The following is a 72,089-nucleotide window of genomic DNA, read 5'->3' as shown; positions in this document are numbered from 1 at the left end:
ACCTCTATTACCCTGATACCGCCTCTGACTGATGGCTTGGACCTTGGGTCAGAACCTACTTCCAAAGATTACTAGACCTGGGATAATTTCTAGAATAATTACCAAACTTGCCACACTCATAGCACCCTCTACTAGATGCGTTCTAAAGATATGACCGAACTAAACCAAACTGACCACTACAACTTGAATACCTGAAATGCGAACCTCATAAAATCTAACCTAATCCCTGGATGTTATAACCAAAAGAACTCACATAACCACCAATTATGATCTATAGTGATGTATGAATGTGCATGCTAGGCTGGAAGTGCTGAAGATACCTTATACCAAGGAAACCTCTACCTCGATCATAAGACCTATTAAAACCACCCAAATAGCAGAACCTCTATTCATCACCTCCATAGGCCTCGTGACGTATCCTATAATATTTCGTGCATGATCCACAACTTGCAAAAATATAGAATCTGACACCAGTAACTGCTTTGTAGATAAATACAGTGGTAAAGCCAACCCTTTGATAAATTTGTGAACCCCTAGTGCTCTATCAGCATAATCGTAGCAGCATGCCTAACCAACTCATGGAAATGTGTCTCATACTCAGAACTAGACATCAATCCCTATTGAAGATTAATGAACTCATCTCGTGTTATGACCCAAATAAGGGTAAAGACATGACACGGCAACTGGGATGCGAAGGACCCTAACCAAGCTATCTTATCATACATCGTATATATAAGGTAAAAAAACATAATAACATAAGTGGAAGTAACAACTCAACGAAATGGCTCTAAAGGAAAGAATCAGTTAACTGATTTATGAATGGACTACATCATAATACCGTTTAAACATGCGTCTAGCATAATCTTTTCATGTGGGCTTACGGAAAACTCCTAGCTCACCCAAATCAAGTAAAGAAAAGTCAAGTAAACAATGAGAATGAAATTCATGTCCTCGATAGAATAAGGACTCACCAGTTCCTTGAAATCTAAAGCAAATCTAGCCACAAAAAGGATGGTCGTGAGTGTCGTCCGTCCCTACATTATGAGACAATGTAGGCCAATATTTGTTTAGTATGTAAGATATGCATGAACAAGTAAAGGAACGTGAGCAATATGCCATAAAATGCATGAACAATCATAATGAACATGAGTAAGGCTTAAAAACATTTGAAAACATATGAAAACTCATGGTCAATGCATATCGTAAAACTTTATCATAACACTCATAGCTTAACTTTAACTTGTGTAGGATAAGACCTTTAACCGACATCTTAAGACCATTCGAGCTATAACATGGAATCCAATGGAAACCTCATCGAGAAAGAAAGGCTATGTTGCTAGGATATACTACGTCATGGTACTCAACTCAACTCAACTGTGCGATAAATGGATCTACAAGCTAGGCCATGAAGGCAACCTATGTGTACAACCTAGTTTGAGACTTTAGGTTGCTACTAGAATTTCCTTGGGTAACTAACTCGTTATTGGATCGAACCCCACCTAGAAGCCCTCTCGGTACTTAGTAAGTCAACTTCTTTGTTTTTTAACTTCTTAACTTGCTGTTCTAAGATTTCCATCAAAATCTCCTCATAAGTCAAGTTCTCTTAGGCATTCACATCTTCCAATGGTACAATGGAGTTTGAATCACCCATGAACTTCCCCAAAATAGATACATAAAACACCGAGTGAACCATAGCTAATTCAAATAGCAACTCAAACTTATAGGCCACTTTACCAACACGTCTTACTATCTTATAAGGTCCAACATATCTAGGACTTAATTTTCCTTTCGTACCAAAACACATTATACCCTTCATGGGTGATACTTTCAAATAGACCCAATCATTCACCTCAAATTCAAGTTTTCTCTTCCTAATATCGGAATAGGACTTTTGATGACTTTGAGCCATCTTCAACCTCTATCTTGTGAGTCTCACCTTTTCCATGGCATTTATTACCAAATCTGGACCGATCAAGGCCATCTCACCTACTTCAAACCATCCCATTGGGGACCTATATTTTCTTCCATACAAGGCTTCAAAAGAAGCCATTTGGATTCTAGAGTGATAACTATTATTATAGGCAAACTCAATCAATGGCAAATGTTTGTCCCAACTTCTTTTAAAATCAATAACACACGCCCTCAACATATCTTCTAAAGTTTAAATCATATTTTTGTCTTGACCATTGGTTTGAGGATGGAAAGTGGTACTTAACTTAACCTTTGTACCAAGACCCTTTTAAAACGACTTCGAAAAGTGTGAAGCGAATTGAGTACCCCGATCCTATATAATGAACAGGGGAACACCATGAAGTCTTACCAATTCACGAACATACAACTTAGCATATTCTTCGGCACCATAAGAAGTCTTAACCGAAAGAAAGTGAGTTCACTTAGTCATTCAATCCACAATAACCCAAATGGAATCGTGTTATTTCTTAATACGAGGCAAACTCGTTACAAAGTCTATATTCACATCTTTTCACTTCCAAGTAGGAATTTCAATGTCTTAAGCTAAACCTCCCAATCTTTGATGCTCAACTTTAACTTGTTGGCAATTAGGACACTTAGACATAAATTCCGCAATGTCCTTCTTCATGTCATTCCACCAATACACTTCCCTCAAATCACGATATATCTTGGTGGAACCCAGATGAATTGAATATTAGGAACTATAGGCTTTATTCAATATCAACTCTCTTAAACCATCAATATTCAGCACACACAACTGACCTTGATAAGGAAGCACACCATCTCTCCCTTAGGAGAAAGCCTCAATGGCTTTGTCAGCAACCGACTTATTTAACTTAACCAACACCGGATCATGGTCATATTTAGCCTTAACATCCTCCACAAGAGATGATTCCAAACCATTATGAACAAGAATACCTCCATCCTCGGTCTTGACTAACCGCACACCTAAATGTACCAATCTATGAACATTCTTAACCAATTCTTTCTTATCTTCTTCAACATGTGCAACACTACTCATGGACAATCGACTTAGTACATCGGCAACCATATTAGCCTTACCCGGATGGTATAACAAACTCATATCATAGTTCTTCAATAATTCAAGCCATCTCCTTTGTCGAAGGTTCAAGTCCTTAAACACATATTGTAAACTCTTATGACTAGTGAACACATCCACATGGACACTGTAAAGATAGTATCTCCAAACCCTTAATGTAAACACAATCGCTGCTAGTTCCAAGTCACGGGTTGGATAATTTCTTTCATGCACCTTAAGTTTCCTAGAGACATAGGCTATTACCTTACCATGTTGCATCAAAACATAACCAAGACCAATCCTTGAAGCATTACAATACACAACAAAATGATCGGACCCTTCCAGTAAGGTCAAGATAGGAGCAGGAGTGACACGATCTTTCAACTCTTGGAAACTCTTTTCACAAGCTTCCGACCATTGAAAATTCACTTTCTTTTAAGTCAACTTAGTCAAAGGTGATGAGATCGATGAAAACCCTTCCACGAATCCGAAGGGGACAACGGTTTAAGACAATTCTTTACTACCTCAGTTTTCTTAGGATCCATTATAATCCCTTCACTGGACACAATATGACCATGGAAAGCCACCTCCCTTAGCTAAATCTCACACTTATTGAACTTGGCAAATAGTTGCTTGTCCCTTAGAGTTTGCAACACAATCCTCAAGTGATTAGCATATTCTTCCTCATTCCAAGGGTAAACCAAAATGTCATCAATGAACACAATTACAAACATATCCAAATATTGCTTGAATTCCCTATCCATCAAATCCATCAGCATAACTAAGAATTCATAATGGCCATATCTTGTTCGAAATGCTGTTTTGTGAATATCACTCTTCTTCACCCTTAATTGGTGATAACTGCAATGGAGATCAATCTTAGAAAAATAGCCTTCCCCTTGCAATTGGTCAAACAAATCATCTATCCTCAAAATTGGATATTTATTCTTTATGGTTACTTTTTTCAATTGCCGGTAGTCAATGCACATTCGAAGCTAACCATCCTTCTTTCTAATTAACAAGACGAGAGCACTCTATAGGGATATACTTGTTCTAATGAAACCTTTGTCTAACAAGTCTTTCAATTGATCCTTTAACTCCTTTAATTTTGCCAAGGCCATTCGGAAAGGAAGGATAGAAATAGGTTGAGTCCTCGCAAGAAGATCTATGCCAAAGTCAATTTCCCTTTCGGGAGGAACACTGGGTAGATCATTGAGAAACACATCCGAAAACTCATTTACAATGAGGATCGAATCTAGAGTAGGGGCTTCAGAATTTTCATCCCTAACTCTTACAAGATGATATATACAACCTTTGGAAATTATTTTTATGCTTTAAGGCATGAAATGAATTGAACTTTGAACACAGAATTACTACCTTCCCATTCTAGGACCACCTCATTTGGGAATTTGAACTTAACCACTCAGGTTCTACAATCAATAGAATCATAACATACATATAGATAATCCATACCAAGGATAGCATCAAAATCGATCATCTCAAGCTCAACTAGATCACATAGTGTAACTTTATGGAAAATCAAAACCTAACAACTTCTATAAACTCTTTTAGCCATAACCGACTCACATACAGGAGTATATATGGAAAATGTCTCTAATAATATTTTGGGGCTAACATCAAATCTCATGGACACATAAGAGGAAACAAAAGACAAATTTACACCCGAATTAAGTAAGGCATAGACATCATAATAAAAGATCAGTAACATATCATTAACAACATCGGGAGTCTCCTCCACTTCTTGCCTACCATAAATAGTATAAAACCGATTATTGTGTTGACCACCCTTTTGTTGCACTTGAACACCTTGAGCAACTTGGCCTCCATGAGCAACTTGGCCTTGAGTACAACCATCTTTGACCTTGCATTCCTTAGCATGATGACCTGGCTTACCACATCGGTAACAAACATCCAAACACTCACCTTTGTATTTCTTGCCACACTTTTTGCATGCGGGGGTCATTTGACCAATAAGAGCACCTCCATCAAGCATAGGGTTGGGCACCCTATCCTTATCAAACCTTGGAGTAGTAGAATTTAAAGATCCTTGGCTGGAGTACATTTGGCAAAAATGAGGACGTCTACCACCTTCGAACTTACCATCAGTGAAATCACCACCATCGGTCCTTGGCCTCTTAGACTGCCTAGTTTTCTCCTTTAGCTTCTTACTCTCTATTTGCTCCGCATAGTTCATAAGTATAGAGATATCTATCTCCCAAATAAACATAGTTGTCTTATATTCCTTAGAAACCACATCTGACACACCCGACATGAACTTGCTCATAGGAGCTCTTGAGTCGGCAACTATGAATAGAGAATATTTTAACAATTGAGTAAACTTGAGGGTATACCTCACATTTATACCACCGTACTTAAAATTGATGAATTTTTTCACCTTGGCCTCTCTAAGATCCAATGGGAAAAAGCGATCAAGGAACACTCCATTGAACTCATACCAAGTCACGGGATCCACCTCTCTAGGCCTCTCACTTTTCCATTGATCAAACCAAATTTGGGCAACACCTTTCAATTGATGGGTAGCCAACTCCGCCCACTCAATCGAGATAACTCCCAAAATCTCCACAATCTTGTGAATGCTATCAATGAACTCTTATGGATCCTATTCTACCTTAGAACCCTAAAATTCTGGAGGATTCATCTTTATGAAATTATGAACTCTTGTCGCAATCGTACCCATATTTTGGTTTATGAGAGAAACCACTTCATGATTGGCTTGAGCAAGTACTTGAAAGGTTGCTTGGAACTTGGCATTGAAGACTTGGTCATTCAAGGGATCATTTGGAGCTTGTTGCTCCTCTTCAACCACATTTCTTCTAGCGCGGTATCTTTGTGGAGACATTTTTTAAAAATTGCAAAGAACAAGCATTAGAGGGAAAGACAACCACTTTACCACATGACATAGATCCTGAAAGAAGTGAGACTTTACTAAGAGGTTTTGTAGCCCTCTACTCATGGATGTGGCACACTTTATACCAATGAATAAGACTCTACTTAATGCGGCATGTTATACTCCTATGGACTCTGCTAAACCTTGTGCTCTAATTCCAAGTTTTTCACGACCCAAACTAGGCCAAGCCATGACATGGCGATTGGGATGTGAGGGACCCCAACCATGCCCTCTTAGAATACATCAAAAATATAGGTAAAGAAACATCATAACATAAGAGGAAGTAACAACTCAAGGGAATAGGTCTAAGGGATAGAATCAATCAACCGACGTCCGAATAGACTACATCATAATACCGTCTAAACATGCCTCTAGTTTAATCTTTTGATGGGGGCTTAGAAAAAGCTCCTAGGTCACCTGAATCAAGTAAATAAAAGTCAAGTAAACAATGAGAATGAAATTTATGTCCTCGATAGAATGAGGACTCACCAACTCCTTAAAATCTAAAGTAAATCTAGCTACAAAGAGGATGGTTGTGAGTGTCATCGTCCCTACATTGTCAGATAATATAGGTGTGTTAGTACATAAAAGGTACTAAGTATGTGAGATATGCATGAACAAGTATAGGAATGTGAACAATATACCACAAGATGCATGACCAATCATAATGAACATGAGTAAGGCTTAAAAATATTTGAAAACATATGAAAACTCATGGTCAATGCATATCGTAAAACTTTATCATAAAACTCATAGCTTAACTTCAAATGTGGCATAAGACCTTTAACCGACATTTTAATACCATGCGAGCTATAACATCAAATTTGATGAAACCCTCATCAAAAAGGGGGAGGCTACCTTGTCAGGGTATGCTCCGTCATGGAACGCAACTCAACTGTGCTATAAGTGGATCCACTAGCTAGGCCATAAAGACAACTTATATGGGAAATGCAGTTTGGAACTTTAGGTTTCTACTAGGACTCCCTTCGGTAACTAATTGTGTTACCAGACCAACTTCCACCTAGAAGCCTTCTCGGTGCAAAGTTAATATCCCCAACAAAAACTCATAAGAATAAGATCATAACATAATAGTGAAATATAGTAACTACCTATCAATCTGTATTTATAAAACATATTAGGAGTAGCTTATTAACTTTAGTGATTCATATGAATCCATAACTTTGGTGATAATTGTCCTTATCACTATATTTAAACATAATTGTGTGAGAATTGTACTTATCACACTATAATAACTTGTTTTGATCATAATTGATCATCATAACTTTTATCAATAAATCATAATCTCAACTTTAGATTATAAAACTTTTCTTGAAAATCATTGAACTCATAATCATCCTATGATAATCATCTTTGAACCTTAAAATCCTATTTGAGATAGCTTCATTCACGGGCATTCATAATTTAACTTAAAATCTTGCAATTCTTGTAGATATACTTTTAGGATAATCATCGATAACAATTTAAAATGAAATTAAATCACCCCAATGAAATTCATCAAAACTAGGGTTTATAAATTAATTTAAAATTGAAGGAAACTTGAGAAAACTTTGGGACTCCATGGGTTAAAGGAACCCATGGATCAATCCCCACATACCTTGACTGAATTCACTAAGAATTGAAGAAGAAACCTTGGTAAAATATGAAACCCAAGCTTGGAACTTGGAGAAGAATCCTTGAGAGAATGTAGTTCTTGCCTTTGAGAATTTGGAAGAATGATTTAGAATGAGGGAAATTTTAGAGAATTGGGTAGATACATGGTTGAACTTAGCCATAATTGTGTCTAGGTTCATTGAACCACACCTATGAAATAACACAAATACCCCTCATTAAAACTTTTAACCTGCCCCTACGAAACGACTCTACGAGTCATAAAAATGATGACCAATCATCAAGATGACTCATTTTATTAGTCTGAGAAAAGGTCTTAAATTCAAGTCTCTAAAGTTTGCAAATGAGTCATTTCTACGACTCGTCTTCATGATTATGAGTCGTCATTTGGACTCATCTTGCAAGCTTGAAAACCTACAAGTTTAGAAGTCTCTGAAGCTTGGTTACATTTCACTTCTACGAGTAGTAAAGGTTTCTATGATTCATTCTTTCGAGTCGTAGACAAGACCTTGAGGAACTTCTAAAAAATAGCCTCTGAAGTTTTGGAACAAGTGGTTCTTACGACTCATTAATAGGACAATAATTCATCTTATTGAGTCGTAGATCCTCTCCTGAGGGTAACATTATACAATTTTCTTGGGGTTACTCTACAACTCACTCCTATGAGTCATAAAAATCCTTATAAGTTGTAGAGTGACTCATAAACATGAGTCAGTTCTACATTTTGAGAATTTCCTCCTTGGTTCCAACTTTTCAACTTCTAAGGTCTTACATCTCGCAATACTCTCCCATATTCCGGAGCACATACTTCTCCAAGAATAGAGCCCAAGTCATTGGAGGTGACCCAAAGGGCCTACACTCAAGTTAAGATCTCCAACAATGCTTTGTTGACCCCTCCATCTAGAATGTAGTGTAATAAACCTAATGCTACTCCATTAATTTAAGTTTATGGAACATCTCATGATAACTCACTAGAAACTTGTAGGAATCCTCGCTCATAGACGCTGTGAATATCGAAGGATCTAACTTGATATCACAACTTGAGTCTACTCCCTAGGTGTGACCGGCACTCAACCTCACAAATGACCCCAAGTGGACTCTTTTTACTGATATGCTACTACTGAACTGATCTGATATTTTATGAAATGTGAGCGGAAGCTCAAACTTAGATAAATGAAACATGTACTAAATATAGGTTTGAGTAAAATAATTAAGAGGTCCATGAAACTAAAAGCCTAATGTCAGAACAAAGCCTCAATGATTTAGAATGAAAGAAATAAGTTTGTCAGGATATGGACCCCAGCTACTTTAAACAAATAACATACAACTACTGATAAACTTAACTGGAGAAAAAAAGCGTAACTACTAACTAATCCATGAAGTCCCCGAATGAGGTGGACTCAACAACTGCTAACTAGAAAGCTGCAATATGTCTAGCCATGAATTTGAGAATGAATGCCTGAATTTACATCATAAAAGGATACAGCGCAAAAAAAAGAATACGATCAGTATGTGGAATATATTAAATATGTAAAATGGCACTATACATAATCATAAGGTAAAACAAAATAAATAAAATACATCTTGAAACCAGCATATAAAAATCATATCTTACAAAATCATAATGATGATACAAGTACATAAAATTATTAATAGCTTTACTGGAGAGTTTCTTATAACCGACATACACCATATGATATTATGTTTTCCAACTTATAATTCTAGTTGGAAGGGTTTCCCTATACCTTGCTAGGGTATAGAACCTATCTATCTTATATTGATCTACTAAGGACTCAAAGGGTTAAAGGAGATGACCGTCAAAGCAGCATACTCAAATCCTATGGTGGCAAGTAGTTATGGGATTTAGATTTTATAAACCCACATTCTCTTGATGCTAATCCTCCCAAAATGATATACTTATATGATATGCTCATATTTAGGTAAACTATTTGTTTATCTAAATAATGTGTAAGACAAAGCTCAAAGCGGTGAGACAAAGCTTAAATCTTTTTTTCTAATATAATATGCTAAATTTCCCTTTTAAACATATCTTTCAAATCAAGTTCATCGCTTAAATCATAAGAAATTTTCTACAACATGCATATTTTTTGTTTTCTCAAAATAGCTTTCATAATGGTATAACGACTCTAAAATCATACTTTGAAATAAGATTCATCAATCATAAATAATATCACATCAATGACTAATAATAATGACAATGGAGAACCTTATTAACTATAAAAAGAAATTACAATAGTCAAGAATCCATATACATGAATAAATTCAAGAAATCATGCAATTCGGGTCATAAATGCGATAAATTCCAAAGTGGATTTGATAACCCTATCTATGAAATTAAGTGCATGAAAATGAAAAAAAAACCTTGCACATGAGGATGAAAGGAATTCCTCATCAAAGTCCTGCATACCTTAGTGACGAAGCTTGATGGAGAATCTTGAAAGATGAACCCTAGCCTTGCTGTTTCTTGAAGTTCTTGTGCATAAAAATTTAGGAGTGAATAAGAGGGTTAAATGTTGAAAAACTAATTTAATACATATTTAAGGCCATTTATATAACTCCCCAAAGGTTTTTAGGACAAAAATACCCTAAAAAATAAAAATTGGTGAAATTTAGTTATTTGATGTAGTCTGGATGACGGACCATCGCTTGGGTGATAGATTGTTGCTTGAATCATCAAAATTGTGCAAAATTCAACCATTATACCCCACTGTGATTGTTAGGTGTGACGGTTCCATCACAGGTTTGATTGACCATCACAGTTCTCATCACACAGTGACAGGTTGCATTATCTCTGATAAAATGGTCAGAATGTTTTACTACAAACTTTGATTAATGAATGGTCAATGTCTTTGGAAATAAGACTGGTATACCTTTAATTTGATAGGTCATGAGTACTTCATATTATGAGAGATGTAGTCATTTGAAGTTGACCCTTATATAACTCATGCAAAAACTTAGCTCGGTGCTTGAGGTACCTCATGTCCTTAAACCACATATCATACACTTACTACACTTAGTAAAGAGTCTTAACATATATGTACAACTTAGAAATCATCGATTTTGGGTCTATACGTATACAGAGGATAGTTTGAATCTTTGCTTAGAAGTTTTGGGGCATTACAATATCTCCCTCTTGAGATCATTCATGTTACACCCCGTACTTTTGGACCTTGGAACGCGTTCTTAAGTCTCTTGAAAGTAGGGGTGCTTATCGGGCGGATCGGACGGATTATTATGCTTAACGGTTTGACTTAGCGGTTATCGGCTTTTAAAAGTACTAATCCACTAGCCAACCTATAAGATATCGATTAGTTCGGTATCGGATTACCAATTATCGGACGGTTATCGGGCGGTGTATCGGTGGTATGGTAACATGTAAAGGAAAGACAAACAAGAAAAAGTAGTCAAATGAAAATGACATACACAAGGGTTGCCAACAAATTCTTAAACAGTGAATGAAATCAATTCAAATAAATTAAGGAAAATTAACTGTGAACCAAGTGGAGCAGCAATACAAATCCAACGTTGTTAAAAAAAACATCACATATATTCATATATCTTAAATGCAGAAACAAAAGCTAATCTAAATAGATCACCAACACGTGATTTTTAGAAGATAAAATGATAGAAAATAATATCATGAAATAATGGAGGACAAGATCAGTGAGAAACCAATAATAAAAGAATAAAGACAATTTAACAATGCATAACTTATTTGAGGATTAAAAAAAATTAGTAAACTAGTCACTGAAAATAGACTTGGACAAAAATAATAAAATTAAACTATAATAAATATAATCCAGAATATCTAGATAAACACAAATCTTAGAAAATAAATACATATTTATAATATCCCAACGGCGCATAGCTTGTTGTTCGCCGGAGTTTGGAGCCACAACGTTTCTGTTGACATCTTGGAGACTAATCAATGCTCAAGCAACATCAAACTAGTTTAAATTATTTCAAGCCACCATGGCAGTCAAGAAGAGTACACAGTATACACAACTTAACACTACACTGAGCTTTGAGAGAGAATGAGACAATAGAGATGAGACAGAGGGCAACTGGCAAAGTGGCACTCTGAATCTCTTATACTCTTATTTAGGTTTAGGGAAAATTATGTTTAGTAATTAGTTGCTGAGTATACTTTAAATGGGCTTGGTCTGTTTAATTAAATGAGTTTGGCCTATTGAGGCTTATTTTAGATTTATAAATTATAATTATCATACATATTTTATATGTTTAGGGATAAAAATATAGTAAAATATAATAAATTCTTAACGGGTTAACGGTTTACCCAATAACAAAATTGAGTAATCCGTTCCCCACACCGATAAGCCGTTAATTATAAAATTTAAATCCATTCCCCACCCGTTAATCCGATAACTCAATACCAATAAGACAATAAGCCAATTTTGCGGTTGGGTTATCGGTAGCGGACGGTTTTGAACAACCCTACTTGAAAGGCTCTTAAGTTTCATGGAAGGCTCGTAAGCCTCTTAAGTTTCTTAAGGTTTCCTAAAGTTTCTTAAAGCTTCTTAATACTTCTTAAGAACTCTTAAGCTTTTTAATAGTTGCCATGTGAGCCGAATAATCTATAACGCTATCAAACTCTAAGGAAAGGAGAATGCAATACCCCATAGTAGAGAAGATTGGAAATAGAGTTATAAGAATCCGGAAGAAGTTGGAGACCGAATGATGAGTCGTAGGACATGACTTATTTATGTAAGCAACCAACTTGGAAATGTTACATACTTAAGATACTTGAGTACATACCAAGCTTACGTAGCAAGGATTACATAGGTTCGTAAAGTAAGACGAGATTACGAACCCACGAAGGGGAAGAGAGAGTGCCACATGGAAGCATGAGAAAGTGCCACGTGGAAGCAGCTGGAGCAAGGGTGGTGGACCCCATATACCATGTGGCAGTCCAAGGTTGGAGGGGGTGGTGTGTTGGCCCAATGAGAGCTTGACATGTGTCACCACTTAGGGGTTGACATGTGTCACCTCCTAAAGTGGAATATATGTATATAGATATTTTATGATCAACCTTATCAACAAGTCATTATCTTCCAAGTTCAAGAGGCTTCTAGAGAAAGAAAGAAGAGAAGAGAAATCTAGAAACTAGAGAGGGAGAGAGCCACGGTTTTGGAAGGAAAACAAAAGGTGAGTTCTTCGATTTCGCTCCGTGAATTAATTATATAGGATGTACCAAGATGTTATGAAGGTGTTATTAATGAAAATTAATGATTTTAAGCAGCCCAAAATGTTAGAAAACAGCCACTAAGTTTTAGGTGCACTAAAGGAACTTCCGAGGCAAGTTTCGACGAGTTTGATGAGTTTCGGGCAAGGTAAGGGCTTCCCTTTCAAATTGGAGTTTATGATGTTGTTATGAGGTATATTACATCTCTTAAATAAGGTTGTAAGTGTAAAAATTTCATAAGGATGATGGACGTTAGAAACAAACTAAATGAAAGTGGTTGTAGCTAAATTGAAGTTTAGTAGTGGGTTGCCGTTGTGGTGCTGTGGGTGCAGCTGGTTGGTTTTCACGTTTCAGGGATTTAAAGTGTTTTAAAAAGGGTGTATTTTCTTCTGGTTGAAGCCACACGACCCTCCGTTTGGTATGGTTAAAGATTTTGTGAAATAAAGATTAAAAACTCTATTTTTGTATCGTAGTTTTGAGCTAGTTGTTTGGAGTTGTATTGTGTAATGTTGAGGTGGTTTACTTGTATATATGCTGATGGTTGTTGTTTTTGGTATGATTTTTGATATTGTGATCGAGTTGAAATCTTGAGAATGTTGAAGTTACAGGGGAAATGCTGCCGGAATTTTGGTAGCATCGGAACTAGTAACAAACTAGTCGAGGGTAATGAATAAGGAAATGAATCCTATTAGTACTTGGTTGTATAGTGGGATATTGTAAAGTGAAAGGCTATTAATATTAGTATTACTTTCATGTCAAAAAGGTTAAGGACGTATCAAGGCAAACTGGATTTCAATTAATCCCGAAAAGGTATGTAAAGCTATCCTTTTTTTCTTTTGGCATGTCTTAGCCTTAAGTGATTGATATACGAAATGTGGGGATAATTCCATTCATAGAACCCCAAGTATGAATCATAAGTATTAATCACTTCTCGATGGTAGAATTCCTATACTAGTTAAGTTATTGCCTCTCAAGGCTTCTATATGATGGAGAGTAGTAAGTATGTGAAGTTATCTCCTTTCTCTTGGCATGTTTTGGCATAAGTACGTAGAGCTACCCTTATTTCCTCTTGATATGTCTTTGACATAAGTGTGGTGCTATGATGGTAAGGTAATGCAATAATAAGGTTATGATACCGAGCCCATAACGGGCCGGGTACGATATATGTAAATGATGACTCCTTGAGGAAAAGCTTATTGTCTTGCATTATCGGTTCGTTTCGAAGGGGTAATTGAGGGAAACAGGCCTTATGTCCTCCATGAAAGTTATAGACATGTGTATTAGGGTCGTATATAATTTTTAATCATCCCTACATCAATTCTTTACAAAAGGATATGCCCAAAATACCAACAGTAGTCCATGTAAGATGTCCAAAACCAAAATCTGGGCAGTATCTCCTCTATACTTCATCACCCTTTTTCGAACAGATAAAAGCAAAACTGGATTTTAAAGGATAAATGAAAGTTATATACCTATGAAATATATTTCCAAAACATATTGAATCACTCTAAAATAATCTGTACACAAGAAGTTATGCCGATATTACTAACAATAGTCCCATTCAAAAATGGGTTTGTTAACTAGCTCTTAACGTTTTCCCTCTTTGCTGTTTCAACTTTCTCTCAAGTTTCCAAGTTTAAGGCTAAAGTAACGACACATTATTCATCCTAATACACATATATACACCTCCACGTGTCTGAGGAATACCTTAGATAATTAATTCATGGAGAAAATTTAAAGAACTTACCTTTAATTTCTCAAGAACATGGTTGCCTTGTTCCTTGTCCTTCTTCACGTTTTTCTCTCAAATTCCTTGGCTGATTTTTGGATAATGAACAAGTTAAGAGTCACATAATTACATATATATACACCTATTTAGAATTACCATATGGCAGCCCCCTAAGGTGACATGTGGCAGCCTCCTTGGGTGCCATCTCAACTTGTTCGGCCAATCACATGCTGCCATGTGGGAGTGGGGTCCACCCCAAGATGATGCATCACCTACTTGACCCTAAGTAGGTGCATCACCTGCTGGTCCAAGTAGGTGCATCACCTACTTACTTCGAGTAGGCGCGTCATTTCCTTATTTCTCTTTCGTGAGCTCGTAATCCCATCTTACTTCAAGAGCATATGAACTCCTTGCTACTTAAGCGCGACGTGTACTCAAGTAGCTTAAGTGTGTAGGTCTTCTAAGTTAGTAGATTATGTAGGTAAGTCGAGTCCTACGACTTCTTACTTGGCCTTCAACTTCTTACAACTCCTCATAACCCTACTTTCAACCTTCCCTACTATAGGGTATCACATTCTTCCTTCCTTGGAGTTGTTTAATGGCGTTGTAGATTATCCGGCTCACATAGTAACTGCTAAAAAGCTTAAGAGACATTCTGAGCTCCAGAGTGTGGGGTGTAACATCCTTCCCCCCTTTAGAACATTTGTCCCCGAATGTTAAATAAAACTTCCCTCAAGACCTTATACCGATTGTAGGGAGATTGTTTTCTATTGCGATCACACATCTTTTCATCCAAGTAATTAATATATGAGTTTCAGTATTTGGGGTTACCTGTAGACATCGGGAATAGTTATGAATACTTATATTTTATGTCCTCTTCAATTTCTCAAGTCATCCTCTTTTCTAGTTTTGGTTTTGCCACAGTATCTTGACGGGAGGCACGTCTTTAGTACAATCTTCCAGTTTGCCAATCTAAGATGGCGATAGGTTGTTCCTCGTAGGATTCCATTTACTGGACATCATCTATAGAATATACCCTGGGTGGCTCATCAGTACCCTTGTGAAGCATCCCTATCTGATGGACTGGCGTATAGTTTCCAAATAAGATGGTAAGCTCAACTTATCGGCCACTTTGCCCATCTTACGAGAAACTTGATACCGTCTAATGTATTTTGGGTTAAGTTTCCTTTTTTGGGTGACCTTGTTATGAATATCCAATCATCAATTTGAACTCTGTATGTTGATGGCAATTATCTGTATATCATTTCTGCCGACTCTGGGCTTTTAGTCAATAGCTTGCTTAATCATGTCGAGGCCTTTTTATCTTAGTCTTTCTAACATCGACCCATCCAATTGGGGACTTACACGTCTTGGTCTACCAGTCTTGTACGGGGCCATTGGGATACTAGAGTAGTAATTATTACTATAGGCAACTTGATAAGTGATAGATAATCATCCCAGCTATTTGGGAAGTTAACAACTCCAGCTCATGACATATCTTCTAGCATTTAAGTAGTACGCTTTAGCCTAGTCATCAGGTTCGAGGGTCAAGTAGTGTACGAAGACTTATCTGTCTTCCCAATTTCTTCGCGGACTGATCCTTGGTAGTTAACTATAACTTGGGCTCCTTCGTCTAGGATAATAGCTATGGGGACTTCGTAAGGTCCTACTACACTTTTACCCTATAATTTTACACCTTCTTAGCTGAGTAGGTAGCCTTTGATCGATGGAGCAGGGGCTAATATCATTAATCCACAAGTAACATTCCCTCCAGAGTCATCTGGCGCTGGAGTGTGAAGTGAGTCTTGTAGCCCTAGTCATATTGTGGGATTTTTGACCTCGCATATTACTTCTTGTCTTCCATAAATTACATCAACTGGTACCCTTACCTTTTGGGTTTTGCTTTTTGTTCTGCCCTAAGAGTTGGCTGCCAAGTGGTGTCGAAATTCCCTCGCCCACTGTCCCATATAGTCATTCTGTGGTTTTCCTCTCATTAACTGGTACTATGTTGAAGAGTTGTGGCATTCGAGTGCGTCGTCAGTTAGCAATTAGCTAATCCTTCTTATCTTGCTTAAATCCTTTTAACAATACCCTCAACATAATTTATAGTAATCTAGGAACATAATCTCATGTCGTTTCTCCGCCGCTAGTTCAGATTCTTCCATCTCGCGCGACTACACCCGCATTATCGCACTAAATTCCACCAAAATTTAGAAGTTAAGCATGCTTGGGCGAGAGAAATACTGGGATGGGTGACCTCCTTGGGAAGTCCTCATGTCGTGTTTCATGGTAATCCTTGCAATAATGTGTGGGGCACTCAACTTAGCCCAAAATTTATCTTAGCGTCGTCTCACTAGTCTTTATGTGTTGCCTTGCCCTTTCCTCTGTTATCTTGCAACCGGTATAGGGGTAGATCTTTAGTTCTACTATGACCATGTCCCTTTTTGGTCATTTTGGTTTAACTCCTTCTATTATGTTCCCCCCTTTTTGTACGCACCCATTCATTGGGGTTGGCTACTAAGTAGCGCTAAAGTTTGTTCATATAGTGACCTTTAGAGCCACTTTGAGTTCCGTCTATCCTTAGTTGGTATAGTCCCGAAGAAGTTTGGCATATGAGCTCGCCATCCTATAGTAACCAGCTAGTTCTGCTCGTCTTACTTAAACCATTTTACACTTTCCTTACCCCAGTTGGTAACACTTTATTATTGTTATCTCGTGTCTTCCTTTACCTTTACGAAACTGTGAGAAGGTGCTCAACTTAACCTGAGAAATACCCTAGCATCGTCTCGCTAGGTCTTACCTTGTCGCACTTCTTTCCTTTCCCCTATTCACTCTGTGTTCTTCTCATTTCCTACCACAGGAGGCTTTCTATTCTTTTGTCCTTGGTTATACATCTATCGTAACATTTTGTCTTTTGGTCTAGCATGCTGTCATTATCTTTTGTAGTGTCCCTTGAGTTATTCGATATCCTTTAATTGCTATATTCTTTTGCTTTTATACGTACCCACCTTCTAGCGTTATGTTATTCCAGGTCTTGCTAGAAACTTCTTAACACTATCTTGCATAGCATTCTAACTTCTATCCAATTATTGACGACTTCCAGATCCTTCTAACATGGTTCAACAAAGGATCTTATTGAAGTTTAAGCATCCATCTCGAACATGTTGCTACATCAATTGCCTTTATCTTACCCTTTGCAGTTTTCTAACTTGCTTCCCCCCTTTAGAGGGTACTTATACCTTTATCCGTTTATACCTTGCTCTATGTCCAATCTCAATTTCGTCCAGTCTCCTTCCCCAATGTACTTGGTACTGTATCATGTCCCCGTCTTCCTATATTATTTTTCTTTTTCCAACCTGATTATCCAGGTATGGAACCTTGGCTAAATTACGAAGCGTCGAGAACCCTTTTCATACATAGTGCGACACCTGATTTATTAATTTGTACTTGAGTAATGGGACCCATAGAACAACTCGTCCGAGGCCACATTCTACTTGTCTTTATAAAAAGTTAATATACACTTGTAGCCATTCTAAATTTTCTTTTAACTAGGCAACATTTGTATTCTGGCATTCATTGTCCCATATTCTCTTGGAGTAGTGGATTTCCCAACCTATATCCTTTGTTTCTTGAGATGAATGGAAGCTGCGCCTTTTATTCCTTGGGGTGAATGTAGGTTACACCAATTATTCCTTAAGTTTGCCATCCCCGTCCCTTAAGGGTTCCACTATTTTTGGGGCGACGTTGTGTACACGCGTCATTTCTTTGCATCTTAAGCTCCATGCTCTTACTGCGTACTCAACACAGGCTTTTAACTTAGTCAACATATATTAAGTGCGCCTTACTAGTGGTCCTACTTTATCCCTGTATAATTGTATCACCCCGTTCAATTCATACTTATATATCCCCCTTTTTGTTCGTACTCATATTTGGTTCCTAACATCTCTTAGTGGTGCTTCTGTTCGAAGCTTTTTCCCCAATTAGTCGGTGAAGAACTATAAACTGTTATCGTAACCCATTTTCCAACCATTGTTAGAAGAAACCAGAATCTCTGAAACATCACAGTGCTTCTTTTAATACTTGACCTACCTGGTCTCATTCCGAGTTTATCCTCGAGTTATGAACAACTTATCTAATTTACAATTAGGAGTTGGGGGCTGGGTACTTTCAAAATAAGAGAAGCTCAATTACTGGACATCTTACCTTTCAACCTGAGCTTCTCTTTTTTTTTACAGCATAATTACGGCTGGAGATACTGTGGTCTGAACTGTACTGCTCAGACAGACTTTTGTTTTTTCGTAATAAACTTCCCCTAGTAAAAAGGGTGTCCCTTATCGACGACATGAAGAGTACCTCTTACAGCTTTAATTTGGCATAATATGGGTACTCGGTATCAATTTCCAAGACATGTTATAAAGCTATGTTTTATCCCCTTTTTCTTATTCTGGGAAAATTTCAGCAGAGTTTCCTCTATATTTCTTACTTATCCCAAACCTGCACGCAGAAAATACCAACAATGCCTTACAGGGACAACACATATATATTCGTTTCATATCACAACCGCACAGGGCTTTCAATATCATCTCATATTACAGCCACACAGGGCTTTCAATGTCAATAATAATATAAAAATACTGGACTTACCTTGTATGTCCAACTTCAAACTGCATCTGTTGCACTTCCTGTCCACTTTCCTTTCAGGTTTCAACTTTACATTTCAATCACATGTCAATACCTTACAAAATAGATCTCTTTCGGGCCTTTACTTTACTTACCAGCGTGCTTCGTAACTTCCCATATCGTCAATTACTTCCTTCTGTTGGTGTCGTCCTTCTGTTAATATCCAAGGTTAGTATAAGGAATTTTCCTATGACTCGGATCTAAAGTACGATCTCAGAGTGGAAGAAAAGTAACATCCTAAATGTCCTGTAGCTTCCTGTTTATGGATGTGGCACGCAACACATCGATACACAAGATTCTACTAGACACGGTCTGCAGATAATCCAAGGACGAACTGCTCTGATACCACTTCTATCACAACCCAACCCCGTAAGATGCGACTGGGGTCTGACCTGGACCCCCCGTATACCTAACTATCAGCTAGGGTCAAATTGAACTGTAAATAAAACAATATCATGTAACATAGCCCCATTGGGAGATAACATTTTCATAAACCTATAGCCCTTTTCGTTTGTGTCATAACATGAAAAGGTATGCAAGCCGACAAGGCTGCCATAACATAATAACATATACCATACATCATGTAGACCCAACTGAATCAAACAGATATACACAACCCACATATACATATCTACAGACCTCTAACAATATCAATGACAACATATGGCGGGAGAGGGCCCCTGCCGTACCCCTGAATAACAAAATAATACTATACATCAACGGCCAATGCCAAAAACTAGGCTCCGATACAATGGAGCCTCTTCCAGCTGAGCTGAGCGGGATCCTAAGATGACAGACTCCCAAAACCTGTACATGTACCTACGGGCATGAAATGCAGCCCCCTTCCCCCCAAGAAAAGGGGGTCAGTACGACATATGTACTGAGTATGTAAAACATAACACAATACAACTAGAGGCATATCTGAAATAGAGAAGCATGGGATAAAATATCAAATCAAAAACCTATACTTGGAGAAGTAAAATCATGCATGCTCAAATTTTTAATATAGCCGGCCCTATCAGGGATCCGATGAATCATAACTGTAGTAACATCACCTCCTTATTACAACACATCATCATATCATCATATATATGCATACGTACCGGGCCCTCTAGTGAGGGCGCGATGAATAATGTAGTGGAATTGTGCACGATAACTATTCCTGGCCTCGGGGTTGACAAAAAAAGTGTTACAGTATGTACGAGTAGAGTAGTGAGAAATAAAACAAAGTTTAAATCATTAACGGAGACTCAATGAAGTCGTCAGGTGAAACATCCCTGGATAATAGGGCAGAAAGTATCTGACGTATACCCTCTAAATGTCACTAAGGACTATGTAAAAGAGAGTTTTGCAAATCTTAGACTTATACTAGTATGAAATATCTTATAGCAGTCTAAGCGTTGGTTATCTCAGAACCTTTATTTTTACGAAAAAGAGCTTAGTCGAATCAATTGTTATACAGTTATATAGAAGACTCGAGGAGTAGGAGTTTAAATACTTTAAAAGTCTTAACATCTGGAAGCGATTCAGAGTCCTGAAGTCATATTCAGAACCTAAGAGTGAAGTTTCCCCAAAGCTTTCATCATTCATAGCCTACATCTAAGACATGCCAAAAGAAAGAGAAAAGATAGGCTTTACATACCTATGTCAAAAACATACCAAGAAAAGCTTCACATACCTCTTATGAGTTACTCTTTATCCCATTTGCCTCGTCGTCCTTTGAACCTATTTAATACGAAAGAAGTATGAATATCAACAACCCTTGAATGTTCAGCACCTTTAATTTTACACGAATATTCATGGAACTCATTTCCTCGCTCGTCTTCTCGACTAGTTCATTAACTAGTTAAAGAGTTAACGGAAATCGGGCAGCACCTCCCCTATAATATGCCCTATCCGAATTTCCAATCACACCCTAATAACTACAGCCAACCAACAACAACAACCTGCAACATATATACAAGCAATTGACACCAACATTACACAATACAAACCCCAAACAACTCACTCCAAACTATCAAAACGTAAATTTTGGACAGCTTACTGTCTTGTATTATCGCTTTGTTTCGAAGGGGTAATTGAGGGAAACAGGACTTATGTCCTCCATTAAAGTTATATATATTTGTCTTAGGGTCGCATAAAATTTAGAATCACCCCTACATCAATTATGTACAAAACGATATGCCTAAAATACCAACAGCAGTCCGTGTAAGATGTCCAAAACCAAAATCTGGGCAGTATCTCCTCTATACTTCATCACCCTTTTTCGAGCAGATAAAGGAAAAATTGGATTTTAAAGACGAAATGAAAGTTATATAAATATGAACTACCTTTCCAAAACATATTTAATCACTCAAAACTAAGTTGTACACAAGAAGTTATGCTAATATTACTAACAACAGTCCCATGCAAAAACAGGTTTGTTAACTAGCTCTTAACGTTTTCCCTCTTTGTTCTTTCAACTTTCTCTCAAGTTTCCAAGTGTAAGGCTGAAGTAACGACTCATTATTCATCCTAATACACATATATACACCTCCAAGTGTCCGAGGAACACCTTAGATAATTAATTCACGGAGAAAATTTGAAGAACTTACCTTTAATTTCTCAAAAACATGGTTGCCTTGTTCCTTGTCCTTCTTCACGTTTTTCTCTCAAATTCCTTGGCTGATTTTTGGATAATGAAAGAGTTAAGAGTCACATAATTACATATATATGCACCTATTTGGAAGGTGCCACGTGGAATCCCCCTAGGGTGTCACGTGGCAGCCTCCTAGGGTGCCACCTCAACTTGTTCGGCCAATCACATGCTGCCATATGGCAGTGGGGTCCACCCCAAGCTGCTGCGTCACCTACTTGACTCTAAGTAGGTGCATCACCTTCTGGTCCAAGTAGGTGCATCACCTACTTGCTTCGAGTAGGCGCGTCGTTTCTTTATTTCTCTTTCGTGAGCTCGTAATCCCGTCTTACTTCAAGAGCGTATGCACTCCTTGCTACTTAAGCTCGACGTGTACTCAAGTAGCTTAAGTGTGTAGGGCTTCTAAGTTAGTAGCTTACGTAGGTAAGTCGAGTCCTACGACTTCTTAGTGTCCTCCAACTCCTCATAACCCTACTTCCAACCTTCCCTACTATAGGTATCACATTCTCCCTTCCTTGGAGTTGTTTAATGGTGTTGTAGATTATTCGGCTCACATAGTAACTGCTAAGAAGCTTAAGAGACAATCCGAGCTCTAGAGTGTGGGGTGTAACAATGGTGATGGATATGAATGTCTTAAGACAGCCTGTGAGGTATTATGGATGAGAATGACGAGGAAGGATAAGGGGTTAAGTGCGCTTGCTCCATCAGGTGGAATTAACCTAGAGTAAGAGTGGTGAATAAAGGTTAAGAAATATTACCCTTCGAGATGACCATGAGCAGGATATAGTGTGAATATGATGAGGATCATCATGGAAGTATGTAAAGCCTAATAAAGAAGTAACAAAAAAACGTGATTATGAGTAAGGTTAGGAGTTAGCATTGAGTACACGATAAGGATGAAAGCTCATGAAGCAGAAAGGGGTATTGTGTATATGTACCTCCACTTTGGAAAATAGTGGGATCCCTAGAAGATAGGGAATAGAAATTACAAAACAACTAAGGCATTGTGAAATTATCAAAGGAACAAGTGGTATCCATTGGAAAAAAAATGTGATAAACAAAACGTAAGACACGTGTCATTAGAGTATAAGTGCCTTGAATGGAGAATCGGACACGATTATAAGCACTAGTGACGTACTGATTGGGATGAATGAAATGTGGCTTCTGCTAAACTACTACATTAGTTATATGACTCGTGTACCAGTACTTGTACTAGATTGGGTACTAGTTATTGAGAATTCTGAGCACCCCATGGTTATATTAAGGTTTCTTATAGGGGCAACCTAAAGTATATATGAGTTAACAGAAGGTGTAGACATGGTGCAGTATGTCAAATGTGTTGGAACAGAATCATATGCATATGAACAGTTGAAAATAAATAGAGGATGACATGGGTACACCCTAAAGGGGGAAGTGGACAAGAGAAATACAAGCGTGGGAAAAAATCAACTAACACTGTCACATGTTGACAAGGCCGCTTAAATTTCAAGCGAGATCCCATACTGGCACGAGTTAGCAAGACCTCAAGGCCAACAATAAATAGATAGAAGTTGCGGTATCTGAGACCATGCAAAGAATCATGGGTTCCTACAAAAAGGGGTGAATACGATAAGAGAGTAGGACAGAGCAAACTAACGGCCGTGCAAAGGGTAGTAGGGTCATGTTTGAGTAAAGATTAAGATATGGAAATAGTGTCATTGGTCGCTGATATTGGGACGTACAAGTAGTACGGAGAATAGAAAATCTCCTATGGTAGGAAATAAGGAGACCAAGGAGTATGTAAAGTAAGAAAAGAAAGAAGTAGGACAAAATAGCGTTAGCATGAGCAAGTCCTAGTGTGAAGTCAATATGTAAAGCAAGACAAGCCAGGAGATGAAAAGACTATGTTTACCTCATACCAGTGATATAAGAGTAGTTGTGCAACCTATGAATAGTTATATACAGCATAAGACCAAGCGGAGAAGTACATGATAAAAAGGAGTTATGATATTTTAGAGATGTTACAGAGGAATACGAAGAGAAGTTAAATAAAATGGCTAAAAAGGACACAGTCATGGTTGAATTAAAAATCTACCCCAACACCGATTGTAAAAGAGAAGAAGAGAGGGCAAGGCAAAACATGAAGACTAGTGAGAAGATGCTAAGGTAAATCATGGGCTAAGATGAGTGCCTTTATACATTATTGCAAGGATGGCAATGGAACGTGACACGAGGACTTTTCGGGGAGGTCACCCATCCTAGTACTACTCTCACCCAAGTATGTTTAACTTCGGAATTCTGGTGGGATCCAGTGCATTAGTGTTGCTATGATCGCACGAGATGGGAGAATCTGAACTAGCGGCGAAGCAACGACATGAGATTATGAACCTAAAGTGTTATAAGTTACGATAGGGGAATTGTAAAAAAGCTTAAGCAAAATAAGAAGGATTAGCCGATTACTAATAGATAGCCCACTTGTATGCCACAGTTCTTCAATATAATACTAGCTAGTGACAAGTAAAATACAAAACGGTTATGGGGGTCATTGTGTGGGGGAACTTCGACACCGCTTGGTATTAGAACAAAACCCAAAAAGGTAAGGGTACCAGTTGATGTCATCTAATGAAGGCAAGAAGTAATACATGGGGTCGAAGATTCCACAATACAACCCTAGCTACAAGACTCACTTTGCACTCCCTAGACAGATAATTCCATATGGAATGTTAACCGTAGATTAACAATATCAGCCCATGTTCCTTCAACCAAGAACTACCTGTCCAGTCGAGATTGTGTAAAATTATAGGTTAAGAGGGTGGTGATACGGAGTTACCATAGCTATTGTCTCAGACGAAGGAGCCCGAGTTATAGTTAACTACTGAAGATCAGGCCAAGAAGATATTGGGAAGACAGATAGGTCTTCGTACACCATTGTACCCTCACACTGAAGGACAGACTAAGCTTACTAGCTAACTGCTAGAAGAGGTTTTCGAGCCTATACGGTTGACTCCAAAGGTAGCTTGGATAATTGTCTACTACCTGTCAAGAGTATTTACTATATCAACTATCATTCTAGTCTCCAGATTGCCCCGAAATAGACTTGGTATGGCAAAAAGAGTAAGTCGTCAATTGGTGGGTTGATGTTGGTAAAAAGCGACTAATGGGACCAGGCATGGTTCAATAAGCCATCAAGAAGGGAAGCTTATTCAGGAGAGAGTGGTAGCAGCTCAAAGTCGACAAAATTCATATGTAGGTAATCGACGTCGACTTCTAGAGTTTCAAGTTGATGATTGGGCATTTCCGTGGCAGCCCAAGGTTAGAGGGGGTGGTATATTGGCCCAATGAGACATTGACACATGACACCACTTAGGGGTTGACACATGTCACCTCCTAAAGTGGACTATATATATAGATATTTTATGATCCACCTTATCAACAAGTCATTATCTTCCAAGTTTAAGAGGCTTCTAGAGAAAGAAAGAACAGAACAGAAATCTAGAAACTAGAGAGGGAGAGAGCCACGGTTTTGGAAGGAAAACAAAAGGTGAGTTCTTCGATTTCGCTCCGTGAATTAATTATATAGGATGTACCAAGATGTTATGAAGGTGTTATTAATGAAAATTAATGATTTGAAGCAGCCCAAAATGTTAGAAAACAGCCACTAAGTTTTAGGTGCACTAAAGGAACTTCCGAGGCAAGTTTCGACGAGTTTGATGAGTTTCGGGCAAGGAAAGGGATTCCCTTTAAAATTGGAGTTTATGATGTTGTTATGAGGTATATTACATCTCTTAAATAAGGTTGTAAGTGTAAAAATTTCATAAGGATGATGGACGTTAGAAACAAACTAAATGAAAGTGGTTGTAGCTAAATTGAAGTTTAGTAGTGGGTTGCCGTTGTGGTGCTGCGGGTGCAACTGGTTGGTTTATGTGTTTCATGTATTTAAAGTTTTTTAAAAAGGGTGTGGGTTCTTCTGGTTGCAGCCACGCGACCCTCCGTTTGGTATGGTTAAAGATTTTGTGAAATAAAGATTAAAAACTCTATTTTTGTATCGTAGTTTTGAGCTAGTTGTTTGGAGTTGTATTGTGTAATATTGAGGTGTTTTACTTGTATATATGCTTCTGGTTGTTTTTGTTGGTATGGTTTTTGACACTTTGGCCAAGTTGAAATCTTGGGAATGTTGAAGTTACAGGGGAAATGTTGTCCGATTTTCGGTAGCATCAAAACTAGTAACAAACTAGTCAAGGGTAATGGATAAGGAAATGGCTCCTATTAGTACTTGGTTGTAGAGTGGGATATTGGAAACTGAAAGGCTATTAATCTTAGTATTACTTTCATGTCAAATAGGTTAAGGAGGTATCAAGGCAATCCGAATTTCAATTAATCCCGAAAAAGGTATGTGAAGCTATTATTCTTTTCTTTTGGCATATCTTAGCCTTAACTGATTGATATACGAAATGTGGGGATAATTCCATTTATAGAACCCCAAGTATGACTCATTAGTCTTATTCACTTCTCGATGGTAGAATTCCTATACTAATTGAGCTATTGCCTCTCAAGGCTTCTATATGATGGAGAGTAGTAAGTATGTGAAGTTATCTCCTTTCTCTTTGTATGTTTTGGCATAAGTACGTAGAGCTACCCTTCTTTCCTCTTGATATGTATTTGTCATAAGTGTGGTTCTATGATGGTAAGGTAATGCAATAATAAGGTTATGATACCGAGCCCATGACGGGCCGGGTACGATATATATAAATGATGACTCCTTGAGGAAAAGTAGAGGCTAGGCAAAGCTTATTCTTTCTCTTCTTTTGGCATGTCCTAATTGTAATTAAAATGTGATACAAGCTCTGGGGTAACTCCACTTTTAAGTCCTAAATGTAATCTGTATCTCTTATCCACTTCTGAATGTCAAACTCTAGTAGTAAGTTGAACTACTTTCCTTAAACTCCATAGGTTGAGAAGTACTGGATGCACAAGCTCCTAGTCCTAAGGACTATGTGATGACGGGTATCCCTGATTCTATGAACTGTTAGTATTACTTTAGTACCTGTCTAGGGTCCTCGAGGTCCTAAGTGATATAGGCCTCAATGGCATTTCGAAGGCACTCAAGATGGCTACACTACTATTCTGGTCCTCGGACGATAGCTTAATCTTCTTACATTGTCGAGTCTCTGATAATGATTTAGATTGTATAGGATTACTCACTATGTTATTCGTGTATACTCTAATACATCTTTCACCGAGTCCCGGGCCGGCTATAATATAATTATTATTAAATGGTATATGATGATTATGACATTGAGTCTCATAAAGGGCCAAGTACGTAATATGATGATATAATGACACTGAGTCCTATAAAGGGTCGGGTATGGTATATGATAATATGATGACACCGAGTCCCATAAAGGGCCGGGTATAGTATATGTATGCAATGATATAATATGTATGTGGATCGGACCGAAAGTTCCTCGGCATTACTATATGATATGTAGATCAGACTAAACGTTCCTCGGCATTACTATATGATATGTGGATCGGACCGAATGTTCCTCTGTATTACTATATGATATGTGGATCGGATCGAATGTTACTCGGCATTACTATATGATATGTGGATCGGGCCATCGTTCCTTGACATTATTATACGATGTGCGGATTGGGCCATACATTCCTCGGCATGTACTTACTATATACATGGATCGAGCTGTACGTTCCATAGTACTAATAATATATATGTGCTTATGATGACATAATGATGTAGATGGTACACCGAGTCCCCTAACGGACCGGGCACAGTACGTGATGGTAATATGTATGACTTTTTTTTATATGATACGAGTACGGTAAATGGTTAAATGTTATACTATCCTCCTGCATCCCTATGTCAACTGTAATTTCCTTATGATGTTTATGCTTTAAATACTCAATATATATGTCGTACTGACCCCCCTTTCTCGGGAGACTGCGTTCATACCCGCAAGTACAGATACATACCTTGGGGATCCGTCTGCGTAGGAGTTCCACTTAGCAGTTCAGAAACGCTCTATTGTGTCAGAGCCTAGTTTTGGTATTAACCCTCGATGTATATATTTATTTGTTCACGAGTATGGCGGGACCCTGTCCCATCTTATGTTACTATTCTTACTCTTAGAGGTCTGTGGACATGTATGTGGGTTGTATATGCATATATGTACAGCGGTGCCTATGATAAGCCTCGCCGGCTTATACGTGATCCTTCATGTTGATGTGTTATAACTTAAACAGGGGACAGATTTACTTACAGATAGCAGGGATATATGCGAGTGCCCAGTTCGAGCACCTGTCACGGCCTACAGGGTTGGATCGTGATAATTCATCCTCGAATGATGATCAATATAAGGTAGCCAACTCAATCTCACTTTTTCATCAACTTAAACTCTAACAATGTCATAACCAACAAAAGAGAAAATGAGGCATGAATATAAATGTAAAAAAGTAAAACTCTCAAAATAATGTCTAGAGGATGAATCTGAAACAAGACAAGGACCTCTAGCATTATCTTTCCGAGAAATGAATAGCTCTAGGTGTCTAGCCTTCATATCCTCTCCGGCTTCCTACGTAGCCCCTACAACAAACTGATTTCTCCATAAAACTTTCACTAATGCTATATCTTTGGTTCATAACTTGTAAACATGCCGATCTAGTATCTGGACCGGTACTTCCCGTAGAATAAACTATATTTCACCCCAACAGTCTCTAAAGAGATGATGAAAGAGGGATGACCAACACACCTTTTCAACATGGAGTCATGGAAAATGGGATGTACTACTGCCAACTCTATATGTAAATCTAGCTCAGAAGCTACATTCCCAATTCTACCTAAATATGGTAGAGACTAACGTACCAGGGACTAAGCTTCCATCTCTTATAAAAACACATCACCCCTTCATGGATGAGACTGTTAGACCCCATAAGTTCAAAAGTCGTAAAAATTGAGTCCAATATGGAATTCATAGATAAATTGCACCAGGTGAGGTTCATGAGGCCTTTCACAGGATGCCTGGGAACCACGCCCATGGATAGTAGCCATGAAGAGACCAGGAAACAGGGAAAAATCTAAGTAAACTCCACTATTGGGTCAACGGTCCGTTGTCATGTTCACGGACCATCAGGTGGTTCATAAAATTGAACCCTTTCAACTATGGACTCTAGCCATCTTCATGAGGGCCACCATCACCCATCATGACCACCAAGAAATGTGGTCCCCCATCCATATCAAAATCCCCTCATTCTAGAATTGACCAAGTTTGTTCCGACGGACCATTCCACGGTCCGTGGAGCTTTTCATGGACCGTGAAGATGGTCCGTCTAGGTGTCCGACTCAGTTTAATTTGGAGGTGTTCCATTATTTTCCCTAAGATCTCATTAATAAATTTAGATGGTTTTGGGGGAGTTTATTCTAACCTATTAACTACCCTAAGCCCTCCTAACCTTCGCATTCTCACCCTAACAATCTAAATCAAAATCTTCTCTCTAAAAGTGTGCTCTCCAAGTCTGTTTCTTCCTCAATTAAATTATAAGAATATATTCAAAGTCAAGCTTCAATTCTCTACAAGTTTAGGGATTCTAAAGGTCAAGATATGTGGTAATTAATCCTTGGGACCTTTCACCCATGGAATCCCAAAGCTTTCTCTCAAAATCTCTTATGATTTCTTCTTCTAAAAGCCCTACTTTTATGATTTGCATTGGGTCTTCTTAATTATGATATATTTCAGTGTTACTAGCCTAATTATGAATAATTCAAATTATATTGTATGATTTTAAGATGAATTTCAAAGACCTACGGTATATGCTAGTTTCAAGCATGACTTGTTAGTTATGATTGTGATTTTCAACTTATTTCAATAAAAGCTTTTTGAATGATGTTTCAAAGAAACTTTAAGAAAGAAGTTATGAATGATGTTTTAATGATGCTATAAACAAAGAAGTTATAGTGCAATAAGAAACAATTCTTGCATAATCATGTTATAGAAGTTAAAGGTCGTGATGGAATTTCCTCACATACTCGTGATGAAGTTGATAGATGAGTTATTCTTATGTTATCTTCATCAAGATGTATTGGTATTTATTATAACCTTTCCTAATGATGTTAATGACTATATTTTTATGAAAGTACCATTGGGAGTTGTACTAAGAACCGAGTGAACTAGTGGCGATTCTCTATTACCCATATCTATGTGCCACCGAGGTTTAATTAGAGTCGAGTACCCAATCTCAAGGGGATTAGAGGTGAGTATCCAATCTCGAGGACTACAGGTGATTATTCGGTTCTTATGAGGATAATTCCTTTATATCCTGGCAAGATATATTTGGCCCTCTTCGATGGAGAAATACATCGAACTCCATGTTATAGCTCACATGGTTATATATCGATTGACGGTGTCTCTCACACAAATATTATGTTAGGATTTACACTATATTTTGAGTTCGACTTTCATTATGACTTATGAATTCCCTACAATTTACAATGATTATGTATTACATTCGCATGATATTTTAAAGGTCCTATCCCACACCAAGTTACATGAAAAGTTACAAAGTTTTCATGATGATGATGTTTTTGATTCATTGACCAATGAGTATAATATGTTAATGTTTTCATGGTTTTACTCATGTTTTAAGATATTAGTCTTGCATCTCATGATTCATATTTATTATTTCCTATGTTTATTATTCATGCATACTTCTCACATACTTAGTGCATTTTATGTACTAACGCATACTTTTGACAATATTATATCATAATATAGGGTCCAACGATCACGCTCATCCTCCCGTTCATCGCTAGAGCTTAGTACAGTTGTTCTTGTGGTGATCTCTCATACTTTGATGACAAGACACTTTATTTTTATTGTGTCATTTGACTATTTCAATTCTCTTATGTTGTCATGGGTGAGCTAGGAGCTTATCTTATGCCTTCATCTAGTTAGTAGATGCATGTTGGATGATTAGAGTCTATGTTTTCTTTCTTCCAAATTTTTGAGATTTATGCTCTTTATTGAGACTATGCTTCTGCATCTATATTGTTGCTTGTTTTCTTTACTTACCTTATATATGTCATGAATGATATGCTAAGAGTCTTGATTGGGGTCCCTCAAATTCTAATCATCGTGTCACACCTAGGGTCTAGCCTAGGTCATTATAAACTTGGTATCAGAGTACAAGGTTTAAAGTATCGTAGTAAGTCTAACATGTTGCGTTGAGTAGAGTCTTATTCATCAGTGTGAACAGTGTCACATCTATAAATAGGAGGCTATGACATGTTTTAGGGAAAAAAACTTCACTTCTTTCATGATCTTATCGTGCGATGGAATTGAACTCTAAGAATTTCCTTCTAATGCTTGTTCTTTGTAATTACAGAACCATGCCTCCACGAAGAGCTCCCATGAGAAGGAATGTTAGAGAAGAGCAATAAGCTCTGAATGACCCAATGGTCGATCAAGTGACCTATGCAGAATTTATGGCAGTATTTCAAGTTTTTGCCCAAGCTATGGAGGCATAGGCCAACTGAGAAGTTGTTGCTCCTGTGAACCCAAATATGGGTACGGTGCGGTATCAAAAGTTTGTGACTTCACTAGAATGAATCCCTCGTAGTTTCATGGGACAAGTTGGATGAGGACCCCCAACCCAAGAGTTCATTGAAGGAGTTCGAAAGATCATTGATATTATGGAGGTGACGTCATTGGAGAAGGTGGATTTGGCCTCTTACCAATTGAAAGGAGTCTCTCAAATATAGTTCAGTCAATATAAGGGTGAAAGAGCTAGGGATATGAGTCTCGTTGATTGGGAGGAATTTAAGGCTACTTTTATAGATGTTTCTTCCCTTTGGAGTTGAGAGAAGATAAGATCCAAGAATTTATCAACTTTAAAAAGGGAACATGAGTGTAAGAGAATATACCTTGAAATTTACGCAATTGTCCAAATATGCTCTATTCATGGTTGCCAACCCTAGACCTCGTATGAGAAAGTTTATTTTGGGAGTCTTGGATTTGGATTCCAAAGAGTGAAAACCTACCATGTTGATCAAGAAGATGGACATCTCTAGGCTCATGACACATGTCGAGCAAATAGAGAAAGAGAAGTTGAAAGAGAGGTCTAAGAGGGAGTCCAAGAGGGCTCAAACCATTGGTGGTCCATCTTTTGCCAGTTATTTGGTCTCTAGGTTCAATAAGGACAGGGTACCATATCCTAAGCATCAAAGTGATGGTTCTAGTAGTCAGAGTTTCCTGCATGTCAGAAGTGTGGAAGGAACCACTCAAGAGATTGTCTAGGCGGTTCGGGTGCAAGTTTTGGTTTTGGTAATACGGGTCATAAGATAAGTAATTTCCCTTATGTTGCTAAAAATAATAAGGATAGTCACCAGGGAGCTTAGCCTTACCCTTCTTCAGGTCTTCCAACTCGACAAGGTACCTCATCAGGTATGTTATGAGTTTTTGATTCGGTGTAAGGATTAGATTCATGTCCGTTATGCCCAGATTGACTTTATAACCCGAGTAGTTGAGTTTTCATTTGAATTAAAGTGTTAGCTCCTTATGCCTACTCTTACGAATTCCTGTGTTTTAGTTTTTCCATGAAATTCCATATGCATATATGTTCATGAAGTTGATTTTAACCTATATTTTATGATAAGTTGAAAGTCGCATGATTTATGCATTTTAAAGGCATCATTGCATTCATATTGGGTTGATAGTTCTTTTTCCATGTCTTGTTCATGCCCGTTTGAGTCCCATTCGAGGACGAATGTTCCCGAGGGGTTATTGTAAGACCCCAGAAGTTGGAAAGTTGGAAACATTGAGTCCAAGATGACGATCATAAGGCCCTTTATGGGCCGTACTATACACCAAGTCCCGTGGATAGTAGCCATGAAGAGACCAAGAAATAGGGGAAAATCCAAGTAACTCCACGATTGGGTCTACGGTCCATGGTCATGTTCACGGACCATCAGGTGGTCCGTGAAATTGAATTCTTTCAGACATGGACTCGAGCCATCTTCACGAGGGACACCACAGAACGTTGCCCCCCCATCAAAATCCCCTCATGCCAGACTTGACCATGTTTGTTCCCATAGACCACTCACGGCCCGTCAAACTTTTCACGGACTGTGAAGATGGTCTGTCTAGGGGTCTGACTCACTTTAATTTTAGAGTATTTTTGTATTTTCCATAAGATCTCATTAATAAATGTGGATAGTTTTTGGGAGTTTATTCTAACATATTAACTACCCTAAGCCCTCCTAACCCTCTCATTCCCACCCTAACACTCTAAATCAAAATCTTCTCTCTAAATATGTGCTCTCCAAGTCTCGTTTTTTTCCTCAAGCAAATTCTAAGGATTTTTCATGTTCAAACTTCAATTATCAAAAACTTTAGGGATTCTAAAGGTCAAGATATATGGAAATTCATCCTAAGAGAGGTCTAAGAGGGAGTCCAAGAGGGCTCAAACCAATGGTGGTCCATCTTTTGCCAGTTATTTGGTCTCTAGGTTCAATAAGGACAGGGTACCATACCCTAAGCATCAAAGTGACGGTTCTAGTAGTCAGATTTTCTCGCATGTCAGAAGTGTGGAAGGAACCACTCAAGAGATTGTCTAGGCGGTTCGGGTGCAAGTTTTGGTTTTGGTAATACGGGTCATAAGATAAGTAATTTCCCTTATATTGCTAAAAATAATAAGGATAGTCACCAGGGAGCTTAGCCTTACCCTTCTTCAGGTCATCCAACTCGACAAGGTACCTCATCAGGTATGTTGTGAGTTTTTGATTCGGTGTAAGGATTGGATTCATGTTCGTTATGCCCAGAATGACTTTATAACCCGAGTAGTTGAGTTTTCGTTTGAATTAAAGTGTTATCTCCTTATGCCTACTCTTACGAATTCCTGTGTTTTAGTTATTCCATGAAATTCCATATGCATATATGTTCATGAAGTTGACTTTAACCTATATTTTATGATAAGTTGAAAGTCGCATGGTTTATGCATTTTAAAGGCATCATTGCATTCATGTTTGGTTGATAGTCCTTTTTCCATGTCTTATTCATACCCGTTTGAGTCTCATTCGAGGACGAATATTTCTGAGGGGTTATTGTAAGACCCCAGAAGTTGGAAAGTTAGAAACATTGAGTCCAAGATAATGATCATGAGGCCCTTTATGTGCTGTACTGGACACCAAGTCCCGTGGATAGTAGCCGTGAAGAGACCAAGAAATAGGGGAAAATCCAAGTAACTCCACAATTAGGTCTACGGTCCATGGTCATGTTCACGGACCATCAGGTGGTCCGTGAAATTGAATTCTTTCAGACATGGACTCGAGCCATCTTCACGAGGGACACCACAGAACATTGTCCCCCCCATCAAAATCCCCTCATGCCAGACTTGACCATGTTTGTTCCCACAGACCATTCCACGGCCCGTCAAGCTTTTCACGGACTGTGAAGATGGTCCGTCAAGGGGTCTGACTCACTTTAATTCGAGAGTATTTTTGTATTTTCCCTAAGATCTCATTAATAAATATGGATAGTTTTTGGGAGTTTATTCTAACATATTAACTAACCTAAGCCCTCCTAACCCTCCCATTCTCACCCTAACACTCTAAATCAAAATCTTCTCTCTAAAAATGTGCTCTCCAAGTCTCGTTTTTTTCCTCAAGCAAATTCTAAGGATTTTTTCATGTTCAAACTTCAATTATCAAAACCTTTAGGGATTCTAAAGGTCAAGATATATGGAAATTCATCCTTGGGCCCTTTCACCCATGGAATCCTAAAGTTTTCTCTCAATATTTCTTATGATTTCTTCTTCTAAAAGCCCTTTCATGATTTACATTGGGTCTTCTTAATTATGATATATTTCAATGCTATTAGCCTAATTATGAATAATTCACATTACATTGCATGATTTCAAGATGAATTTCAAATACCTATTCTATATGCTAGTTCCAAGCATGATTTATGAGTTATGATCATGATTTTCAAGTTATTTTAATGAAAGCTTTATGAATCATGTTTCAAAGAAGATTTAAGCAAGAGTTATGGATGATGTTTCAAATATGCTATAAGGAAGAAGTTATAGTGCAATAAGGATAAATTCAAGCACCGAGTGGACTAGTGGCGATTTCCTATTTCCCATAACTACGTGCCACAGTAGGTTTAAAGGACATTAGAGGTGAATACCTAATCTCAAGGAGATTAGAGGTGAGTACACAATCTTAAGGACTAGAGGCGAGTACCCAGTTATTATAAGGATAATGTATTTATATCCTGGCAAGATATATTCATCCCTCTTCAATGGGACAATACATTGGACACCATGTTATATCTCACATGGTTATATGTCGGTTGATGGTCTCGCCCACACAAAGATTATGTTAGGGTTTACACTATTTTTTGGATTACGAATCTCTTACGACCTTTGAATTCCCTTTAATTTGCATTGACTATGTATTACGTGTCGTGCCCCATTTTTCTCAAAACGGGATTGCAATGACGTGACAACTCTTTTGAGGATTTAAAAAGAGAAGAGTCTCTACCTAATGAAATAAAAGCGCATTAGGGCACCATTCTATTCTATATTACAAAATAAATTAATTTTAAAGGTCAACACAACCAAAGATTGGGTAAGGGTTATAATTACCTCAAAAGGAAGGTGTTAGGCACCTTTCAAGGTCCACAAAGGTAGATCTTGGTCGGCGATGGAGAAAAGAAAGAGAAGAATCCGGCGAATGGGGTTGGACAGTGGTGGGGGCGAGAGAAAGAACAGAAGATAAGTAGAATGGAGGTGGTGGTGGCTATGCGGTGGTTCTGGGAGGCGGCGAATTGGTGTGAGAGAGAAGGCGACGGAGATAGAGAGGTGCGGCTGTCTCCTTTGAGATATGAAGAGCAGAGAGAAGAGGGGAGGGCAGTGTGCGGCGTGGGAGGGAGAGAGAATGCAAAGATTTAGGGATTTTGGTGGTTGGGTATTTAAAATAGGAAAGAATAAAAGAATTAATCATGACCATTAATCAAGATGTAATTAATGGTTATGATTGAAAGTTAGGATTTAGAATTGGGTCACATTTGATTTAATTGGATCGGGATTAATAAGACTAGAATTGAAATGGAATTGCAAGTAATTTGGCTAAAATTGACATGAATTGAATGGAAAAAGCTATAATAGAAATGGCTAAAATTTAAATAAATTGGAGGAAAATTAAATAGATTGTTATTTAATTAATAAAAATACTACACATATTAAATAAGTTAATAAATAATGATTTTTTCATATAAAAGAAATATACTTCACTATGTATTATATATAATGTACACATATTATATACTAAATAAATATTTAAAATTAGAAAGTATGAAAATCATTATTCTTAATTAAGAAAATAATATTATTTATATAATAATAATAATAATAATATTGTAAATTTTGAATACCAAAGTATATAATTAATTGGATAATATTGAAATATATAATAAAAGAGATAAGTTTTAAAAACACTCATATAGCAATCCAAAAATGGGTTATAGATCGGTCAAAATTGGATGTCAATAGCTCCCCCTCTTTGATTAATGATGAAGGATGAATTGTCAGGCAAAGACGTTGATTGAATAGCTGATTTTGAGCGACTAACAAGATGGTCATGGTGTGACCAGGTGGAATTATGAAAAATGTTGCGGCCGAGACTTTGATTTCAAGTCACCTACATATATATATCTGGTCATACGAGAATCAAGCCGTGTATAATTTTAAATTTAGGAACGAACTGGGTTTCTAAAAATGAAATGACGGTATGAGATTAAAAAAAATATGATAGTAGCTTGAATTGATAAGATTGAGGCATAAGGTCGTATGAACATGAAAAGTGTAAATCATCATTTGGATCAAGTTTCAAGATATAAGAATAAATAATTGATCCTTTCAGAATGGGAGAAAAAGCTACTCTCAACCGTCTCTTGTTTTGATTAAAGGCCTTTGATACTTGCAGCTTCTAATATAACTAAATAAAATAGTTAGCTCATAAACATAGAAAAGTATAGGCTAATGTGATTAAAAGAATAATGGTATTAAAAAAAAAAATATTAATGAGAGGAGATAAGAGAGAGTATCTGGTTTGAGAAAATAATTCTTATAGCCCATTCAGTGTCAAGAGAATAATGCTTAGCCTTGGTAACTTCTTGAAGAAGTGGAGCTTAAACTGATCAACTTTCAAAGGAAAATGCTTGTAAGTTCTTGAAGGGTAGATCTTAACCAATCAACTTCAAAAGGACAATGCTTAGCTTCGGGTAATTTTCTTGAAAAGGTAGAGATGAGGTAACTTTTTGAGAAGGTAGAGTTTAACTAATCAACTTCCAAAGGACCATGCTTAGCCTCGGGTAACTTTTTGAAGGGTAGAGCTTAACCAATCAACTTCCGAAAGATAATGCTTAGCTTCGGGTCAATCAACTTCAAAAAGATAATGCATAGTCTTGGGTAGCTTCTTAAAGGTAGAGCTTAAACAAATCAACTTCCAAAGGACAATGCTTAGCCTTGGGTATCTTCTTGAAAGATAGAGCTTAACCAAATCAACTTTCAAAGCACAATTCTTAGTGATAACACTCAATTATACCTCCCGAAAGAAATATAGACGATCGTTAGCAGTATATTTTACTCAACTAAGAGTCGGGTTTGATCCCACAGGGAATAGTTTGAAACAGTTCTATTAGATATCACTATTCATATGTTGCTGCTACTTTCTAAAAATAAAGATGCATAAAGTAAAAGTGAGGATTTTGGTTTTGATTTAAGAACAAGTAAAAATGTAACGACAAGTAAATGGTACTTAGGTTGCATACAATATGAAGACTAGACTATGGTTATGATCCCCATGACTTTTAACCTAATAGACAACTCATATTCATAATATCAATTCAATGTATTGCATGCAAAATATAGCGAGTTAAGTAACATTTAATTTACCTTCCGATCCTTCTTAGACATATCTCATTCATCTCCTCCCGGTCTCAGAATATATGCCTTACTAACCCTCACCCTAGATCCTAGAGTACTATCTCCTTTCGGTCTCAAGTAACTTAGATGAAGTTTATCCCTTTTTTCGAAGCCAGACTCTTTAAATTTATGTTGTGATATTCTTTTCCTAATCACTACCACCCTCCCGGGAAACCAATGAATACGGAGAAGTTCTCAATGTGTGCACTCACTAAGAAAGAATTTTGAATGAAGAAATCACAATACATGCAAAAATAAATCACAAATATCAATCCTATGTTTGTCTATCTAGTTATGTTGTCATGGTTCCCACAACCCTAGTCGTGGGATTAGCTATGCATAATTATAAGTAAAGAAACAAGAAGTTATGTATAACTCATGAAACCATACTTACAAAGATATATAAAATAAACACAAGAACCAACCAATTGACAAAGCAATCAAAACTTGATTTAAGTCTTCCAAACTAGCCAAGAAACAAGTTGTCATGTGTGTTCTTGTGCTACTATTCAGCAGCCTTTGATCAAATAATCAAATCTCTAAATTGTAGTTTAGTTCGTGTATGATAGCCTTCAAACAGTAGAAAAAATATAGGAAAAGTGTACCCTAAAAATATAACAAAAGTGGGTTTTTATAGAAGTCTAAAACTAGTCCTAAACGAAGTAGGAAGACTGAATTTGATGGGCTACAGATTCACTGGACGGGCACCCACTACGGCCAGTGTGAGCACCACAGCTGTGGTGGTGCTCCGTAGACCTTTACTTGGTGTTTGATGGCAGGCCACCCCACCACAACACCCACCATGACCAGTGATGACCACCATGGCTCGTGATGCTTGCCTTGGCAAATTTGTTGGCTGCTTCCCTGGGAAGACTTCTTCACTACTGGAGGGATCCTCTTCACAGACAGTGATGTGCACCACAGCCCATGAAGGATCTAGTGGTGTACACCCTTGGTCCAAACATGCTAATTTAGTCTTCAAACATCCAATCCAAGGCCCTTCAATGCACAGTGAAGTTTGTTCTTTGATTTCTCCTTTCAAGTCGCCTTGAAACCTCAATGAAACCAAGTGATTGAACACCTCTTGCGAGATTTTGCTTTTCTTTTGCTCTCTCCTTGACACCATTATTCCACCTTAGTCCAAACTAAGTCAAGTTTCCACATAAACCAATCCAAACATCCTCAACTCAAGCGCACTTCAATTTCCCTGAAAAACTAAACAAAAGCACATATCAAACTAACAATAACTCTATGTTTTAAGCATCGTAAATGTCATATTTTTTGAGACACATCAACACCCTCAACTTAGAATTGTTGCTTGTCCTCAAGCAATAACAAAACATAAAACCAAACGACGTGCAAATACAGGCAACTCATAGAAATATATAGCAGCCCTACAACATAAACCTCATGCTCAACTTCACTTATACAATGCAATCATGCTCTAAAAAACTCACAATGAACACTCCATTGCATCATAATATTCATATCTAACCAAATCAATACAAACAATCATATACTAATCAATATAGCAACCAAACAATACAATCATAGTGCCCTCACCACAAAGAAGTCTCTCACACAGTGTATAAAAAATAAAAAGAGACTAGAACAAAACTACTCACACTCTCAAAAGAAGTTCAAATAATGCAAAAGTAAAGACCACAGGCTTTCCCTTATTTTCAATACTTCAACTCTTGAATAACCTTTTTAGGATCACAATAGGACTTTTTAGGCTTGTAACATAGACTCGGGTTTATGTAGGATATATTTAGGATAAAAGTGACTACTTTGCCCCTCCAAATGCTACTTTGTCTTAGCTACTAGTTTTCATCCCTCCAAACTCTTGTTGTTCCCTTATTTTCTCATTCTTTCTTCTTGGGAGTGGTTTCCGCTTTTGTTCAATCTTATTCTTTCTTATAACTCATTTTTTCACTTATCTTCTTTTTCATTTGCAGCCACAACCCATGCTTTTCTTTTCTTCTCATCCCACCATTCTTTTCATACCCTAACTTTTCTACTTTTCCTTATGATAGCCACCCTCAACTTAGGCTTTTGGTCTAAGCTGAAGTACATAATCTCCTAGGAGGGACCAGGGCCAAGATAAAGGTTCACAAACTGATTCTCCTTATAATTGCCACCCTCAACTTAGGCTTTTATCCTGAGTTGAGGAACACATTGTCCTTGAAGGGACAAGGGACAAAATTAGGATTCACAGATAGAAAGGGGGATGAATTGTGATTAATCAAAGAAAAGGTCTATTAAAGCTCAAACTTTTGGTTCAAAGCATATAATTTCATTTGGTTGGTTAAATTTAGGCTAAGTTACTCATTATCAACAAAGGCATATGATCCTATCCTAATCTAGTTATCCAATTGTTCTAGTGAGACTAACGAGGCAAGTTATACCTTACAAATGCATCAATAAAGCCATACAAACTTAGATCACACACATATGGCGCTGATCTTATGCTATTTGGTACTAATCAACACAGTCATACCAGCATTTGACCAACAAATTACCATGTACAATGCTACAAAGATCCTAGAAAATCAATTATCACATTTGAGATATAATCACAATTATTAAAAAAAATTAAATAGGACATTTTTTTCACTTTCACGGGCTACTACAAACTCCTATAGAAACTTGCATTCACACAAACAACCTAAACATGCAGTTCTACTAGATATTACACCTTCAGAAAAAAAACATAGCAAGAAAACTCCAAAGGGTTTCAGGATGCCCCACTCCCCACTAAAATTTGTGCATTGTCCCCAATGTACCCAAAAACTTCAAAATTGAAAACAAGGAAAGTAATTATACCTGCAATGCCCTAGGCATCAGCAGTAGATTACCTGACTACTCAGACTTCATCAAGAATCCACATGGATAGCCTCCCATGAAGCACCTAATTTAGTGTCGCGGCACGACATCCTCAAACCGCACTATTTCTCCATTCTTGGATTTTGGACAGTGTCACTAGGTAGTGCACCATTCTTCCTTTGATTTACCGTGGCTGACAATTGTGCCATCTGCTGCTCCAACTACTTGATAGAGGTTGAGTATGACTCTACAATTGGGGTCATTTTCGACATGTCTCCCTTTAGTTCTTTGACACGAGCTTCTGTAGATTTAATTTTCTGCAAAACTTATCTCTTCCATCCTTGGGTTGCTCACTCTAGCTCTAGCTCCACCTCTATCTCTGTTTCTAGGATGCACATAAAGACCACTCCAATTATTTTTTTATTGATCCTTGTTGTGCTAGTCGCTTTATCGCGGTGTCCATCCCTATCATAGTATCCATCCCTTTGATAGCTTCGACCTTGGCTTCCATAGTTGTAAGTCTATAAACCCCCTGGTTGTTATGTACTTTTCTTCTTCATCACCAGGTAGATCGTCATAGATACCTGTAGTGCCAACAACTTTCATATTTTCTTATCACGACCCGACCTAGGGTCTAATCGTAACACGGCAATCGAAACTTCGAAGGGCTCCAACCAAGCCTCTTGTACATATCATAAGCATTCATACGGTAAAGCAAAAGTGAAAGCATCATAAGAGAGTCTAAATCATGAATAGAAATTTAAGAACGATACATGACAACATAAGCTCAAAACATTTGTCCAACTAGATGCCTCTACTTATGAATATAGGCGGAGGCTAAGACATGTCCCTAACTCACCCGAAACATAGCAAAGTCTTTAAAAAAAATAACAAGTTCAACAACTAGTCCCCAATTAAATGAGGACTCACCACAACCGCTGCGATAGGAAAGCTTAACTAGCCAAGTAGATGAGTGTGATCCTCAACCTCAACCCCTATATTATGAGACAAAGTAGGCAAAGAGTATGCATTAGTACGTTAGAATGTACTAAGTATGTGGGCGTGACATGCAACGTAAATCATAGAATGCAACGGTCAAGTAAATCATATGATAGGATAAGGTAAGTAAAGACATGAGGAAAATCATATTGACCAAAGTATTTAAAAAGCATAATTTAAAATCATAGCATACATAAGAGATCATACATAGCTGGGATAGGAACCATAACCGACAATAAGACCATGCGAGCTATAACATGAAATTTTGTTGTCTCCCCATACAACGAAGAAAAAGGGGAATCTACTTGCTAATATAGACTCTACCCCACTAAGCGGGTCATGCATGTGTTATATGTGGATCCACTAGCTAGGCCATGAAGGCATTCCTACGGTGGCACATAGTTATGAGAAAAGAGACTTTATATAAGGACCCCGTATTTTGATCCCCCACCTCAAGTCTACATTCAATGTTAAGTCAAACACGGAATACATACATAGCATAGAAATCATAATTTCATATATCATAGTCATTATCATAGGTTTGAAATCAAGGAGTAGCTCATTTTTCATAACATACTTGTATTGTGAGAATTGTCCTTTCATCATTACAATCATACTTACATAGACATAATTCATACTTGGAGATTTATGATCATAGCTTATACTTGAAATTAGGGTAAGACATGAATTCATGATCAATTGACTTGAAAATTATGAAATTGACTTGAAAATATGCATGATCATAAACTTTATATCAGCTCATACATAATTCATATAGATAGTATCATTAGGAAGTATAATTGAAAATACTCATATTTTACATCATAAACCCTCAAAATCAAAATAAGAGTATTCATGAAAAAACTCTTCAATTTAATGCAATAACCATCAATTTATATCAAAATAGACTTATAATCATAATTTGAATCAAAATTCATGCAATAGGAGTAGAGATCATAAAATCCATAAAATACCATACTTTAATATGGATTCCAAATTGAAAGAATCCATAAATGAATACCCACATACCTTAAGTGAGAACACCAATAAATTTGGAAGAACTTGAGAGTTTTGATGGAGAGCTTGAGTGAATATACTTGAAGTCTTCAATGGAGTCCTTGAGAGTCTTTTGTAGAGAGAGAAATATTTGAGTAGGTGAATTGTAGAAGAATGAATAGAATTAGAGGTTTATGTTTATTTATAGAGTTGAATTTAGGTCCTAAAAACGTCTAGGTTCATTAGCTAACAATTTAGGAAAAATCTAAAATGCCCTTACTAAAAATCTAACACGACCAGAAAACCCCTGCCAGGTCCACGACGCGGACTTGTCGCCACCTTACTGTTTTGCGTAGTTCCTTCAAAAATTTGTCTTTCGATATACGAGTCCTAAAAATCCACCAAGACCATTTTCCCGTAGGTTTTGTCCCCTTGATCGATACTTCGAACTCTGATTTTCCAAAAAGATTAAGAATAATGCATGACATGAGCGGCCTATTTCCAAGGCATTCTGAAGGCACTTATGAGCATTTTGAGGGATATTACAATATCTCCCCCTTGGGAACATTCGTCCAAGAATGAGATTCAACTAAATAGGAAGGACATGGAAAAAGAACTAACAACCCAACATGAACATGAGGACACTTCGAAAAATGCATAGAACATGTAAACTTCATGCTTAACATCAAACATAGTATTTGAGAAAAATCATTTTCATTAATCATGCATGCATATGAATGACATATGGAACTGAAATATAGGAGTTTAATCAACTTGATCATGAACAACTTAGTACCTTTAAGCTTGAGTGGAAGGAAAGAGATACGGATAACACTTCATCATATTTGATTTCGCTTCCCACATAGCACTCTCTAATTATTGATTACTCCATAACACTTTGACGAATGCAACGTCTTTATTTCTTAACCTCTTCACTTGCCGGTCTAAAATCTCAATCGGGACCTCTTCATAAGTCAAATTCTCTTCAATACTCACATTTTCCATTGACACAATAGAATTTGGATCACCCACAAACTTCCTTAACATTGATACATGAAATATCGGATGAACCAAAGCTAACTCAAGTGGCAAGTCTAACTCATATGCTACTTTGCCAATGCGCTTCAATATCCTACAGGGTACTATATATCTAGGTCTCAACTTCCCTTTCTTATCAAACCGCATTACCCCTTTGATAGGTGAAATCTTCAAATAAACCATATCATCCACGTCAAATTCAAGCTCTCTCTTTCTAGTGTCTGAATAGGACTTTTGACGACTTTGAGCCATTTTCAATCTTTCTCTTATGAGCCTTCCTTTCTCCATTGCATCAATTACCAAATCTGGATCAATCAATGTCATCTCACCTACTTTAAACCATCCCACCGAAGACCTACATCTTCTCCCGTACAAGGCTTCAAAAGGAGTCATTTGGATGCTAGAGTGATAACTATTATTGTAGGCAAACTCAATCAATGGAAAATGGCCATCCCAACTTCCTCTAAGATCAATCACACATGCCCTTAACATATCTTCCAAGGTTTGAATTGTTCTTTCGGCTTGTCCATCGGATTAAGGATGGAAAGGGTACTTAGCTTGACTTTAGTACCAAGACCTTTCTAAAATGTCCAAAAATGTGAACTAAATTGAGTACCTCTATCCGATATAATCGACAAAGGAACACCATGAAGTTTCACAAGTTCACGAATGTACAACTTAGCATAGTCTTCTGCACCATAAGAAGTCTTGACCGGTAGAAAATGTGCATATTTGGTCATTCGGTCTACAATGACCCAAATAGAATCATGTTGTCTTCTAGTACGAGGCAAACCCGTGACAAAGTCCATATTCACATCTTCCCACTTTCATGTAGGAATTTTGATTTCTTGAGCTGGACCTCCCGACCTTTGATGCTCAACTTTCACTTGTTGACAATTTGAACACTTAGCCACAAACTCTGCTATGTCCTTCTTCATGCCATTCCACCAATACACTTCCCTCAAGTCACGAAAAATCTTGGTGGATCCCGAATGAATTGAATACCGAGAACTATGGGCCTCATTCAATATCAACTCTCTTAATCCATCAAAATTTGGACCACACAAATGACCTTGGTAACGTAGTACCCCATCTTCTCCGAGGGAGAAAGCATCAACAGATTTTTCGGCAATCGACTTCTTCAATTCGACCAAAATTGAATCCTTGTCATGTTTGGCCTTAACGTCTATCGCAAGAGACGATTCTGAAACATTATGTATAAGAACGCCTGCATCATTGGAATCAACCAAACGCACACCTAAACATGCCAATCTATGGACCTCTTTAACCAATTCCCTTTTACCTTCCTCAACATGTGCAATACTACCCATAGACAACCGACTAAGAACATCGACTACAACATTTGCCTTACCCGGATGATATAATACACTCAAGCCACCTCCTTTGCCTAAGGTTCAAGTCCCTTTGGCAAAACAAATATTGCAAGCTTTTGTGGTCAGTAAACACATCAACATGCACCCTATAAAGATAATGGTGCCAAATTTTCAACGCAAACACAACCGCCGCAACTTCAAGATCATGGGATCAATAGTTCCTTTTATGCACCTTAAGTTGTCTAGAGGCATAGTCTATAACCTTACCATGTTGCATCAAGACACAACCCAAACCAACACGTGAACCATCACAATAAATAACAAACTCATCTGAACCTTCGGGCAATGTCAAAATAGGAGTCGACGTAAGACGATCCTTCAATATTTGGAAACTTTTCTCATATTTTTCCGACCATTGGAATTTTTCCTTTTTTGTGTCAACTTAGTTAAAGGCGAAGCAATAGATGAGAACCCTTCAACAAACCTTCTGTAGTATTCGACTAAGCCCAAAAAGCTTCTAATGTCTGAAGGAGATAATAGTCTTGTCCAATTCTTCACCGCCCCTATTTTCTTTGGATCTACTTTAATCGCGTCACCGGACACGACATGGCATAGAAATGCAACCTCCCTTAGCCGAAATTTGCACTTACTAAGTTTAGTGAATAATTGCTTTTGTCTCAATGTTTGCAACACAATCCTCAAGTGACCCATATGATCTTCCTCATTTCGAGAATAAATCAAGATATCATCAATGACCACTACTAAAAACATGTCCAAATATGGCTTCAAAATACGATTCATGAAATCCATGAATATAGCGGGAGCATTAGTCAAACCAAAGACATTACCACAAATGCATAATGACCATACCTTGTACAAAATGCTATTTTAGGAATATCACACTCCCTTACTCTCAATTGATGATAACCGAAACAGAGGTCAATCTTAGAGAAGTAGCTTTCTCCTCTTAATTGATCAAACAAGTCATCTATCCTTGGAATTGGATATTTATTCTTTATGCTGATCTTATTCAATTGTCGGTAGTCTATACACATTCGGAGTGACCCATATTTCTTCCTAATAAATAACACAGGAGCACTCCATGGTGAAACACTCGATCTTATAAAACCCTTGTCCAACAAATCCTTCAATTGTTCCTTCAACTCTTTATGTTCCGCCGGAGCCATACAGTAAGGAGGAATAGAAATAGGTTAGGTATCGGGAAGGAGATCTATGTCAAAGTCAATTTCCCTTTCAGGAGGAATATCGAGCAAATCATCAGGAAACACATCGAAGAACTCATTAACTATAGGGACCGACTCAAGAGTAGGAGTTTTGGAATCGATGTCCCTAACTCGCACAATATGATAAATGTACCCTTTGGAAAACATTCTTCGGGCCTTAATACATGAGATGAATCGATCCTTAACCACCGAATCATTGCCCTTCCATTTAAGAATAGGCTCATTAGGAAAGTGAAACTTAACCACACGAGTCCTACAATATATGGATGCGTAAGCGGCATGTAACCAATCCATACCAAGAATGATGTCAAAATCAGTCATATCAAGTTCAACAAGGTCACATGGAAATAACTCTGTGCAAGACCTATATGGGACAATTTCTATAAGCTCTCTTGGCTAATACCGAATCACCAACGGGAGTATAAATCGAGAAAGGTTTTATTAACACTTCGAGGCACACATCAAATCTCATAGAAATATAAGGAGTAACAAAAGACAAGTTGGCACCCGAATCAAAAAATGCATAAACATCAAAGTTAAAGACTCGTAATATACCTATGACCACATCGGGAGACTCATCAACCTCTTGCCTAGCATGAAGAGCAAATAATCGGTTGTTGCGTTGGCCACCCTTAGGTTGAGCTTGGGCGCCTTGTTGAACTTGGATTCCTAGAGGACGACCTTCTCCACTCTTGTTGGCAACAAAAGGGTACTCGGATAGCTTATGACCCATCTTGCCACATCCATAGCAAGCACCCATTCCCATCAAGCACTTTCCTCCATGACACTTTCCACACTTTGCACACTTAGGAAAAGAAGGGTTACTAACATTTACACCTCCTTCTCCTTGAGCTTTAGGGTATGGTACCCTATCCTTACTAAACTTCTTCCCCAAGCTTTGTCCTTGATGACAGCGTCTATTACTACCAACGGTCCTAGCATTGGAGAACCCACCTTCATACCGGACCCTCTTAGAATCCCTCATCCTCATTTCTTTGAGCTTTTCTTCTTCAATTTGTTCGGCAAAAGTCATAAGCCAAGATATGTCCACATCCTTAACAAGCATCACAGTGCGACATTCCTTAGCAATCAAGTCGGACACCCCCGATATGAATTTACTCATTCAGGCACGTAGATCGGCAACCATTGAAAGAGACATTGGTTAACCTTTTCCTAAAATTCCCACCAGACATTGCCCTCCATGATGGCTCTTCATGGCTTGTAAAGAGCACCACGGACGGTGAACGGCTCCATGAAGGCTACCTGGTGCCAAAAGCTGCAAATTTCTGGGAACTCCTCTTTAAACCTCAACTTCCGGGGTCTTATAATATCTCTCCATTGGAAAAATTCATCCTTGAATGAAAATCAAGATAGCATGAATGGAATAGGAAAGAGACATAACAGCCCAACATGAATGCAAAATATACCAAAAATATACAGAACATGGAATATTCAATCTCAAGTTAAAGCATGACTTTAAAACTCATTTCATGAACATGAATGTATGTGAAAACATGAGAATGACTAAAACACGTGGTTTTGACTAAGTAGATCATGAAGAAACCCAATACCTCAATTAGGAACGGAAGAAAAGAGATGAGGACATCGTGACATCATATTAGCTTCGTCTTCCCATGTAGCACCATCAACCTCTTGGTTCCTCCATAAAACTTTAACTAAATCTATTTCCTTGTTTCTTAGCTTTCTAAGTTGTCAGTCTAGGATCTCAACCGTAACCTCTTCATATGAAAGACTCTATTTTACACCAATGCTTTCTAAAGGCACGATGGAGCTAGGATCACCAATAAACTTCCTTAACAAGAACAGATGGAACACCAGATGCACTGATGCCAAATCGGAAGGCAAATCCAACTCATATGCTACCTTACCAATAAAGGGAATAAGCTTCCTTTTCTTGCCAAAGCGCATCACACCCTTCATGGGTGAAATTTTAAAGTAGACCCAATCATTAACCTCAAATTGAAGTTCTCTTCTTCTCATATCTGAATAGGACTTTTGTTGACTCTAGGTAGTCTTCAATATTTCTCCAATCATTCTAAACTTCTCCATAGCCTCATGCACCAACTCGGGTCCTATCAAGGCAACTTCACCAACTTCCAACCAACCAATAGGAGATCTACACCTCCTACCATATAAGGTCTCAAATGGATCCATCTGAATACTGGAATGGTAACTACTATTATAGCGAGCTCTATCAATGGAAAATGATCATCCCAGTTACCTTTAAAATCAATGACACAAGCTCTCAACATGTCTTATAAGGTATGAATGATACGCTTGGCCTGACCATAGATATGAGGGTGAAAAGTTATACTAAGCTTAACTTGAGTACTAAGACCCTTTTGGAAAGATCTTCAAAACTGAGATGTAAAATGAGTACCTCGATCTGAAATGATAGACAATGGGACACCATGAAGCTTAAACAACTCTCGGATATATAATCTAGCATAGTTTTCAGATGAATAGGAAGTCTTAATGAGAAAAAAATGAGCTGACTTGGTCATTTGGTCAACTACCACCCAAATCGAATTATATTGCCTACGATTATGAGGCAAACCTGTAATGAAGTTCATATTCAAGGCCTCCCACTTCCAAGTAGGAATCTCAATATCTTGAGTCAAACCTCCCGATTTTTGATGCTCAACCTTTACTTATTGACAATTAGGACATTTAGACACAAACTCCACAATACCCCTCTTCATGTTATTCCACCAATACACTTTCCTCAAATTACAATACATCTATGTGGAACCCGGATAAATAGAATACACAAACTATGACAATATCATTTCCCTTAAGCCATTAACTTCGAGAACACATAATCAGCCTTAATATCTCAAAACACCATCTCCCCCATGGGAGAAGGCCTTAATGAATTTTTTGACAATCGTTTTCATCAACTCAACCAAATTAGGATCATTATCTTACTTGGCCTTAAGATCCGCAACAACAGACGATTCAGAACCATTTTGAACAATAACACCACCATCCTCAAAATCAACCAATCAGACACCCAAATAGGCTAATCTATGAACATCACGAACAAGCTCTTCTCTTGCATCCTCAACATGGGAAACTCTATTCATGGGCAATCTACTAAGAGAGTGGGCAACCACATTTGCTTTTCTCGGATGGTACAACATACTCATATCATAGTCCTTCTACAACTCAAGCCATATCCCTTGTCGAAGATTCAAATCCTTTTGAGTGAACACATATTTCAAGCTCTTATGATTTGTGAATACATCAATATGGACACCATAAAGGTAGTGTCTCCAAATATTCAAGGCAAAAACAATTGTTGCTAACTCTAAGTCATGGGTCGGGCAGTTCTTCTCATGTACCTTGAGTTGCCTAGAAGCATAGGCTATCACCATACCATTCTTCATCAAAACACAATCAAGACCAACACTTGAAGCATCATAATAAAGAACAAACCCATCAAAACCTTCTGACAAGGTCAACATCAGAGCGGAAGTAAATCTATCTTTAAACTCTTGAAAACTCTTATCACATACCTCAGACCATTGAAATTCCATCTTCTTTCGAGTCAAAGTAGTCAAGGGCGATGCAATGGAAGTGAAACCTTCCACAAACTGTCTATAATAAACGATTAAGCCCAAGAAACTTTGAATATCATAAGGAGACAAAGGTCTAGAACAATTCTTAATCGCTTCGGTTTTCTTAGGATCAACCATAACACCTTCATCAGAGAGAATATGGTCAAGGAAAGCAACTGACCTTAACCAAAACTCACACTTGACAAACATAGAAAATAATTGACGGTCCTTGAGAATTCGCAAGACAATCCTCAAATGATTGGCATGCGCCATCTCATTTCAAGAGTAAACCAAAATATCGTTGATGAACACAATTACGAATATATCCAAATATTTCTTGAACACCCTGTTCATCAAAACCATAAAAGTTGCAGGAGCATTCGTTAGTCCAAAAAACATAACCAAGAATTTAAAGTGACCATATTGAGTTTTAAAAACCATCTTCAGATGTCATGCTCTCTCACCCACAGTTGATGATAACCCGATCGAATATCAATCTTTGAAAAGTAGCTTTCTCCTTGAAGTTAATCAAACAAGTCATTAATCCTTGAAATGGGATACTTATTATTAATAGTGACCTTGTTCAATTATCAATAGTCAATACACATATGGAGAGAAATATTATTTTTCCTAACAAAGAGAACTAGAGAACCCCATGGAGAAATACTCGATATAATAAATTCCTTATCCAACAAATCCTTTAACTGCTCATTTAACTCTTTCAATTCTTTCGGGGTTATTCAGTAAGGAGGAATAGAGATAGGCTGGGTATTAGGGAGAAGATCAATTCAAAAGTCTATTTTTCTTTTGGGAGGGACGCTTGGGAGATCATTGGGGAAAATTTCTAGAAACTCATTAACAACCGAACTGACTCAAGAGTAGGAGCTTCGGAATTTGTATCCCTAACCTAGGACTAGATGATAGATACACCCCTTAGAATCATGTTCCGAGCTTTAAGGCATGAGATTAATTAACCTTTAAACACGAAATTATTACCTTTTCATTCTAGGACTGGCTCATTAGGAAATTGAAACTTGACCACACTAGTTCAAGAACATATAGAAGCATAACATACATGAAGCCAATCCATACCAAGAATAACATCAAAATTGATCATATCAAGCTCTACAAGATCAACTGCGGTGATTTTATGAAAAACTGAAACTAAGAAAAATTTCGAAAGAATCTTTTAGCCACAATTGAATCACCAACTAGAGTATAGACCAAAAAAATCTCTAACAAGATCTCGGGACTAATAATGAATTTCATAGCATGATAAGGAGTAACAAATGATAGAGCAGCACCCAAATCTAACAATGTATAAACATCATACTCAAAGACTTTCAACATACCAGTCACAACATCGGGTGAATCATCTAACTCCTAACGAGTCTGAAGGGCATAAAATCAATTTTGACACTGACCGCCACCCGAAGTAGTCCCACACTAATCTAAATGGTCTATCGCTTAAGTCTGGGGTCTAGCACCACTCCTACACTACTCTTTCTGATTACCCGGCTTTCCACACCTATAGCATACATCTGATCCTACTAAGCATTCTCCCTTATGATTTCTTCCACACTTCTTGCATGGAAGAATGACTTCACCACTCAGAGCTCTTAGAGTTAGTCACCTTATCTTTATCAAACTTTGGAGCCAGAATGTTAGATGAATCTTGTCCTGAATACTTTTGATGTAACTGAGGATGACCACCATTCCCGAATTTACCATACAAAAAATTCCACTATCGGTTCAAGCTCTCTTGGACTCCCTTCTATATCTCTCCTTCAACATTTCCTTCTCTATCTGCTTTAATCGAAATATCCATCTCCTTGATAAGCATGGCAGTTCTCCATTCTTTGACCACCAAATCGGACACACCCGAAACAAACTTGCTCATCCGAGCCCTTGGATCGGCGACCATGAAAGGAACATAGTTTGATAGCTTCATAAACTTGAGGTCATACACCCTCACACTCATATTACCTTGACGCAAATTGATGAACTTTTGTACCATAACTTCCCTCAACACCAAAGGAAAGAATAAGTCAAGGAAGGCAACCTTGAATTCCTCCAAATCAATGGGACCATCATCTCTACATCCTTCATCCTTCCATTACCTATACCAAACTTGTGCCACTCCCTTAAGTTGATAAGCCGTTAAGTTTTCTATTTCCACCGGACTAAAACCTATGATCCCAACAATCTTAGCAATGCCCTTAATAAATTCTTGTGGATCCTCGTCTACCTTAGAGCCATGGATTTCGAGAGGGTTCATCTGAGTGAAGTCACGAACTCAACTATCCACTATACCCAGATTTGGGTTCATGAAAGCTACCACCTCCCTATTATCTTGATTAGCTACGACTTATGAAATAACCTGAAACGCGGCCTGAAACTCCGCATGAGAGACTTGATCATTCAAAGGCTCATTTGGAGCTTGTCGCTCCTCCTTAGCATTCCTTCAGATGGGGTTTCTTCGTGGAAGCATATTTTTGAAATCATAAAGAGAAAGCGTTAGAGGAGGAAGCCTTAGAGTTCAACTCTATTGCATGATAAGATCATGAAAGAAGTGATGTTTTTTCTAAGATACCTCATAGCCTCTTATACATAGATGTGGCGCGCTTCACATCGATGAACAAGACACTACTCGACGCATCATGTTAGACTCTCTAGGACACTTTAAACCTTGTGCTCTGATACCAACTTTGTCACAACTCAAGCTAGACCCTAGGTGCGACACAATGATTAGAATCCCGAGGGACTCCAACCTAGCCTCTTAGCATATAATTTATAAGCATACATAAGGTAAGTAAATAAATAAGCTAAGATATAAATGCGGAAATTAAAGTCTCAACATGAAAAGTATCAATAAAAGACAACAAGTCTCAAACTTAAAATGAGAAGACAATATAGACTCCATGACATCCAACGTGCCTCTACTAAACTAGATGGGGGCATAAGACAAGCTCCTAGATAACCCATGACAACATATAAAAGTCGTAAGAACTATGAAAAAATAAAAGTATTATCCTCGAAGCATGAGGACTCACCAACTATAAGAAAGTAAAGCTCAACTCTAGCTACGAGAGGGAGGTGTGCGATGATCGTCCGACCCTACATTATGATACAATGTAGGAAAAAGTATGTGTAAGTACATGGAATGCATTGAGTATGTGAGAATTATGCATGAACAATGAATATAGGACATAATCAATCTGAATCATGAGATGCATTACCAATATCTTAAAACATGAGTAAGACCATGAAAACATTAAAACATCATAATCATATGGTCAATGCATCAAAACATCATCATGAGAGCTTTATACCTTTTCATATACCTTTATGTGGGATAGGACCTTTAACCAACATACAAGACCATGCGAGCTATAATATAGAATCTGATGTAACTCCCACATCGAGAAGAGAAAGGCTACTTTGTCAAGGTAGACTCTGTGAGAACATCATAATCATGAGCTATATGTAGATCCACTAGTTAGGCCATATTGGCATCATAAAACTATGCGGGAAAAGTAGTTAGGGACTAAAGGTTGCTATAAGGATTCCCTTAGGTAGGTACTATGGCTACTGAACCGAACCCCACCTTAAAGTCCTCTCTGTGCTTAGTCATTATCCCAATGAAATTTCATGAAAACGTAGCCATTAACATCATTAGGAAAGAAAATAAAAGATATCAATCCTCATCATAAAGTAATCATAATAATAGCTCATTAACATGATTGATTCTAAGAATCCATGAGTTGGTGAGAATATCTTTTCACCTCTTTAACATGATTGTGTGAGAATTATCTTTCACACTAAAATTTTGTGCTTAAAATATTATTCAAACATTATTCTTAATCTTTCACGAGTAATTGATAAACCTTGGTAGTCATTCATAAAGTTTGAAATCACTTGAAATTCATGATCATAATTCCTTGAAAATATACTTGAAATAGCATATAACATGGGTCATTGAAATTCAACTTTAAATCATGAAATATGATGTAAATTATGTATAATTTGTTCAATAGTCATAAAATAAATCATAAGTAAGAAGACCCAATGTAAATTCATGAAACTGGGGCTTTTTAGAAGAAGAATTCATAAAAGAATTTGAGAAGAACCTTGGGATTCCATGGGTGAAAGGACCCATAGATGAATTCACACATACCTTAAGCTTTTAGAATCCCCAACTTGTTCTTGACTTGAAGACTTGACCTTGATTTTCTTTTTGAATTGCTTGAGGAAGAAGAAGACTCTTGAGAAAAAACTTTAGAGAGAAGATTTTGGGATTAGGGTGTTAGGGTGAGAATGAGAGGGTTAGGGAGGCTTAGGGTAATTAATAGGATAGCACAAACCCCTAAAAACCGTCCACATTCATTAATGAAAACATAGGGAAAAGACAAAAATACCTCTAACTTAACTGAATTTGGGCACCTGCACGGAAGGCTCACCACGGGTCGTGGTGATGATCGTAGTGGTGGAGGTGAGAACTTTGGTTGCGAGATCTTAAGGTTTTAGGTTCATGGACATCCTCACGATCCGTGGTTCACACTACGGGCCGTGGAGCCATCCGTTGACCTTTACCCAAAATTTCCACTAGCCAATGCCTTCCACGACGATTCTTCATGGCTCATGAAGAGCACCACGGCCCATGAAGGGCTCCATGAAGGCAACCTGGTGCGAAAAGCTGTAAATTTCTGGGAACTCCTTTTTAAAACTCATTCTTTAACTTTTCAACTTTTGGGGTCTTACACCCTGGCAGCCTACAGGGGCTGCTCCCTGACGGTCAACCTGTGTCGTCATAGCCTGAGGTACTTGAACAACAAGTGCAGTGGGACCCCTTGGTCCGATGGGAATTTGTAGTAGTTGGGGGTTTGGTGGATGTCCTCTATTCCTAGTTTGCATCATATGACCAATGGTTCTTCGTGGAGGCATGATCTGAAACACATATAAGCATGAATTAAAAAAGGTGAATAGAGTTAAACTATATCGCACGAATGAGATTATGAAAGAATGGAAATATTTCCTAAACATCCTATAGCCTCTCTATTATAAGTGTGACGCGCTTCACACCCATAATAAGAACTCTACTAGATGTGGCTTTATAGATATCCTAGGACACTTGAACCTAATACTCTGATATCAAGTTTGTCATAACTCAAGTCTGCACGCTAGATGTGACCGACACTCAATATCATGAATGATCCCAAGCGGACCCTTGGTATTAGCATGCTGCTAATGAACTGATCTGACATTTTATGAAATATGAGTGGAAGCTGAAACTTAGGTTAATGAAATATGTACTAAATATATGTTTGAGTAAAATAATCAAGAGGTCCATGAAACAACTAATGTCTGAATAAAGCCTTTATTATCTAGAATGAAGGAAATAAGTATGCCGCCCTTTGCTACCTTAAAACAAATAATAGAACTAATGATAAGCCTAACTACTAACTAATCCATAAAGTCTCCGAATAAGGAGGACTTACCAATGGCATACTTGAAAGCCGCAACCTATCTAGCTACAAATCTGAGAACGGAAGCCTGAAGCTACATCAAAAAATGATGCAACGCAGAGAAAATATGCAATTAGTACATAGAATGTACTGAGTATGTAAGATGTCACTAAGCATAATCATAATGTAAAATAAAATAAATGAAATACATCTTGAAACTAGTTCATAAAAGTCATATATTTCAAAATCGTAATGATGATACAAGTACATAAAATTAGTAGTAGCTTTACTGGGGAGTTTCTTATAACCGACATACCCCATGTGAGCTCATGTTGTCCAACTTATAATCTCAGTAAGAAGGGTTTCCCTATACCTTTTCAGGGTATAAAACCTATCTATCTGATGTGGATCCACTGACTGGGCCTCAAAAGGCTAAAGAAGTTGATCGTCAAAGCGGCATACTCAAATATTATGGTACCATTTAGTTATGGAACTTTAATTTTCTAAATATGCATCATTTTAGTGCTAAATAATCCTTCAAAATAATATACTTATGTGATATATTCATATTTAGGCAAACTATCTATCTATCTGAATAATGTGTGAGACAAAGCTCAAATCGGTGAGATAAAGCTCAAATCTTTCTTTGTAAAATCATATGCAAAAATTCTCTTTGTAAAACATATCTTTCAAATCAAGTTCATAGCTTAAATCTTGAGAAATTTTCTATAACATGCATATCTTGTGATTTCTCAAAATAGCTTTCATAATGGTATAACGATTCTAAAATAATGCTTTGAAATATGAGCTTCATGAATCATAAATAATATCATGTCAATAACTAATAAGAATGACAATGTAGAACCTTATTAAGTATAAAAAAAGTACAATAGTCAAGAATTCATAATCATGAATAAATAATTTAAGAAATTATTGAATTCGGATCATAAATGTGATGAGTTCGAAAGTGAATTTGATAACCTTATCTATGGAATTAAGTTCATTAAAATTGAGAAAATTTTGGACATGAGGATGAAAGGAAATCCTCATTTAAGTCCTACATACCTTAGTGACGAAGTTTGGTTGAGAATCTTGGAATATGAACTCTAGCCTTGGTGTTTCTTTAAATACTTGAGTGTTGAAATTTAGGAGTGAATGAGAGGGTCTAATAATGAAAAATTGATTTCCAACACGTTTAGGGGCATTTAGATAACTCCCAAAAAGTTTTTAGGACAAAAATATACTAAAAATATATTTATAAAATGGAAAAATCTGATCTTCTGAAATTGTCTGGATGACGGACCGTCGCTTGTGTGACGGAACGTCCCTTGGACTATCAAAATAGGCTAAAATTTGACCATTTTGCCTCATTGTGACTGCCAGGTGTGACGGTCCCATCAAAGGTCTGACGAACCATCACAATTCCCGTCACATAGTGATAGCTTGCAGCATGTCTAGTATAACGGTCATAACTTTTTACTCCATAGTCCATTGATGAACGGTTGGTGGCATTGGAAAGAAAACTCGTAGACATTTAATTTGATTAGTCACGAGTCACCTAACTCTTCATATTCTGTGATTTATGATCATTTAAAGTTGACCCTTATATGAATTCATACAAAAACTTAGCCAATAAAAATGCTTTGAACTTGACTTGGTGTTTGAGGTACCTTACGATGATAAACCACATATGATACACTTACTAAACTTAGTAAAGGACCTCAACATATATATACAACTTAGAAATCATAGGGTTCAGGACTATACGCATACGAAGGATGGTTTAAACCTTTGCTTAGAAGTTGTAGGACATTACACTTGATAAATTGACTAAGAATCTTTGCTCCTAAGAAGACATAACTAGCCTAATTGTAATAGACTAAGCAACAACTAGAACTAGTAGAACCTCTAGACGGGGAGACAACGCATTAGGATGTGCTCCTGAAATCTGAACACCCTGGATCATTATCTGGGTGATGACTGTGCATTATTTCTCTTATTTGAAGCCTTTTTTTCTCTCTTTTAAACCTAGTATTTTTTTCCCATTGCAAACTAATCAGGTCCAGTCTTTTGTCTCCAAAATTTCTCCACATAATGGAGATCTTTTTAAGCACAACTAGAGCCTGTTGAAGTACCATCCTATTATTTGGTGGAAGGATATCTTCAAAACGTTGTTCCTTGAGTTTAACATTCTCTTTCCTAATTACAAATTGTTTGAAAATGTCTCCAAATTTTTCCTTTCTTCAAGCTGTCAATGTCTTCTTCACTTTCGTAATATTTAGGTAGAAAGCATAGAAAGAATTTCCTTCATTATCTAATTGTCAATTATCATGTACAACTTTCATAAAGCCTTCATTTTATATCCAAAATTTCAAGAATTGGAAGGTTTATGAGACTATTGTCTCTGTTCTTTCATAGTGATCAGAATATGAGAATCAGTTTTTGATCGTTGCTCTACCTCCATTTCTTCAAACCATTTATGGCGCAGTTGATTGATTACATTATTATCCAGTTCTTCAAGATGCAGTTTTCTCCTGCTCTTCCATTCCACCATGTGAATGGACTATCCTTGAACACAGTTTCATAAATGACACAAGAATTTATGCAAAAAGTAAAATTCTCATATTCTTGTGGTAGGACAGGTACCTACTATTTTTTCCTCCTCATTCAAGACAACATTAAAATCTCCTCCAACCATAGATGTTGTCCCATAGGCTTAACCTCTCTTTATCAATGCACTTGGATATACAAGGGTGGTAAAACAAACCATGTTATTGTCTTGTAGGAGCGGTTTCAAGGTAATTTGTTGCTCAGTGTCCAAACCTAGCTCTATTTCAATGTTTTCCTCTAAACAAAATACTATATTTTCCATTGCAATTGCTCCCAGCTACTTCCATACCTAGTCTCCTTATATACTTCTCTATTTGTGTTGCTCCCTGAAAATGTTCCATAAGTGCAATCAAAATGAATCTATGATGTCTATGGAGCATTTGTGCTCTATTAAGAGCAAATTGTATCTCCATCAATCTGTTGTTCCATATAAATGATGTCATGATAATTTAATGTTGGAATTGATGGTAGCACCTCTAATTCAAATAGGTTGTTTAAGTTTGTGTTTCCCTATTTCTTGTTCTTCTTGCAATTGGTTGACTTAGGTGAGATCCTATAGTGTTGAATAATCCTCTGCTCCACCATTTCTTCTTTTTCTTCTTCCTTAGCACAATCCTCTATGTTTATCTCCTTCTCCACCATAAAGTGTGCTACAATGGCATGTAGCGTTTTGGTGGGAGATTTTTTTTCCAAGGCTAGTATTCTCTACTAATTGACTTGAGTCTTGGTTGGCTATGATACCGTGTTGATTCTTGTTAATTTTCTTATGTCTTAGTGGATAGAAATCCAATTGTGTTTGTGTTTGTGTTTGTGTATTGTGGCTTTACTTCTTCTGTATGAATAGCTCTTGTAACTTCATCTTTTATTTCCATGTTGACAGCTTTTTGAAAAGTTAGACTTGAGGTCCACTTGAATCTTGACCCTAGCACAATTAGGTCTGATCTTGTTGATAATGGTCAAGTCTAGGTTAACTGGCTTACCCACTGGTTAACAAAATCTTTCAATAACATACATATAATTAGATTGTGCTTGTTCCGCAAAACTCCAGTCTTACTAGCACCCTTAATACCACACTTAGTAATCCTTTTCTTAAGTCTTCGATTTTCGGTCATCCATAAGGAAATTTACCCATAACAGTGTATTGGAGGTTTTCAATTATTCATTCTATTAACTTCCGCTTTCTTCCACTTGACAACAGGAATTCCATCAATATATTTGATTGATTACACAAGAGTGGGCTTGATATTGACCTAGGTGGGCAAAAAGGGAATATTTCTCATCTACTAGACAAAGTGGTAATAAGGATATTCATTCAAAATAGATACACAAATTCAATATCCAGTAAAAACTTAGAAGTGACCATCCACCCCAAAAAATATAGATGAATGAGAGTGTTCATATTCTACAAAGTCAAACGTTAGCCTGATTTGGTTAGACAATTGTATGACACGGACTTAGAGTTCAACTAAGAACTCCGTGCGGCACTTGAAGACTCACTCACGATCTTGCAAGCTCAAGTAAGCCTATTAGACTAGATCGCTAAGGAAATACTAGATTAGAAGAAAGACAAGAGAGCTTTTATGAAGAAATCTTTGTATATTGCCTTGAAAGATTGTTTGTTGCTTGATTGATTCAAATGGATGGACCCTTCTATTTATACTACTCCCTAGGGGCTAAAGTGAAAATAATAATTTTTATACAAGTCCATGAATATTTACAAATAAGTCCTCTTTCTAGAATACTCTACACAACAAGAAGATACTAAGGACTTTCCATGCAAATCCATGAAATTCTAAAGTCTTTCGAGGGAATTCTCTACATGTCTCTAGAACCTTCCACTATGGACTAGCCTTTTTCCTATGTAAGGCTTCCACATGGGTAACTTTGTGCCATGTGGCACTTACGTGGTGCTTATGTGACGTGATGATATGGTAGGTCATTATACTCTCCCCCACCTGATGTTGCGACGACCACGACGCATTGTTGCTGCATAATCTCTAAGATCTTATCTTTGAATAGCCACAAGTCCTCATATAGTTTCCATGTAGCTTCATCCGATGTTTTCCCCATCTAATGGATGTGGAACACGATAATGGATTTTTGTCTCTGTCTTCCTCAAAACTTGTAATGGTTTCCAAAAATATCGGTCCCTCCTTCTTGAGCTCCTTCACAAGCTGTATGGATGATAGTTGAGCTTGTCCTTTCATCTTTGGTACATTAACCAGGGGTACCATACAAGATCCCTCTTGCTCCATAACCAAGAGTTATTGGAGGTAGGGATCTATCACCGTGTGGCATCACTGGAAGAACTCCTGCCCAAGAATTATATCAAATATGTCTAACGGAGCAACGGTAAAATTGGTCTTACCTTGCCACTTTCCCAACGGGATGTCTGCTTCCTGAGTGATTCCGCATACGGGTGTTATTGATGCATTAACCGTCTTGAGGCGGGCTTTACTTGGACCGTAAGTTATCCCCAACTTCATAGTTGTTGACTTGGTCATAATGTTGGCCTCTGCACTTGTGTCGACCATAGCACGAGTGGGTCGTCCATTGATCATGATGTCTACATACTGTGCACCGTACGCCTTCGACTTTCCTGATTGTTTTGCGATAGCTCCACATAGTCCAATCAGGCCTAATTGTGTCGTGTCTGAACCTTGTTTTTGCCCTTGTGCATCTTTCTCCTTCCATTCCCGTAAAATGGCACCAAGGTTCTTTAGTTCAGGACAACTTGCATAGCCATGCGGCCCTCTGCATATGCAGCATCCATTCCTATTTGTAGTTTGTGCCTTTCTGTCGGCATCGCTTCGTCATCCAGCCTTCTTTCCATCGAACTTATAGGTGTCATGGTTCTTGGGATGGGGTTGTTGCTCTTTTCCCTCGCCACAATCTCCCACACCCTGTTCCTGACTACCTCTCGTCTCCTCTCCTCTTCCTCGGGCATGCTTGTCATGCCTGAAGTTTGTCAAAGCTTCAGCTTGTGTGATGGCTTCATCGATAGTCTTGACTTGTCGGTGTTCCAACTCCTTCTTGGCCTAATTTTGTAGCCCATCCATGAAGTGGAACAACATGTCTTCATCCGTGAGGTTGGGGATCTGAAGGGTGAGGGTAGTGAACTCCTTCATATAGGCCCTTATGCTACCCGTCTGCTTCAGCTCCCTGAACTTGTACTTCGCCTCATAGATCACGTTGTTGGGAAAGAAGGCTTTTTTGAACTCATCTCAAGTAGCAATAGTGCATAGCCTCTTCCCCATCTCTGACTCCTTGCGCTTCCACCACAGCATGGCTATGTCCGAGAGGTATAGCACGGCTGTGTTGATCCTCGTCTTGTTACTCTTCACTTTATTGCACTTGAAATAATTCTCCAAGTGCCAAAGGAAGTTTTCCACCTCTTGCGCAACGCGGGAGCCTTTGAACATAGGTGGCTTGTGAGCCTCAATCTTAGCCTCCCTGTCCCTACTGGACATCGCACATCCTCCAGCCTTAATATCTCCCTTGAGCGTTTTCATCTCAGTCCTCATGGTCTCTATCGTTCTTAGCGCGTCCATGAGCCGACACTCCAAGAAAGTGATAGTCTCCTTCATCTCGTACTCTGCAACCTTACGCTCATTCAACTCTTTTCGGATGTTGTCATTCTCCTTAAGGGTGAAGTCCTCCAGAGTCTTGAACTTGCCATCGAACTTGTTCAAGAACTTACCCAAAATCTCTATAGCCTGCCTTGCAGCATCCACCCTTGCAATCCACTCCATGCCAAGTGTGACGTCCACGGGCTTCTCACCTCGCTCATCGTCACTCACCTCAGTGGCCGAGGGTGAGTACGATATTAGGTCCTCACTTGATGTAGGCTCGAGCGACATCTCCTCGTTCCTTTTAGAGTTCTTCCTTCCCTTGCGATGCTTCTTTCCAACATCTTGCCTAACGTTGGCGGCGTTAGTGGCGTTAATGTCTCACTCACTTGCCATATCCCTTAGTAGCAACCTTATTTGATACCACGTTGTCACGGACTTAGACTTCAACTAAGAACTATGTGCGGCACTTGATGACTTATTCACGATCCTTTCACGATCTTGCAAGCTCAAGTAAGCCTATTAGACTAGATCGCTAAGGGAACACTAGATTAGAAGAAAGACAAGAGAGCTTTTATGAAGAAGCTTTGTTTATTGCTTTGAAAGATTGCTTGTTGCTTGATTGATACAAATGAATGGCTCCTTCTATTTATATTACTCCCTAGGGGCTAAAGTGCAAATAATAATTTTTATACAAGTCTCTGTATATTTACAAATAAGTTCTCTTTCTAGAATACTCTACACAACTAGAAGATTCTAAGTACTTTCCATGCAAATCCATGAAATTCTAAAGTTTTCCGAGAAAATTCTCCACATGTCTCTAGAACTTTCCACTATAGACTAGCCTTTTTCCTATGTAAGGCTTCTACATGTGTAACTTTGTGCCATGTGACACTTATTTGGCGCTTATGTGGCATGATGACATGGCGGGTCATCACATATAGGACTCAAAATCTTAAAATGTTTTCCTTCCCTCAGATTTATTTGGAAAAAAGTTTTCTAGATCAAAAATTCAACAGATTGTACTTTGTGAATCATGAAAAATGGTTTTAATGACTGAAGTTGTCACTATAATTGCTGTTCTGTAACGTTCTCCCATAACTTTTTGACATATTTTAATCCTTCCATGACATCAAATAAAAATTAAAAAGTACAAAATGAAGCGTAAACATCTGCAATTTCAAATTTAAGGCAATTGCTAACATTGTAACGATATCGTTACTGTATATTTAGAACCAAAACCTTAAAAATTCCTTATCCGATTGCACACTTGAACACAAGCAATTACGACTTGCACTCTCTGTTTCCTTAAAAAACGCATTTAAATATACACCTCATTAATTCACCTCACACAATATTCGCATGCCATTGGTGTGCCATGCGATGGAAGACATCTTTTATCGCGTTGGATAGAAAAATGAGTTCTTTTACTTATTAAGTTGTGCCACATCAATATAATTTACCTTAGATAGGACGATGTGGAGATAGCAAATAAAGATAGAAGGTTAGTAGGTAATTAAGTGTTAGCTTAATATTAACCTATTCATGTAGTCTATGACTTGGTGGTAATATAATTTACCTTAGATAGGACGGTGTGGAGATAGCAAATAAAGATAGAAGGTTAGTAGGTAATTAAGTGTTAGCTTAATATTAACCTATTCATGTAGTCTATGACTTGGTGGTAAGCAAGCACCGTGTCCATCGTAGGATTAGTCTATTCATGTAGCTTTTGCTTTTAGTATTTGTTAAAATCTGATGAATATTATGTTTACGTGATTGCACCTTGTTGATGTTACGATTCCATACATATATGCTCTGCAATGATTTTTTATTAGTTGTGTTTTTTTTCACTACCCTTTTTTTCCCTTTCCATTACTATCTTAATTTGCTAACTTGAGCTGAAGGTCTTTCGAAGTCGGTCTTTCTACCTCCACAAAGCAGAGATAAGGCGTGCGAACACTACCCTCCGCAAATCTCTGTGGGATTCCACTAAGACACTATGTGATCAAAAACATGAGACTTCTTTCTCCGAAAATTAGATATGCAAATAGAAGATGTTAAATGTTTCACTATCTTCACAATAATTGAGATTACACAAGCAGCTATGACCGTCCATTTACATCTCTTCAGCATTTCAATTGGCCTGCCTTTTTTATTTTTCCATGTTTTGTCCATGTATCCCTTATTCATATATGAGATTCTGGGTGAGAGAATTTTACTATAAAACGATCTCAGAAACTGTTGTACCTTCACTTCCATTCACAGCTTGCCAAACCAAATGTCATGCCTCGTGGATTTTGTAAGAATGCATATGGTAGTTTTGAAGCTTAGCACCACGAAAAAGTTCCATGGAAGTTCAGTAGCACAAGTAGTGAAACACCATATGACTGAGAACTACAAGCTCATGTCTGCTGGCAAGCTCCTCTCTAGGAAATACAGGCTGCAAGAGGAGAGAAGGTAAAACTACAGCAAAAGTATAAAAGAAGAAACGAAATGGAGGAGAAAGCAAAAGAAGACAACAAAATCAATATTCAGCAAGCAGTTTTTCCTCTGAATCACATTGACGAGGTAGATGCCATGCCCAAGACAAACAAATTCAGAAAGGAAGAATCCTTTACAACAAATATGTAAATATAGCAGATTCCTTGGTAATTATTTGTATCAGCAAATGAAAGAACTATCCGCTTAGTAGTATGCTGGTATTGTTGAGTTCCTTAACTATTAGCATTAACTGAAAAACGGAGTCTTCTATGAGATTTTACTTCAACCATTAGCATCTAAAAGTTAATATACTTCCATCTCTGCAGTACAGATTATGTTCACGAAATTGGATCAACCAAAGGAGGTTGCACCATGTCAAAAGCATGGAAACAAAAAACGAAATCAAGTTGCCACAAAGTGCATGTAATGTTACTCATTGAAGCTCGGAACCTTTCAAGTGGAAGTACAATAGTTGGCTGTGTCAGGTAACTACCAGGAGTGAGGTTGAAGTTTACAGAAGTTATCTCACCTCGCAGACATGAAAGCCATTCCAAAGAACACAGCTTTGACAGCTCGCTTCTGACCGGCATAGTCAAATGCCAATGGAAGCATCTCATGTAAGGTTAAAAATGCCATCACCCCTCCCACTGAAAGCAACATGATCCATTAGAGAATACAATAATTCAAAATTAGATGTTTCTCCTTTCTCATCAGTCAAGAAACTAGAAGTAAATAAAAATAGTATCAACCTGCTCCTAGGAGGCCCTCCAGAATTTCAGGATTCAAGCTGCTTGGAAATAGATATGCTGCAATCCATTCAAGTTTAAATCAAATAATGAATTCTGAACCTATTCACTGCTTCATGTACACTTTGCGTTCTACTTGAATTAAAAGAAATGGATATCAGGTATATCTTAACCTTCTAAAAAAAAGACATGAATATCAGGTACTCACCCACAATAATTACACCCAGGGGCTCAGCGAGACCTGAAAGTGTTGCCAATTTGAATGCCTGCCATTTGCTGAGACACATATAGACTCGCTAAATAAATTTCAACTGTCTAAGAAAAAAAATTGGGATAGTACATACAACAATATGAACTTCGGTGAAACTGATTATGATTGCAGTGTTCTTTAGTTGTTGCATGACACAACTAGAACTGTATCTTGCAATGCCATTGACAGAGCCTTGATAAGTTGTTCTGGGCAGAAAAAGACTTTTGTTTCTACAAATTTTACCAATCAAAGTGATAAGAGCATCTTGTTGTTACCTTTTGTTGGAGGGCAGAAGGAAAAGGGTTTGATTTCATTTGAGTTTTCGTACTATCCGCATTTTAATTTCTTATATTCTAAAGCTTCCAGCAACTTGAGTTATGTGCATAAAAAATCTTACATTTAAATCACTGGATTAAGTTTTATAATTTAAATAGCCCTACTGTAGGTCTTAAGATTCAAATAGCCTTAAGGCCTCAAGCATAAGTACGTACAGATAACACGTGGTGAAACCACATTCATATGACCTGACTAAATTGAAGATAAGATGTTTACGTGCAAGGAGTCCATTAAATAATTAGAAAATTGACCTAATAAAATAAACCCAGATTGACACAAAAGCAAAAGATAGAATCCTTATAAATACTAAGTTAGTCTACTAGGAATCATTACCTCTGTGTCGCAAAATAAACTGGAAGTGCAACAGCAACACCCTGCAACCAAATATGTCAAGTCACAAAATGGAAAAAGTAACAAAAAGTGGCACATCCATTAGCCCCTTCTAGTTTGATCCCAATCAACATGTAAGAACAGCATCTTGATTGTTAATTTACCTGTTTTGGAAAGACTATCCACTGTTTTACAACAGATGCCTTCCCTGGCATCATCAATCAATCAACTATCTCAACCCCAACTCAGCTGGGGATTTGGTTTCAGTACGGAAAATGTATGAAAAAATCAGAACTGCTCAAACTATGCACAGGCTTTATCTTTAAATGTAGGCCATACATGGCTCTTAATTGAATTGATAAGCACATTGATTTTGTTATTAAATACTTGATGAACAACAATCTGCTCAGCCGAGAAAATTTGAATGACATGTTCATGGAGTCAAAAAGGAGTGAAACCCCGAATAATTCGGCAACCAAGTACATAAACATACACATTGTGATAGGATAAGATATCACACATTACAGCTTTAGTAAGGAGTCCATTTGTGTATTCTTGCAACTCAAAAAACAAACAGAGAAATCAGGAAATAAACTGTACATTTGTATGAAAGTATACCTCTGGTATGTTGTGTAAGGCAATAGCAAGAGCCAAGTTTAGACCAACCCGAAGTCCCTAAAAGAAAGGCATGATGAAAACAGAATAAGCTTTAAACAATTATAAGTTTATAACTGAGGATCAATTGCCTGCAAGTTTAGTCACCATAAGAAGAGTGAATTGAGGTGAAATTAGATGGGATTGCAGTGTCTATATGCAAACAATTTAGATATTTAGGTTCGTTGTTCCAGGAGAATTGAAATGATAAATGAAGATGTTGCCCATAGAATCAAAATCGAGAATTTAAAATATAGAAGTGTTACAAGGGTGTTGAGTGATAGAAGGATGCCTACTAAAGTGAAATGTAAGTTCTATAAAACAGTTACAAGACCAGCAAATGCTGCATGGGACTGAATGGTGGACCACTAAAATTTAACACATCCACAAGATGACTGTCGGATAGATGCGGATGCTAAGATAGATGTGTGGCCATACAAAATTAGACAAGACTAGAAATGATCACATTTGCAAGAAGGTTAAAGTAGCACACATCGAGGATAAAATGAAAGAATGTCGGTTGAGATGATTTGGTCATGTCCTGCATTGACCTCCAAATGCACCGGTCTGTAGCTGTGCAACCATGGTAAGTGAAGGTATTAGAAAACTTCTAATACCTTGTTTTTGTATTAGCATAATATTGGCATGAGAGGAGCTTATGGAATAACATGGTCAGCGAAGATTCATATGGCCGACCTTAACTTGTTTAGGACTTAAGTGAAGTTGTTATAACTGATGATCTTCGTCTTTTCCAAGAAAAGACTTCAAAATGTCTTTTCATCAAACAAAAAAAAGTTATTAACATACTTTCTACAACTAATATGTATCAGTAGCAGCGCTAGTTCAGCTTGCTTGAAGCCAAACAAGAAAGTTAATTTTCTCGCACTTCTATTTTTCTTTCTGAACAACAAACGGTACCTAAGGTTATCCGAAAATCTATGATGTAGAGACGCAAGAAAAGAATGGGATCATGCAATTCCCTGCCCTGTAGATTAATGCACTTGATAAAGTAGACTGACCACAGAAACGATAAAGGAAAAGTTGAAAGTTGACATGGGACCAAGACAAGCCAAAAATCACATTGATGAAAGGGACTGAGGAAGTCTTAAAAGACCTATAACACATTTAAAATAATGTGAACTTAGCAAAGCATACAACAATTGGAAGTAAAGAATCTATATAGACGATACCACCTAGTTCAAGCTAAGGCCTAGTTGTTGTAGAAGAGCACTGAATGACTGGGAAATTGGAGAAGTTGCCAGCCTTCTGGAAGTTCTAAATTCACATCCAGCTCTATCTATGAGACATGACAGACCTAGATAGAAACTACACAGCAAGGGGGTGTTCACAGTGAAATCATGCTATTGGGAGCTCAACACACTGCAGACAAAACTAGACAGATGGCCCTGAAAGCTAGTATGGAAGACCAAATACCCTCCAAAGATGGCTTGTTTTACCTGGTTGGTATGCAGAAAAGCCTGCCAAACTCATGAGGCTTTACAGAAAAGGGGCTGGCAGGTTTGCTCAAGATGTGTCATGAGTGAGCAGGAAGCAGAAGTTAATGATCATCTATTCCTTCATAGTAGGGCAGCTATGAGCCTATGGAACATGTTTTTATGTTTGTTAGGAGTTAACTGGGTGATGCCCAACACAACAATGGAACTCCTAAGCAGATGGAAAGGTATTGGTAATAGAGGCAGAAAAGAACACTGGTGGAGAACTATCCCAGCATGCATATGGTGGGTTCTTTGGAAAGAAAGGAATTCAAGGTGTTTTGATGGACAAAAGACTGATTTACAGAAGATTAGAATGAAATGTATAAGCCTTTTGCTTTTTGGGTGTAAATAGAATCTGATAGGGGAGATAGTAGAATTAGTTGATTTTATAGGAAACTTGTAAAGAACACCCATCGGGTGTGGGATGTAAGTTTTCAATTCATCAGTTTTTGGATGATATATTTTTTGGAGTGAATATAAAGTTACCCTTTTCTAAAAATAAAAAAAAGGTTGAGGCCTAGTTGTCGTTACACATACATTAAATCCATTGTTTTCCACAAGTGCTTTATTCTAGTTAGAGACTTGTATATTTATGTAGTAGGTGTAAGTCTGAGATTTTAGAGTCTCAATTTTTGGAGAATACCTGGTTTTCCTTAAAAAGACAAATTATTAGTAGAGAATGCTGAATGCCATATGCCTAAATAGAGCAACATGAATATAGATTATTCTTTTTACTTTTTTATGACGATGGTGTCCAGACCAACTTCACGGCTTTAGTGGAAAGCTTAGATGAGGGGATAAGACGAGGAATAGAAAGAGGTATAAGGTGGCAAAGAAGGAAGCAGTCATGGGGCTAAAACAACAGCTTTTGAGCACTTGTATAAAGAGCTCGAGGGCAAGGGTGGGGATAGGAAGTTGTATAATCTTGTGACTTAGATCAAGTGAAGTTTATCAGAGACGAGAATGACGAAGTATTAACCCCAAAAAAAAGAATGGCGAAGTGTTGGTAGAAGAGACACACATTAGACGGAGATGACGGACATATTTTCATAAGCTCTTGAATGAAGAAGAGGACATGGATATCGTGTTAGGGGAGTTAAGAGCATTCCGAGAGTCATAGGAATTTTGTAGGTGCATAAAGGATGCAGAGGTTAAGGGGCCTATTCGTATGATGAGGAGGGGAAGAGCGATTGTGCTAGATGAGATCCCAATGGAGTTTTGGGAGACTGCAGGCGAAGCAGCTATGGAGTGGTTGACTGGCTTTTACTGTTATTTTTAGGACAGCTAAAATGCCAGAAGAATCGAGGTGAAGTACAATAATGCATACAAGAACAAGGGTAATATGCAACATTGCAACAACTATAGAGGTATGAAGCTACTACGCGATACTATGAAAGTTTGGGAGAAAGTGATCGAAATGAGGATGAGAGGTGTGTTTATATCTGAAAACCAATTCAAATTCATGTTGAGACAATCAACTACAGAAGTCATCCATCTTATAAGGAGATTGTTGGAGCAGTATAGATAAAGGAAGAGGAACTTACACATAGTGTTCATAGACTATGGAGGTCCTATAAAGATGTTTGGAAGCTAGAGGTGTACCTATGAGTTAAATTAGGGCAATTAAGGACATGCCGATGGAGTTAGAATAGTGGGAGGTGACTCGGAACATTTTAGGTCATGATACAGTTACACCTGGAATCAACCCTTAACTCGTTTCTATTTGCCTTAGTGATGGACAAATTGACACGGCACATTCAAGGTGAGGTGTTATGAGTTCATCGATGACATAGTGTTTATTGACGAGACGTGCGGTGGAGTTAATGATAGGTTGGAAGTTTGGAGATAGAACCTAGATTTTAAGGGTTTTAGGTTAAACAGGACAAAAATAGAGTACCTAGAGTGCAAGTTCAGTGATGTAATGCATGAGACCGAGGTGGAAGTGAAGATCGATGTACAAGTCATACCAAAGAAAGAAAACTTCAAGTATCTTGGGTCCATAATCCAAGGAGACGAGGAGATTGATGATGATGTTGCACATCGTATTGGAGCGAGGTGGGTGAAATTGAGGCTTGGATGTGCGATAAGAGTGTCGCCAATGGTAAGTTTTACCGAGTGGTGGTTAGACCAACTTTGTTGTATGGGACAGAGCGTTGGTCAGTCAAGAACGCGAACGTTCAAAAGATAAATATAGTGGAGATGAGGATGCTCAGATTATAACGTGTGGGCATACTAAGAGAGATATGATTTGGAACGAAGTCATACAGTGCAAGGTGGGAGGGACCTCCATGGCGGACAAGATAAGGAAAGCGAACAGAGAAGGTTCGGGCATGTGAAGAAGAGATACGCGGGTGTGCTAGAAAGGAGATGTTAGAGGTTGGTTGTAGCAGGAGTTAGGTGAGGAGTTACCAGAGGTAGAGTTAGGCCAAAAAAGAACTAGAAGAGGTGATTAGACAAGACATGACACAACTTCAGCTTACCAAGGACATGACCCTAGATAGGAAGGTATGAAAGTTGAGAATTAGGGTAGAATATTTGCAGGAATCCGAGTGTCGTTGCACCTTAGGTGGGAGAGGCACGGAGCTAGCCCCATCTTCTCTCCTCTTTATTAGTAGTATTTTTTAATAATCGCGTAATTTCTTATTCTTCAATGTATTTTTATTATTTGTTGCTGCATTTTCTTTGTATCTTGATATTCTATTGGACCATTACATTAGTTAACCTCTATATGAATAATACCATAGTAAGTCGCATCAATACTCAACTTGAGAAACTCAATAACATGGCTGCCATGGAGCCGGATCCACCTCCGGACCTTCCAAAATTTCCTTCAAAAGATGGAGTCATAGATATCGACGAGAGGAATCCAACACAAAAGGAATCGTCTCAATCCGACATCCGAAGCTCCGGGAATGTTGAAAAAACAGCCGCGATGACTGTTCATCTTCTCCAAGAACATGCTGCCACTGATCGAGAAATCGATTTTAATTCAAATTCTGTGATTTGTTTTGAAAAAACACCAATTGGGGATGTTAGAGCAACATCTAATCTACAACATATCAGAAAATCAAGTGATTTCACCGTGGCAATTGAGAGAAACGAAGCTGCGACTGTTCAGGGAAATTCCGGCGAATCGCCGGCCAATCGGACTGCGATTTGGACGTCTTACGGCGACATTCGAGGTGGCGCACCACCTGGGGTTTGTAACCCACCTCGAGGCGCCGCTCATAGTAAAAGCCCAACTCCATTGGACGACGGTGGCGCCGGCGATACACAGTCGAACTCCGACGTCGGAGTTCCGGCGACATTCGAGCTTCCAGACCAATGCCATCTTGTAGAGAAGCTCAATACGAGTACAATCATGCAAAAATCGCCACCATACACCAAGCCAAACTCGTCGAATATCAATTCGAATAATTCCGGCGGTGAGGCGATTTCAGGGGGTGGCGGCGCCGCCGCATGTGATGATGAAAACTCGAAATTTTCAGTGGGTTTTGTGGATGATCATACAAGGAACACCATTAACCAAAAAGCCTCATCATCCACAGCTCCTAACACTTTGGATTTGGAAATTAGGGTTGCACCACCACCTGCCGGAGGCGACGCAGCGGTGGAGCCCCAAACTCAAAATTGGCAATGCCAAACTGCTCAACACAATGAGGGGAGTCCACCAATGCAAAAAGCCCCATCAGGTATGCCTCATTTCAATTCGAATTTGACTTTTAGGGTTTCCAATTTGTCTAGTACTGACAGCAGTGGTGGCGCCGGAGCTCCGGCGACCGAAAAAAATATTTTTGAATTGAATTTTAATCCCCAGCATCAAACTAACCCACAAGAACAAAATTTTTCCAAAAACGATCCCTCCAACAATTCAAACGTCAATTCTAGTCTTGAACCTAAAGAAAAAACCACCGGAACCATCTTTCCGGTGGACGCCCAAAATAAGTCTCAAAGTAAAAGTAACCCTCATACTCTTAGGAACGAAATAAACCAAACAACACAATTTTTAGGCACCTCCAACTCAAATTCTAAAATTCCAACTTGTGTCACTAGGGGCGAAAACAATCTTATCGTGCCCGAAGATGTTTTGGTTGATCGTATCACCACCTTGGGCAATCCTAGCACCTCCACTAATCCTAAACATACCAACCACCCTCCCGTTTCAGACTTTCCCCCCATCTCATCCAATTTCCAAAAATTTGACCCAAAAAACTCTAAAAATCCGATAGTGTCCTTTACCCCCAGTGCGCTACCTCCTAAGACTAAGTCCCCTAACAACCAACCCACCACCACAAATCATCCTCCACCCCCTATAGCAAAGCA

General features: G+C 37.9%; 1 protein-coding gene, 1 long non-coding RNA gene and 1 pseudogene across 3 annotated transcripts in view; 1 reads left to right on the top strand and 2 right to left on the bottom strand.

Moving 5' to 3' along the window:
* Positions 1–16,687: 16,687 nt before the first annotated feature.
* On the top strand, positions 16,688–16,807 carry LOC129904759 (5S ribosomal RNA; annotated as a pseudogene).
* A 21,480-nt stretch (positions 16,808–38,287) lies between these two features.
* LOC129903265 (uncharacterized) lies at positions 38,288–55,393 on the bottom strand. Of its 2 annotated transcripts, none has more exons than XR_008770230.1 (3): positions 55,328–55,393; positions 52,883–52,946; positions 38,288–39,026 (listed from the first exon to the last, which is right to left on the bottom strand). It is a non-coding gene; the product is annotated as an uncharacterized LOC129903265 (long non-coding RNA). The 2 variants fall into 2 exon arrangements; XR_008770231.1 differs by lacking the exon at positions 38,288–39,026 and adding an exon at positions 40,574–41,632.
* An 8,100-nt stretch (positions 55,394–63,493) lies between these two features.
* LOC129902613 (zinc transporter ZTP29) overlaps positions 63,494–72,089 on the bottom strand; it is a 13,174-nt gene continuing 4,578 nt past the window's right edge. The window contains exons 7-12 of the mRNA XM_055977945.1: positions 66,235–66,291; positions 65,620–65,660; positions 64,909–64,976; positions 64,704–64,760; positions 64,484–64,601; positions 63,494–63,913 (exon numbers count right to left, since the gene is read on the bottom strand). Of these exons, the coding sequence (XP_055833920.1) occupies positions 63,868–63,913; positions 64,484–64,601; positions 64,704–64,760; positions 64,909–64,976; positions 65,620–65,660; positions 66,235–66,291 (387 nt within the window). The 3' untranslated portion in view covers positions 63,494–63,867. The remainder of the gene's footprint in view (positions 63,914–64,483; positions 64,602–64,703; positions 64,761–64,908; positions 64,977–65,619; positions 65,661–66,234; positions 66,292–72,089) is intronic.

The sequence above is a fragment of the Solanum dulcamara genome, chromosome 9, assembly GCF_947179165.1.
Source record: "Solanum dulcamara chromosome 9, daSolDulc1.2, whole genome shotgun sequence".
NCBI lineage: Eukaryota > Viridiplantae > Streptophyta > Magnoliopsida > Solanales > Solanaceae > Solanum > Solanum dulcamara.
This window is presented reverse-complemented; position numbering and strand designations above follow the sequence as displayed.